This window comes from Phaethon lepturus, unplaced genomic scaffold (assembly GCF_000687285.1).
Source record: "Phaethon lepturus isolate BGI_N335 unplaced genomic scaffold, ASM68728v1 scaffold19569, whole genome shotgun sequence".
Classification (NCBI taxonomy): domain Eukaryota; kingdom Metazoa; phylum Chordata; class Aves; order Phaethontiformes; family Phaethontidae; genus Phaethon; species Phaethon lepturus.
In genome coordinates, this window is record NW_010562986.1 from 1 (window position 1) to 53,802 (window position 53,802).

At 35.7% G+C, this 53,802-nt stretch overlaps 1 protein-coding gene across 2 annotated transcripts; it reads left to right on the forward strand.

Moving 5' to 3' along the window:
- The first annotated feature begins 5,135 nt into the window (after positions 1-5,135).
- Positions 5,136-42,042, forward strand: USP33 (ubiquitin specific peptidase 33). 2 transcript variants are annotated; one of them, XM_010294467.1, is made up of 23 exons: positions 5,136-5,260; positions 6,336-6,389; positions 8,436-8,498; positions 10,948-11,100; positions 13,272-13,371; positions 15,888-15,957; positions 17,256-17,369; positions 18,124-18,202; positions 20,341-20,761; positions 21,176-21,316; positions 24,093-24,205; positions 25,588-25,760; positions 25,872-25,966; positions 26,541-26,574; positions 27,407-27,452; positions 28,169-28,349; positions 29,601-29,727; positions 31,747-31,916; positions 33,338-33,419; positions 35,519-35,627; positions 37,542-37,644; positions 38,400-38,468; positions 40,837-42,042. In XM_010294467.1, the coding sequence occupies exons 1-23, from the start codon at positions 5,180-5,182 to the stop codon at positions 40,992-40,994; spliced, it is 2,736 nt and encodes a 911-aa protein (XP_010292769.1). In that variant the 5' UTR covers positions 5,136-5,179; the 3' UTR covers positions 40,995-42,042. The 2 variants fall into 2 exon arrangements, with proteins under 2 accessions (XP_010292769.1, XP_010292770.1); XM_010294468.1 differs by lacking the exons at positions 37,542-37,644; positions 38,400-38,468; positions 40,837-42,042 and having other exon boundaries at positions 5,180-5,260; positions 25,896-25,966; positions 35,519-35,639.
- Positions 42,043-53,802: the final 11,760 nt, after the last annotated feature.

Genomic DNA, 53,802 nt, shown 5'->3' on the forward strand with positions numbered 1-53,802 from the left:
GGTGTTGTGGATACGATGCGATTCTTAAAGACAGGAATTTACCTATAAATTACTCAGTGTGTTCCCTGAGGTATCTACACCTGTGTAGGAGGGATGAAATAGACTGAAGAAAAAAATCTGGTGTAGCACCTAGTGGAAAATCACTGTAGACTTCCAGGAGCAGGCAAAGCCTGAGTTAAACCATCTTAGAAACATAAAGGTCAGCGAATGGGTTTCAGAGTTAGGATTTAAAGTGATGGAAGAAATAAATGAATGGGCGGTCTATGTACTCTAAAAGGCAATAAGAAATTAAAATGTCTAACCTTGTAAGAGCATATACCCTCAAATCCAGCATTTTTTTTTTTTTCATGTCCTTTCTCTTTGGAAACAATACTTCATGACAGAAAAAAAAATCTAATAAATGTGACTTAAAATTGTGTCTTGCTTGCATGGATATTTCTTAGTCCCTGGAGAGAAGGACCAGGTATCTGTCATCAGCTGACTGAGTATGCTTTTGTCATGTACTGGGGAAATACCAGGTTGTATTCTGAATACATAAAATAAGTTTCCTACTGGAGTTAGTACTGGTGGTGTCATTTTTTCAAGAAAAGGGGATACTCTTGTTTAGAGTTGATAGATTAAAAAAGGTAGAAGTAGGGAGGGATGAGAGATGAAAATCAAAACCACCTGCTGATTAACAGAATATAAAGGAACTTAGTGTGTGAAATTAAGGTTAATCTTACCAATTTCTTGGCCTAAGAAGGCTGTTCTCCAGTTTCTTAACAATATTATTCACGTACATTGTTATGCTGAAATAATTTATCGAAAAAATTGTCAAAGAATCCAGTAAAGTTTTTAAAGAGCAACACAGTTCTTTAGAAAACGAATAGAAAAATATACATCTTAAAAACCTGAATACATATGCCAAGGCTGTAGCTTCAATGGATATGTATAGTTTGGAGTGAATGCTTGTGAGTTTTTTTCTGAAGTGTGAAGAATATCTATATGACAAGTAATTACTGAAGTTCCAGAGCTCTTCAGTATTCTAAGTAATTAAATGTTCAGATACAAAATTGCACCCCTGTGTCACTCTTATTTTGTTGCCATAAAATGAAAATAAATGTTAAATGTGATTGCGCCAGTGCATCACTAGCAAAATAACTGTGACTGCAAATAAGAAGCCTGAACCTAGGCCTTACTGGTTTGATATGCTGTTATTCAGAGCTGTACAGGCAAAATAATAAAAGTCTATAATGAAGATACATTTACTGCTTCAAGGTAACGGTTGTCTTCAGAATAGTCCTTTTATACTTAATGTCTTCTACCAGTATTCCCTAACTGAACCCTGTAAAATGATCTGATAAAATGGCTCCATATTTAGAGACATCAGTGGAATAAAGATATATATTTGTTTATTATTGTTAACACTGTTGAAGTGCTAACTACTATAAGCAGATGAAAACATTAACTTTAATTCAAATATTTTTGAGAGAATTTTAAATCTATTATGTTTCTTTAGGAAATATTAGGCTCCCTGCATGAGCCCAAGATCATTTTCACTTGAATTCTCTTAGTGTTTGATGGGATTTTTCTCTGTGTGTGTGTGTGATAGGCCTTCCATGGTAGGCACCACACAAGTCTGTGATGCCATGGAATTCTGCTGAATAATAAATAGGTTGCTGGTTGTGATGTTTTAAATTATGGTTCATGTTTCTCTGATGGCTCACGTGAGCAAATGTTTTTTTCCTAGTGAATGCAAAGAATAAGTAGGAACAAAAAAAGGCATTCAAGCTTAAGTGTTAAAGGCTTTTTTTTTTTCTTTGAAGTATGACTTGCTATGCATGCAGCAAGCAAAAATGTGTTAATAAGTCCTTCTTTTGAACGCTAACTGGTTCAATTAGTTGAATGATGTAGTATGATACATTGAGACAGATGGGCTGAAACAAACCTTTCAGTGGGAACAATGATGAATACTTCTGAAAGGTCTGTGAAAGGTGACAGACATAGTCTTGTTACCACTGGACATACGATTGCTATCTAAGAATTCCTGTCTCAGTAATTATTTCTTAGAGTTCTGCAACCTGAGGAAGGCTGAAATTACTGATGTAGATCCTTTCCAGAGTCTTTCTAATATATAAACTTTTGGTTCAGGAAGCCCCAGAGCTGGAAAGGATTTGGGTTAGCAATATATTCTTAGTAATATTTTCATTCTTCTGTGGGTGTTGTTTTTTGGTCAGTGTTGGAAACGGACCTTTCATCTGACCCAGCAGAGCTGCTCATATGAGATATCTAGGTACTTTCCCAGTACAACATGTCATTGGGGGCATGAAGTGGCGATATACTCCAGCCTCAGACCAGGAGTATAAAATGGAATGTAAGAGAAATTACAAAAGTAGATTTTTATTTTTACTTTTTTTTAATCACTGAAAATGTGAAGAAGTGACTTTCGGAGGAGGTCAACGCAATGCAGAAGCTGATGAGAAAGTGGATGCGATAATGACATACATCAGTAGAGGAAGATAAGCAATCTTTTCAGATAGAGTAGGAAGTGGTGAAATGGAGGAGGGGCAGTGGGCGAGGGAGGGGCTACCCTGGGCTTGGTAGGACTTAGAGAGATGAAGGATGAATCATGGTTTTGAATTTAATTTTACAGTTTTAGACTTTAACATAAAATATTACGAAATGTGTTACTGCAGCTAGGTATATTAACCTACCAAGGTCATGGCTGTGCAGTGAGTTATCATGGTTGCTATAGGATGGAAGTGGGTGTGTAAGAATTTCGTTAGCAAAAGGTGAAAGAAAGGCCGTGCAGCTCTGCCCATGTAATACATCTATAACATTAACTAGAGTTCTACAAGAGATGTTCTCAGTATGGATGGGAATAGGGACCGCATCCATAGGGACACAAATGTCAACATGCTTTGGTCTTTCTGACGTTTATTATGAGAAGAGAGATGCAGACCGCACCAAGCAGCAGAATCTGGCATGAGCGTAACTCCTGGGTTTGAGTTTGTTCAGGGCTGCAGATCGGATTTGTGCAGCTCCAGATGTAAAAAGTAGCTATTAAATACAAATCCGGTAGCATGAGGTCAAGTCTGTACTTCATTCATTGTTTTGTATTACTTGGAATAATGCATTCGGAAAGCTTCTTCCATAAAAAAAATTAAGTCTGAAGCTTTACTAATCCATTATACCAGTCTTTCTAAACATTTGTGTTAAATCAGCATTAATTCACATTGAATTTTTTTAAGGTTGTCAGGGCTTTATTTGAAACTCATTTGTCCATTTTTAATGTTTTAACAGGCCTTGCAAAATGTGCAAGGTGAAACATACATTCATGTTTCCATTTCTGTTCTGAAAAGCAACTTTACAGTTCAAAGCAGAATTGCTAGTATGACTGAAAGTTGAAAAGGTTTGGCCTGAAAAAACTAGTGTTTTTGTATTTGAAGTGTCTTTCAGCAATACTACATGTAGACACTGAACTGAGGTAAATACTTCCCCAGCTGCAGCTTGTATTTGAGAGTAATGGTTTTTAAATGTCATGCCATTGGTCCAGGAAGAGAATTTAGACCTCATCTTGGAAAAAATCTTGAATTATTAATTTACTGTAGTATATCCAGTCTTGTGAGATAATTTCTTAAATATTTTATTGAACAGCTGTTAATGTGACATTCAAAAAGACTGAAAGATACACGCACATACTTAAGTATATGTATGCATGTTATATATAAAAAATAAATATATTGTGTTAGTTATATAAAATAATTCTTTATATATAAATATATTTATACATGCATTTATATAATAAAGTATCTAAAGTATTATATATTATTCATATACTATAGAAGACATGCATATATGTACACATATACATACACATACATATATAAAAATCCCCTTTGATAATCAAAGGGAACCGGAATGACTCTTGATTCGAAGGGATCTTATTGCAAGGCAATGAAAGTAAAAACCAAGTCAAAGATAACAAACTGGAAGTTTACTAGGAAGTGTGTCAGATGCCTGCTAGGCAAGGTTTGTTTCCCCCCACGCCGTCAAAGCCCTGGGTTAGTTAATGTTCAAAGGGGTGATTGGTCGTATAGCAGAAGGAACAGACTTAAAGCTGCCAAAGCAAACAGGCAAAGTGTAAAGAGACCTTGGTAACAGTGCTAAAGGCTGCAAACAGTTCAAGGAGTGTGCATCACTGAGTTAGGATGGGAGTTCAGTTGCAAGTCTTGATAAAGGAATGCTAGATTGGACAGGTAATCATTGGGCAAAGAAAGCTTAAGATTTCTTGGGCTTTAGAGAGATCGAGGCATCAATAGTAATTGTTTAAGTGACAAAACTAGAACAAGGTTCTTGGACAGTTCTTATCTGCATGAGTCAGAGTATTTATATAAAAAGAACCTTACCGAGTTCAATTTTTATCTTCCTTCTGTAAAACATCATAGCTTTCTGTGCAACCATCAAAATAGTAATGACAAAGAGATTGTATTTAGCATTCTTTATTTCTGATAAGTTTCTGTGTCTGCATCAGAGACCTTGTATGGACAGAGAGAACTGAAACAAGAGAAAGACTTGCTGGGTGTTTTCAGTACTACAAGCAATTTATAAGTTTCAGTTTACTTTTGATATATAATAAGCCTGAATCTAGACTACGTCTTTGTAAATAAATAAAACCAAGATAAAGTTTCCTTCTCCTTTGACAAGCAAGTCATGTGCTCCTGCATTTTAGCCTTCAAAGCTTCAGCACACTTCAGCAGTGTAGCATAAGATCCCTTTCCAGAATATACTGTCAAAGCCACCAATAATTCTAGGTAGGCTTGAAAACTGTAATTTTTGTATCATTGGGGTGCCATGGAAGAGACCAGGAAGTTAATTAATCCAAACCAGCTCTGCTCCATCCAGAGTTCTGTTAGTTTATGCCCTAAAAGTCAGAGGATTTTGTTTTAGAAGTCAGCTGTGTTGAATTTGAACTATTAGATTATCTTACTGTTAATAAAGTTTGCTTATTTATACTAACTTACTTTAAGTAGACACATTCTTTTAAAAGAAAGAAGTTATGTATATGTTGCATATTAAAAATCTAATATTGCTGCCTACTGTAAGGAATTGGGTTTTACTTACTCTTACTTCTGTTGTCAAGTGATTCCCTGGTCCTGAAAATCCCGGCTACAGGATCTCAGAAAATACAGCTTCTGAAATGTCATCGCCTGGCAGCAACTGCCCACACTTGGAATCGGTTGGTGAGATAACAAAAGAGGAATTGATACAGAAATCTCATGTGAGTTGTAGCAGCTTACTTTCTTCCTATCACGGTTAACTCTGGTCACTTGTTTTAGCTACATATCTTGTCATGTATTATTAGTTACAAGACGCATTTAGATGTTGCTTATGGGTAAGATCTCCTGTACTGGAATAGTAAGGTTTAAAAAACGTACAGGAAGAATTATGGGCTTGATAAAACTGAAAAACTATTTTTCAGTAGTTAACACTTAAAGAGTACCTTTCCCAGCAGTGTTTTCCAAGGCAAGTGACATTTTAATGTAAACATTAGTTAAAAGAGTTAGCATAACACCAAGCTGAAATTTATTTTCAGACACCGCCATTGTAGCAGTTAGTTATTTGGAATGTTAATGTAATATAGTATAAGTGACTTGACTTCAGGTAGAAACTGGAACAAAGAAATTTATGCTTAAGCTTTTCTTGGTTAACAGCTCACTTTTTGATGGCAGAGCCACAATTTGAGAAACTGCTCCTACCTGAACTCTTGGTTTCCATCTAGTATTAATAAATGAACAAAGAAAGATCTTGTAACCCATTTTAGTAGCTGGGAGGTGATGAAAAGCCAAATCTTTTCTCCTTGTGGTGCTAAATGTCTTTATCTGAAAAGTGTAACAGTTAGTTTGCTGCAGAGGGTTATCTTATTTCTCTAGTGTTGCATCTTTTTTTGTAAACCTTTGCAGGTAGTGTTGACAGTCTGCAAATAGGAATGTGCAGTTATTACCAGTTCTATCACTTTCATTTCTTTTTATGTTAAATTTATAGAAAATGCCAATTTTGAGGGTTTTTATAATAATGTGATATGATATGTGCTTATGCTTTATTTAGAAGAATAATTTTTGGTTTAAGATGAAAACTTAGAGAGAAATCCAAGGATTTACTAGAAAACTATGCTGCTCTTAAGATCATGTGAAGCAAGAAAAAAATTGGGTTGGTTATCAACACATCTTTTTTTTTGTCTTAAATTTATGCAGCTGATATGGAGCTTTACAGTGTTTTCTCTTGTTTTGTCTCGAAGTTGTTTACTGGTGAAAGTGAGTGAAATAATATTTTGCTTGTGTGTTTAACTTTAATAGGGCTCTTGTCAGGACTGTAAAGTCAGAGGACCCAACCTTTGGGCATGCCTAGAGGTAAGTTGTTCTGTTGTTCCATGGTAGGGTCCTTCTCTAGTAATCTGTAGCTAAAGTTGGTAGTATTTTTTTTAAGAAACAACTATAATGAAGTTCCTCAAATTAGTTTCTTTAAGTTATTATTTAAAAGCAAACCCTCTTGTGCAGTTTTCTATTTTTAAAGTTATTTACCGTCTATCAGGTACTGCGTTGTAAATGAGATTTTTTGGATAAGAAGCAGGCATATTAAGGTTTCTTCTTGAGTTATGATATTTTTTAGCTCTTAAGATTTTTTTTTTTAAATCTTTTCCCCAGGTCTGTAGATCTGAAAAATAATATATTATTCCTGAAATAATTTACTTTTTATAAGCGTCTCTTAGCATTTGTAGTAATAACATCTAGCAATGTTATTACTACAGTTATCAGCAATAACAATGCTGACTTTTTACAGCATAAAAATACATACTCTGGCTTCTTTATTATTAAGCCAAACAAAGAAAAAACTTACTTTGAAACTTGTAGAAGGTGGTATAAACATTCTTCAAACTTTGTACGAATTTTGTACAGTCTTTACCCTGTATATAATTCTTTCTTAAATATGCCTTGCTCTTCTTGCTGTCTACAAAAAATGTAATTTTCAGTGAATTTTAAAAAAAAGTCTCTGAAAAAGTTGCTTCTGATTGATCTATGATACCAACAGGAAAGTATATAGCTACTTTAGTTTTTAAAATGTCTCATGAATTCTTCAGACGTACAGCTGTTTCCAGAGATTGAAATTTCGCTCCGTAGGCTTGACTTCATTTCATGGCAACTTTTGTCCAAGTTCTGTCAGGAAGATATCTAGGCTGTGACACCAACTTCATTAGTTTATGTTTAAGTGGACTATTGTAACAGTTAAGAGATCAGATTATTTTGCTCCCTCTGTCAATAAGAGGTAGAAATGATGGGGAAAAGAAACAGTATTTAATGTCTTTTTGTTAGATGTCTTGAAGTTTAATTACATGTAAAAACCCTCTTGAGAGTAGGAAGAAGTGTTCAGGGATGCATCAGCCTGGCAAGTGGGGAAATGCTGTGAAGCTTAAAAGGTGTTTTTTATTTCTTACTTAGAGCTCTTAAACTTTTACTGAAAAACTCAATTTCATACCAACATTTCCATAGGAGAGTTTTGTAATTGCAGTAAGATGCTTAGTGTCATGCTGTGATGTATCTCCTCTTGGATGAATTGGCATCTTGCCTTCACCTTTTTCAGTAGAAAAACATGGTGAGATACCAGCATGTTAACTACCCGTAACTTAACAAATATCTGTGATTATTTAATATAGAAAATTGACTGTGTTCTGCTGCTATTTGACTGTATAAATTAACATGCTTAGGGAGTTATACAGATAATGTGCTGTACCCTCTTGTGAGATTGTCTTGACTCATGCAAATGAGGAATTAATGCAAATTGCTTGAAGAGTGGCAGCTGCAAGATTCCTCTCTCAACTCAGGAAAATATGTTTTGCAATTAGCACAATTAAAATCCACAATTATTTTGCATGTTATAACTAGAATGTAGTAAGTACTTAAGAGTTACCAGCACTATATGGATATCTAAAGGTGAAAAAACTAATTAATTGTGAAGTAATATTCTGATAAACAGGCACTGCAGATAGGGGCATTTTTGTATAAATGTGTCATGTTCCGAGGCTGTTGCAATTCAGTATTTTAGACACTGGGCTAACTTCATATTTTCTGTAACAATATCTATCAAATAATGAATTATAAAAAATACATATTGACCTTAATCTAAATAAATACATCCAAATTGCCAAAGAATTATTTTCCAAACACGTTAAATGTCTAATGCTGCCCACCAATGAGAGTTGAGTTAATCTTGCAGCATTCTTATTTGCTTTAGGTGATGTTTATTTTAACACCTACTGTGCATGTCTCTTCGTTTGTGTAGGAATCTGCAAGTTTGAAATTTGAGTGAATTTTAAAGGGACTGGCACTATATTACTATTCTGTAAACCTGTTTGACACCACTTTTTAATTCTGTATACTTCTTTATATCTTGCCCAACAGAACAGATGTACATATGTTGGCTGTGGTGAATCCCATGTTGATCACAGTACCACCCATTCCCAGGTATGTGTATTTGCTACGAGAACAGTTACTTGAAGCAGTGTTGAACTTACTTGAACTTTTTTTACTCATTTTAGTGAAGTCAGTAACCTGTGTTCGCATAAGTGTTTGGAAATTTGATTAGCTACGATTATTTTTCAACTATAGAAGCCGGTCTTCCTAGTTTAGCAGTATGTGCGTTCACAGTCTTCATGCAGCTGCATAATTATTTATGTAATTCTGACATTATTGTGTTCCTTAAAAGAACATGGTGAAAATTAAAAAAAAAAAGAACAACAATTACTGATGATTTGCAAGCTGCGTGGACAAAAGATTTCTTGAGTACTTCAGCTTTTATGTAGTACTTCGCTACTTCTGTCTAACTTTTTAGGATTGTGGCTGCCTGATGGATAAGAGGAGGGAGCTTGGATTAATGAAGATGAGAGCTGAGCAGGTGTAAGATAGGAAGTATAAATTACCAGAAAGAGGTGCTTTGTTTCTGCATTATGCTCCCTCCCAGTGGCCACAGATAAAGAACCTGTAGACTGAGCTGAGCATATCCTTTACTGCTATGTCCTGATTTTTGGATCCAGCTTGGTAGGAGCAGTGGAGTATGTGCACTATGTTCCTTAGCATGCCAATTTCTGGCAAGGTTGGACAGCTTGAGTGCATCTGTTTGCTGTCTGTTCTGTGCACACACATGCAAGTCTCTTAACAAATATGCCGGGGACAGAGGGATGGCAGTTTTACTAACGTCATTTCAGAATTTGTGACTTTCTGATTAAATGAAATTTAATCCAATTTACAGTTTGTCTGTCGGAAAAGACATCTAAGCACTGAGCAATTTTTGGTCCTTAAAAATACTAAAAAAAACCCCTGGTGACTATTAAAATGAGCAAATAGTATATACCAGGGTCTTAGAAGTATGCTTTATGACTATACTTTATTACCACTCCTGACTTTTTTTTTTCTTTTTTGGAAGCAGGGCCTTGAAAGGAGTGCGTATTTATACAAATCAATAGTGCGTTAATATAAATCTATACAAATACTTTTTCTTTTTTGCCAGCTATTTAAGCTGAATCACAGTTCTAAAGCCTTTACTATAGATACATAAACGAGCTGCTTTTGCAGTGCAGTTAGGGAACAGATGGTTCCTGAATTTCTTGCCTACTATTTTATACCTCTTGGCTTTCTACAGTAGTTTATTCCTGCTGTACATTCTGTTTTTTCAATGTTACGTACTTGACAGGTAAGAGAAAGGGAATGGATAGGTTGTTTGCTGTCAGTGACATCCTTGTCTTGATTTTCTTGTTACTTAATTTTAATTTCTGGATAGTAAGCCCTCTTCTGTATTTTTCTTGCCAGTAAAAATCTCAATAAACTCGCTAAAATGAGAGAAACAATGTTGATATAAATCAGTTTATTTCTGCTTACTCCAGTTTCCACCAGCAAGGCTCCCTGTACTGCAAATAATCATGTTCATTGTGTCCACTTCAAGAAATTTAATAAGCTGTTGCTCTGGAGACTTGTAATTATTTATGCAGCTGAAGCTGCAGAATTAAGTATATTCTCATGATTAAAATTGGCTGAGATATTTACATAATCTGATGTTTCTGATGTTTGGGGGGGGGCTACTTAAAGAAATTGTAGCCCACAGTTTATATTAAAAACATTGTTCTTGTACAAGGCCTTATTAAATGAGAAGAGGAGGAACTTGGACAGGATGCAGCAGTTGTAGTATTTTCACAATTTCTAGTAAATTCCTCATTGTCTAGAAACCTGTCTGGTGCCAACATATAGGGAAGAAATACAGGAAGGATTGGTGGAAATACTTAGATAGCAACTGTGTACACAATCTTACAGTAAGCAAAGAGGTTAAAAAAGAAAGATGAAGATCAGAACAGTAAAAATATTCTCCATCTGTCAAATTTTTATACTGCTTCACAGTATGAAGCTGTTAACAAAAGAACTAATTGAATCTAGAATGTTTGTTTTGATGCGAACACCTCTAACTGAACTTAAAATCTTACCTTACTCTTCTGATTGACTGTTAAATAGCTTGGAATTTCCTACAGCAAACCGGTAGAAATAAACACTGCCCTTACTGTAGAGGCAGCGGCTGCCTTTATGACCAATAGCAGACATTCCTGGAAAATTGGTTTGTTGTGAATTTTAACACTTCTGACAATAGGCTTTCTTCTTACTGTTGTAATTACACCAAGGCATGTCAGATGTGACAATGGCCTAGATTCTGATTGTACCTTGTTGCTACTTTGACTGATTTGTACTGAAAATGAGTGCTGGATAGTTTGTGCTAGAAATTCAGTAATTGAATTGCTGTTTTTAAATATTCTAACACATATATTTGTTTCTTTGTTGAAAGTTCTAGAGTTTAATACTTCTATTCTAGCCTGCATTTATCAGTATTATTCCAAATTTCTGAATCACAGTTTTGTTTTTTGTTCTGTTTTAGGAGACAAAACACTGTCTAACTGTCAACCTTACTACACTCCGTGTTTGGTGTTATGCCTGTAGTAAGGAAGTATTCCTGGATAGAAAATTAGGATCTCATTCTGCACTACCAAATGCAAGACTGTCTCACCAAGCACAAGAAAATAGTGTGCAGGTATTTTTTGACCTAATGAAACAAAAGCAGCGGTAGCTTTGCAGAAACATTGTGTCTTCTCTCAAGTGAGACTGACTTTTCCTCCTCTCTTGTGGCTGAACTTTCCATTAATTTCTCTCTAATTTTATAAAATTTCTTTAAAAAGACAGTGCCCAGCTTCTGTGTTCTGTCTCTGTGTACTGCATGCTTCCTAAGAATGCTTTTTTCATCTTACTGTCTAATTGTTTGTAATCTACAATAAACTATAAGGTACAGAAAAATCGCAGGGTTAAATTTAAGGTTACAAGATTGAAAGAGTTCACCTGTGCTTCCCCATTCTGTCAGCTCTTGAAAATGTTGTTTACAAAACTCATTACAGTAATTACTGGCTAATTTACAGGGAGCAGCAGAATGCCTTAGTATGTGTTTATGGATACTTGCCTAAGATACAAATTCATTCATACAAGCACCGTACTTTTAGAGAAATATATGATAATTGTTAACCTCATTCAGCTAGTAATATCAGACACTTAAAGAGATTCCTATACCTTAGTTTCTGAGGTTTAAACATGTCTAGTTTTCAGTTCGGATAAATGACTCAAAAGGTCTTGATTTTTGTGTATGTATGTGTGTGGGGAACATTTTTTCCAGTGGAATGGTATACACACAAACACTCCTGAATAGGTAAGAATTTAACTACAATGCAAGAATTTACGAAGAAGGCAGTAGTAACCTATGTATATTCTATATATGTGTGTAATATTGGTGTAGAATGACAAAAAAAGCTGACATTAGTCGAGTAAAACAGAGGCTTAAGATTGTAGTGTTTTTATATGATTATGACATTAAATACAAGACTTTATAGAAGCGCTTAGCTGTTCCTTATGCCATGTTTATTAAGAATTAACATAGGATCTAAAGAGTAAGGTAATGAATAAAGCACTAGCTAGTACTGGAGACAAGTCAGAGGAAAAAAACGAGCAAAGCAGATGTTACACAGAGAATTTTGAAATATGCTGTTTGCTTGTCTTGTTCTTCTGCAATTTCAACAAGGTTTGTTTAGGTTTGGTTTGGTTTGTTGTTATCTTCTGGTTACATGAGTCTTTACCAGCATCAGTACTGTTCACTCTGATAATTTTTTTTCTAGATAAGTGTTGTCTTGGAGAATGTTATGCTGTGATTTCTTAAGTGTAATTGATTGGCATAATGCATGTATCTGAAAAAAGGTGTTATGTCTTTACTGCACATTTAACATACTTGTATGAAAATGACAGGTAACTCAGTTAAAACTGACACAAGTATGGTATTTCTAAAACGGTTTTGTTTGAGGCATAGAACTATGGAAGAGATACCATGATGCACAGGTTGGACAGAAAGATGGCAGTTGTTCATTGTATGTAGAGAGGAAATATCATTTAATATTTTCACTTCAAAGTTTAGTATTTAATAATAATGTAATCTGATCATTTTCTCATAAAATGCCAGCAGCTCAACTGGAATAGTACCATTGGAATTTTTTTTTTTTAAACTTCTGTTGTCTAGAAATTCTGGTGACTTGATATAAAGCTGGGTTCAGGCTTCTGAATGTCTGTTCTATTGTACTTACCCATTTCATTGGAAGATTACAACAGCTTATAATACACAGAAAAATCAGTAGAACTTGCAAAGTCTGTCAAATGCTTTGTTTAGAATTTCTATTTATATGCTCACAAGAAGAGCTTGTCATGCAATAAATACCGGCCAGTCTAATACTTTTTTTCTCTATTTGTACATTTTGCTTCCAACAGTTTAGTTTGTCTTTGTTAAATGTAGTGAGCCATCTGGTGGCATATCAAAAACATCTACACTAATTTTTATTTGACTACCGTGTTAGCTTTTCAGTGCTGGCTTACTGTTTGTTATCTAAGGGAAAGGAATACTGTAACTTGCTGTTTTGATTCTTCAGCTGTCGTCATCAAATCATGCAATGTTGTCACTGCTAATCTGGAAACAAAAATACGGGATTTTTTTAGTAGGCTTTATCAGGGTAGCTGTGGAATCCTATTATTCTCACTTTATGTGCAGTGAGATTTCAAGATGCATTCATATAACTTTCGATTCCTAGATTTGTTGGTGAAATTATATGTAAGCTTAATTATTTGGAAAATTGATAAATACAGGTAAATATACTTTTTTCTTGTTTTCCTTATAAGGATTTTAAAATACCTAGTAATTCCACACTGAAGATTCCATTAGCAGCTGTATTTGATGACTTAGATATAGAAGTGGAAGAAGATGAATTAAAGACTAGAGGTAATAAAAGCAAAATCCATCACTTTATTGCCCTTTATTGCACATGTATGTCTCCAAGTCTGTTCTCTAGCTTAGTTTTATTCTAAGTAGGACTGTTTCCTATTCTGCTCCAACTAAGATCTTTATTTTTAGTTTCACCTTTATTGCAGGAGTCTTTACGTACCTTCAGAGCAGAGGCTGCAGTGATAAATGTACTGCACGCATGCAAGCAGCAACAAAAATAAGAAAGCACGTTGGAGTAATGTTTAGTGTAGCTGGTGTTCTAGCCACTCCGGTAAAAATAGTTTTTTATAAAATCTGTTCTAATGTTTTATCCTGTCCTAAAAGGTTTCTGATTGGAGTGCTTTCCTGCATTTTGGGTAACCCTTTTCTGAGCCTGTAGTATCCCAGTATGGGTTTTTGGTTTTTTGTTTTCTGCTTTTCAGTAATGGATTTCATGCACTGCCAAACTTTCTGGTGTAAAGGGTTACCTCATCCTAATATTAAACTATTATAAAGATGAAAATAAGAGTTGATGAAACCCCAAACAGTGGAGCCTTAATTTCTCATTTCATAAGAGAACATAATAATTATTATTTCTTACGAGTCTCAAATTGGTATTGATCATGTAAAAAAGGGTATTTTTTAGTAAAGAAAATATTTCTAACTACCATTTTCTTAGAAAAATCTGACCAGCAGATTGTTAAGCGGTTGTTTTTGAGATGCCAATGCATATGTCAAAGCAGTTTGCTTTCAATTAGTGATGATAAAAGAGTTATTCTAATTTATGGATCTCATTTCTCACCTACCCCCAACTTTCCCTCTCTGAAGTCTGCTGGCATTGGCCAAAAAAACCTACTTTGCCCCTTCTGTTGTCTGGCACAGTCTTTCTGGGTCTGTCACCATCCCACTAATATGCCATCTGCCCTTAAATCATAAAACCATGTGTTTTATTCCCAGTTAGTTTCTCCTACCAATGTATGTATTTGTGTATCTTCTTTTGGGAATGTAACTTGTATAGAAGTAAAATACAAGTAGAATTTCATTAAAGTGAAAATTTCATTGATGTGACTGTGTTAATACATTTCTCAAATTGAAAGAAAAAAACAATTCTTTAGCTCCATCTTACCTTTGTTGTCACAATTGTTCTTACAATTTCTTTTGAAATGCTTTTGATGAAGTAAACATCAGAATATATCTTCGCAAGAAAAGAAGTCTATTCAAAAACTTCACTTGCAACACTGCAGGCTGGGAAACTGATACCTTCCTGATATGTCATCTGCTGTTAAAAAAACTCATTAAAAAATAAACAAAAACTATGACTGTTCTTAGTTTCCAATTTCAGTAAGAATGACCATACTTTTTGTATCAGAAATTGGAAGGCCAGAATGCAGGTTCAGATGTGGGAAGCAGGACTATATTTCCATTCAGACAGATTGAAGAACCTTTTAAAACTTAAAAATGAAGTCCTGTGCATTAGAAAATTCAACTGAAGTAACCAAATTTTTTTTTTTAGATTTAAAAGGTTTTTATTAGTAAGCTTTATTTTTTGCAACAGATTAAAATGTTTGGGGTAGTTCCTATACTTCAAGGATTGCATAGAGCCGATGGTGTTGATTGCTGAATGTTTTAAGTTTTCCATTCTTACTGATTCTTTGCTTATAAATGTTATTCTTTTCTCACACAAAAGCAGTTTTATTTTGAAATTAATTACTTCATTAATTTAACACTGTAGTAGCTATGAATAGTAGGTGTTTCAGATTAATTTTTAAAAAGTGAGATCATATGATAATTATGACTTGCTTAAATTGCCTCTCCTCAAATATTAGAGAGCATTTTTCATGACTCCGTAATCACTGGAAAAATATACGTTAATCGCAACTTTTATGTGTGTGGAATGTGTGGGTATCAGTAAAGAAAGTAAAAAATCTGGGCTTGGAAATAAATTCTGTGGGGAAGTCTAAACTGAGCAGTCTATGTATAAAAATAAGGGCATATAATTGGCACAGAAAAAAGACTGATCGTAAGTAATCATAATTCTGATTCTGGTATAATCACATGCAGAGTAGGTTTTGAATGTTTAGCATAATCTGACTAATAGCATGAACTCAAGACAGAAAAATGAAATCTTCCTTGAGAAGCTTTTGGTAATATGACTGATGTTTACATGCACAGCATAACAACAACTTAACTGAACAGGTAAATCGTGAAGTTCAAGTAAAATGTAAATATTGACAAACATTTTAAATTACAATCTGCAGCTGTCATAAAACGTCAAAAAATTAGTAAACTGAAATACAATCTACTTGTCTAAAGTGTTTTAGTCAGCCGAGATCAAAGCACTTAATTACTATTTCTAGTTAGATTAGTATTCCTTTAGGAGCCCTATGTTTCTTTTAGTTACGTCTCCAAATTATAATTGGCATCAGAAGTGTTACATGAGTATTTTAATTAGTACATATTTTCTAGGAAGTATTTTCTTTAATATGTCTTCTGTTGGATTAACAGACTTGCTGAATATTCACTCTGTTTTTCAGGTCTAACAGGATTAAAAAATATTGGAAACACTTGTTACATGAATGCAGCTTTACAAGCTCTTTCCAACTGGTAAGGAAAATGGTTGTAAATGTAGTTTTGTATTTGCTTACACATGCATTTTCTCAAGAAGGACTTAAGGATTTTGAAGGGGTGCACTACCATGGAAGTTGTGTATTTGTTAAATCTCCATCTTATATACTATAAACAATTGTGTCACTGATAGGAGAAAAAAAAGTATTGTGGTATATACTCAGTTTTTTCCCTGTTTCATCTTAATTCCTCACTCTCTAAATAAAAATATATACAGTTCTAAAAACTAGAAGAAAATCTGATAAAAGCTATTAAATTTGTAGGTTGGGGTTTTTTTCTGCTACAGAAGAAATCAAAGGAAATGCATAAGAATAAGCCCTAATTAAAAAAGAGAGACATATTAAGATCAATAGGTCCAAATTCAGTGCTTACAAACAGTGCATCTGGGTTGTTGTATGCTAAATCATCCTAGGAACGGCTAGAATGCAAAATCTTCTTACCCCACAGGGATACCAGACAAGACCATGAAGGAGAAATCTACAAAAGCTGAAGAGATAATCTAGTTCTTGCACTAGAAATGGTTAGGTGGGGACAGTACTTTAGCATATATCATACGTGCTTACTGTATGCATCTGCTTTTGGCTGCAGTCCAAGATGGGATACAGGGCGAAGTAGACTTCGCTGAGATCCTCTGTTGAGAGAGAGGAGAACTGAGGCAAATCTGTCTAGAAGGTAAAGTGGACAACGCATCTAATCATGAGGAAATTACTATGTTGAGAAATGCCCAATTTTGCAAGTATGCTGGCATATCTCCTTTCATGGATAAAAACAGGTCCAATACGTATGAGGGATTGTGACTTCAAAAGGGGGCTGAATGGAGAGAAGAGATAGAATCTGTGAGGTAGTAAACATATAAATAATCATTTAAGTATAAATTGTTTACCTACAAATATCATGTGGCACTATTGGATTCTAGATAAAAGAAAATTTCAGATGCTATTTATGTATAGGTTTATGGTGATTGTTGCTGTAGTGGTACGTGTGTACTTGTGATGGCTAGCAGGAATTGCCTTGAATTTGAATCCCATTAGACAATTCTGGTCCTTTAACAAATGTCAGAATACATTCGAGGAGCAGTGTTGCTGTACTGCTGAAGTTGTCCTACTAGGAAAAGTTTGGTTGCAGCATTTAAGCATGTAGGAAATGAAGTTGTTAGATTACATAATAGTATTACTCTTATTTTTTTAATAATCTTGTATGAAATGTGGTTTTCCTCTTGCATTTTAACAACCTGAAACAACCTGAAAAAACCCCTCTATTTTCTCCTTTTTAATCAGCCCACCTTTGACACACTTTTTTCTTGACTGTGGAGGCTTAGCCCGAACAGATAAGAAACCGGCAATTTGTAAAAGTTATCTCAAGCTGATGACGGAACTTTGGCACAAAAGCAGGTATGGCATCATTTTGGTGACGAAATGATTATAAATGAATTCCAGAATCGTGAAGGATGCATTCATCTGTCCTAGGTTTCTAATTTTTATTTTTTGTGTATCACAGTATTACTCTTATAAATTAAAGAAGGAAAGACTAACTTGCAGGATTTAAACAATCCTTATACCGTGTTCTTTTCCATATCTACCAAAAATAGGACAAATAATTGATATAAATTGTAGTAAGGAAGACCTGACAAGAAAGAGATGATAAACACTATACAAAGTAGCATTATACTTTTAAAAATAAGTTTATATCTGCCATAAATACCTATAAAATCTTTAATTACTTTATCTTCTCTGTGTCCTTCATTCTGTGTCAATGTTTTATCAATTTCTCTTATTTCCTTGTATGGAATTTCTGTTAACTCTGTCTAAGAAAATACTTAAGAAAATGTAACTACAAAGCTACAGAAACAGTAATTGTTCATAGTGCCAAGAGTATGTCTGATTTGTCATCTGGTAATCTGGCAAGAATCTTGGCATAAAAGGCCCGATGCAGTCTCTATATCTGTTGGATGACAGATTTTTTTTAAATTGCATAATTAATAATTCAATACCAATATTATGTTTGGGTAAGATTAATATTATTGGTATTAGACGTGTTATAGTTCAGTTGCAGGTAAAATTATGAACCCAGTAAAGATAGAAAATTCTACTTCAATGCTTGTTTTTTTATGTACATTTACATATTTAAAACTTTTTTTTTCTTTAGGCCTGGTTCTGTTGTTCCTACTGGTTTATTTCAAGGAATTAAAGCTGTTAATCCAACGTTTAGAGGCTACTCTCAACAGGTGAAACTTTCTGATGTCTTTTAAACCTGACTAAGACATAAAGTTATCTCTTATTTTTAAATTTAATGCTTAAGATACTATGCGTCCTGTATTTATTTAAAGCAAATGCAACATAAACTTCAGTTTATATGCTTCAAATGTAGATCATCTGAAACTGAATCATCAACAGTTAAGGAGCATTTTGTGTTTGTTTATATCAAATTCTTGAAAGCCCTTCAGCTTCTGAGAATAACTCTGTTTCCCTTTTTTCAGGAAAATTAAAATAATACGTGTCTAAAACTTTTCCACTGAGTGAAATAATGCTGCTTATATTTAAGCAGTCCCAGAAAACAAAATAAAGGTCTGCAAAAGTATAAAAGAATATAGTAGATTTTTTTATATTCATCTACCAGTTATGTTTTTTTAAAAATTAAATATACAGTATCCCGTTTTCATTTAGTATCTTCGGGAAAAAACCACCATTGCTGTGTGTTTCGTAAGGAATATTGTGGGAACTGTAAGTTGGTAACTTGTTAAATAGGCATGGATTATTATATAGTAAAGGCACTCTTCAGTTGATCCTTCATAAAGTATCATGCTACATTAACACAGTTTGCAGTACTTTATTAAAAGCTCTTGGACTAGAGGAAAAATTAAACCCTGTCATTAGAAAAGCTTACTAATATCTTCCAGGAATCTGATGTTATTCAAAGGAATTTTGCTGTTTCAGTTCGTATGTTTCATATTTGTGGAGTGGAGAATTAGAACACATGTTTCAATCTTCAAATGCTGCATGTAGCTGTAAAGTAAATGTTTAAATAGTAATTTCAATGTTTTTTAATTTACTCATTAATTTCTTAAGCACCACATGAATTTCTGGAAAAGTAGAAAATCAATCTTGATAACCGAAAAGAAACTGTATGGAAAGTTTTGCAGCTTTGAACACTGATGAGAATGTCTTTTTCCATGCAGAGCAACAACTTAATGAGAACCGGTTTAGGTTCTGCCTGGATCACACTTCAGTTGTATGTTTAGCAGGTTTCATGGCAACAATTAAAACAAAGCAGGTCTTTTATGACCAACACTATCCTATTGCCCAGCCTTGCAAGTTGGGCAGCCACGGCCAATATTCAGGGAGAAAAAGGAATTCTTGCTTAAGGAAGAATGTTTATCAGTTAATGTGTGTCTCAAGGTTTGAGTTGTCTTTTTTTTTTGTAAAAAGATTACCAGCAAATAGACATATTAGATTTTTTTTCATTACCCAAATCCAAACCTCAAATCTGATAGTTGTATTTTTTAAGAAAAAGAATGTTTTGTAGTCAGCAGTTGTGAGCTTAATAAGTAATTGCTATGATGGATGGGAATGTTAAGCAGCAAAAATTATTAGGAACAACCAAAATACAAAAAGGAAAATAGAAGCAGTAGTAGTTGCCAAGAGCAGGCTATTGTTTTCTCCCATGCTTGCTTTATTAGATATTCTCTATTGCCAGGAAGCAAGTTGCTGCATGGGTTGTTGAAATTTGGTGGCTTTTAAGATATTTCCAAGCACGGATTAGACTTGTAGTAATACTTGAAAGCTCTTTGTGGAAACACTGATAGTTGAGGAATCTTGTCCAGGCTTGAGAAGAAGAATTAAAATCTTGTTGACAGTGTGATGCAATTGGAAAGACGGGCTAAGTACATCATAATATTTTATTAAAAAGTACTTCCGTGCCCAGTGAAAGCAAGGTTCTGGTTGCTTTGCTGAAGATGCTGCAGAAGGTTTTAAAAAATTGTCCCTAAAACATTCCGTTACTAGCAGAGCTGGAGTCCGACCACACTGTTGGTAGTTGCTTGAGTTACATTTATCATTCATGTAAGCTATGGCAGTATTTTTGTTAGTTTTTGAAATAAGATTTTTCGGAGTTGAAGTGTTTTGGAGGAAACTCGTATGATAAGATTACTGGTGACATGTAAGAAATGGATGCAGGAAACAAGTATGTGGCGTGGAAATGAAAGTTCTTTTGAACATTAGACCTGGGATAGAGGAATTTACTTTATTCTTTTTTAATAGCCAGCTGTAGCTATCGTTTTAGTTGTATGTACCTTTTCCTGATATGACTCTATTATCTTCCAAATATAATGGATTGTAAACTTGTAAAACTTTTTTAAAATCCTAGGATGCACAAGAATTTTTGCGTTGTCTAATGGATTTGCTTCATGAAGAACTTAAAGAACCAGTTGTAGAACTGGAAGATGCCCAGCCTATGAGTGTTGAAGAGAGTATGGAAGAAGACAAGAGCCAGTCAGATGTAGGCTTTCAGCCCTGTGAATCCTGTGGTACCTGTGATAAAACAGAAAATGATGCTATTTTCAAACCTGTCTTAGAGGATCCTGCAGAGACAACCATGTTAATTCAGGATGATGATAACTCAATTACATCCAAAGATTGGCAGAAAGAAAAAATACCAAGCAACAAGCTTAAACGAGCAAATTCTATGGAAGACTTTGAAAAAGTCTTCACAAACATTGCTTCAGAGACCACTGAATTTTTAAATAATCAAGGAACTGTCAAAGTACAGATACACAGCAGATTCTCAGGTAATACATTATTCATGTGCAATTGAAATAGTAAAATTCTTAGCCAGAATATCTGTGTGAGTGAAAATGAGTTGTAGAATACAGTAGAGAGTGTATAGGTCAAATAGGGTAGGTGGATTTACTTGTAAACAATGCACCTTCTTGATTTATTTTTTTCAGTTTAGGTGTTCTGAATTCATTTTGAATTCCCTTGAAAAGCTAGACATTTGTACTGGGTAAGGTTTGAGATAACCCAGGAGAGTGGGCTTTTTTGGTTTTGTTCTTAAAAGTTATGTGAATTGAAATGGTGCTTCATTCCTAAATGTCCAGTGACCTGACAGTGTAGTTAAATAAATTACATGACCATTGTGACTGTTCATTCTGCAGTAAATTTTTTTTGCAGAATTTATAAAATAATGCAAATATTAATTGCAGAGTACATCAGTGATGTCCACATGAATGATATATCTGCAGTCCAAACCCCATCATCAAATGAAGGGATGAACACACGCTTGTCAAACAGTCCTCCAAAATCATTCTCATCGAGCTCCTCACTGGCACCAGTCCACAAAAAAGGTATAGACCCTTCATTTTGTCCCTCCTGGTACAGAGTTGCTCTGTATTAGTTCTCATTTTGTTGTTTCTTGTGTCATGCATGGCAATGCAGTGTTGTTCTTTGGGGTTTTTTATGCCTTATCCCTAGTGGGGAGAGGGAGCGTTATATAAGCTGGACATTTGGTAAGACTCTCTTTACTTCTATAAAATTCTGATTCTTTTGAGGCATGAATACTATTTGCCTCTGCATTGAGAGGATCAAATAATATTTTTAGACAACTTTCTCAATTGCACTGGTTTGGAGAGAGGGGAAATGTGGGAGAAATTACTACCCCCAGAAAAGTAATGCTTTTCGGAGAACAAGCACGTTGGTTCTTCAGCGGAAGTTCAGTAAGTGAACATTTTAGTCTGTTAAGGTTTCAGTAGCCATGTGTATCTATACTGTAGATAGACTTGTGAATGCTAGCTGCTTTCTCTGCTGTGTATTTCATTTGGCACTGTCCACAGTATGATGTGTTTATGAGCATCCAGAATGCTTAGACTTTTACTGCCTTTAGATACAAGACAGTGCAGCTTTAGGGCACAAGGAACTTTTTTTTTTTACCCTTATTTGTTTGACAGTAGGTTATTTTAATAAAAGCTTGTCTTTCGGAACATGGTTTTAAGGCTAGCATTAAACCAAACCAAAAAAATCCCACAACTTTAACATTGTCATCCTCTTTCATTCAACAGGCTGTCCAGGATAAGTTCTGAAAATGTTCATGTTATCCTTTTAATGCTTTAGCATTGATGTTGAATGACAGTGATTTAATGGACTTAAATCATTGACCTCCGTGGTTCATTTGTTCAGCAGTTTTGACACTGCATCTGTACTACTGTCTCCAGTTTTGGCTTCACCATTACAGGAAGGTTTTAGACAAACTGAAGTGAGTCTGTCAGAAGAGGTACTAGGTGTCTGGAGCCTGTCATGTACACTGAGAGTCTGAGAGAGCTGCGTTTGTTCAGCCTGGAGAAGGAAAGGCTAAAGGGGAACTGCTGTCATAATTATGGGTGGTTATAGAGAAGGCAGAGCCAGACTTTTCTTGAAGCCATGCAGCAAATAGAAATGGAAGCAAGTTGCAGAAAGGAAAATTTCTATTAGGTGGAAGGGAAAAAAGATCTTTCCAATGAGTGGTTGTATGAATACTGGAAGAGAGGTGGGAGCCCAGAGGTGCCCCAAGGTTCTTGGAGTTGGATATTCCAAAGTTCAACTAGAGCTGCTTTGAACAGAGACTGTACCAAATGATATCCAAATGTCTCTTCCAGTCTAGACTACTGATTTTTGTCACTTCCTAATAATTTAATTCTTGGTCATCCTTATTGAGTATTGAGGGAACAGATATGTATGCAGTAGAACTGACTAGGCAGCCATTTGCAAGCTCGTAAGTTGGATTTTATTTTAATCCCCCATAATGCTAGGGGAATGCCCTAGTGTGCTAAGACTTGTGTCTGGGGGCTAATACCTAATTACAACACACCTATTCCCTTCTCTTCCATTTCCACCTTGCTGAAAGCATATGGTGTCTGTTGGGTGCCACAATTCTAAGATGCTTCTGCTTGTCAGCGTCTTCCACTTCTTCCTGCTGTTTGTTAGTGTGGTTAAATACAGCACATCCTCCACATCACTGATAAATAAAGACTTTAGAACCATCTTAAAGCAGTTTAGTGTCAAAATAACTGATTGAAAGGAGCCTTAGAGAATTCTGGGCAACAGACTCTATAAGGCAGTTTGTGTCGATGATAAATAAAATATATCTGATCTGAGGGTTTTTCAGATTACTTCTATCAGCTGTTCTTTCTGCTGGAGATACTATTGAATCTTTCTAGGTGTATGGTATGATGAAGAGACAATACGTAATACTGCAGGACAGTAAAGGGACAAGAGTACTTGCTTATGGGCAAACTCTTTATGTACAGAGGAGCCTTGGTGGGTTGTGTTCTATGTGAAAGATTATTAGAGTAATTCACTTTCCTTCTCACTGTAATTATTTCCATGTTTCACTACCTATCTTGTTACTGGCTGTCAGCATTTTGGCAGAGTTTGCCTTTGACTCCTACAAGATTTTTGAGTGGTCTCTTGGGTAATATACTGACTCCAGAAGAGGGTTTGTGGTCTTCATTTTAGCCTGCAATTCCAGTAATCAGTACAGCCCAAGAGACTGCTCTGGTGTGTTTACTTAATTAGTAGTGGATTTAGGTGGGGAGTGCATGTTATTGGCTTGGAGTTATTTTATTTTTTTTTTAATAAGCTGCTGTTAGGCTGGAGTCTAATAGTACATTTAGTCTAATTCAACCCACTGTCATCAGTGTTGTGATACAATATGCTTGTGTGTGAGCTCTTCAGCCCAACATGGTTAAAACTTCCTGGAAACATGTTTTCTTAAATGTAATGAAATTAAATGTCAGATGGAACGTGCCTTTTTAAGTTTATAGCTTGAGGGATTCCTGCCAAGATGAATCTTGTAGCAGTAGGCTGTAAATTTCAAGACTGGCAGTTTGAGTTTTACTTAAACAGAGGCAAAATTTTCTGGTGTTTGTCCTCCTTAAACTGCTTGAGGAACCTACATGAATTGCCGAGTACTAGCAGAAATCTAGTTGTGTAATTTCTAATAAATACTTAGTAAATAGAAAACAGGGCTTGGCTTATAATTTAATTGTAAATATGTGTGATCTCCAATTACATTATGCAAAGTTGATGGAAATCAGAATCCATTGTATGTTGATTTACTTTCAGCATTTTATTTTTGTCATTTTATAGTTTCAACTGTATCATCACCAAAAAGGAAGAAGCGCAAGAAGTACAGGAGTGTTATCTCTGATATATTTGATGGGACTATAATAAGCTCAGTACAGTGCTTGACTTGTGATCGGGTGAGTAAGGAGGGGAAGTTCTAGCTTTTAATATGGTTTGGGGTTTTTTTTTTGTCAATACAAATACTTACAGCTTCATGAATACAGTCATTCTCTGGTAACTTTATTCTTTTGTGGCAGGTTTCCCCAAAAGGCTAGGTTATTTCATACTTGCCTATTCAAATAGTAATAGCAGCTACTACTAGCACTTTGTGTTTAGATGAGCTTGCATTCATTGAGCTGGATATTTACTCAGAGCTGAAAAATAACATTTAGAGAATTAGTTTACAGCAAGGATGGAGAAAGAGGCTTGCCTTTCAACCTCACTTAGGTATGATTAATTTTTAGTAATGTTCTGAATATCCTAATGCATACCTGCTGCTGTCATAAGTTCTCGAGTGCGTGTTACAAAGAATAGTAAAAGATGGTAGTCTAATCATACTGCTATAACAGTCTTGCCAGATAGATTGAGGCTAAGAAAATTCATGTCTTTCAAAAAATCCAAGTAAAGACACTTACTTTTACAGGTGATATGAATCATTCGCTGTTTTCTGAAGTTGTTGTCTACTGCAAGATGTGGTGCGACATAGGAACAGTTGATTTTTTTTCTGTACTAGTTGCTTATAGAATTACTTAGAACAGCACATGTGATCATTTACAAAAAGTCAGTTGGACACTAGACAGACATACCTAGTGGACCACTTTAGTTTCAAAGCAGCAGTATGTCTAGTGAGCAACTTCAGTTTCAAAGCAATAGTATCAAATATTGGATATCCAAATCTTTGCATTGGGAACAAGTTTCTCGACATAAGGTTTAAGCCTAACCATAATGCAGTTGCATGCCCTTACTGCATCCTTGTTTTAGGTCTAAGAATACAGAGGCCTCAGGGTAATCTGGTGAGCAAGTTCAAAAAACAAGTAAGAATTTTTAAAGTTTGCTTGATGTTTACTCTGTAAGTGATCACTAAATCCAGCATGGGAGAAAGAAAACGCACAGCTGGGTCTCTTTTGCAGCGGGTCCAGTTACATCAGGTCAAGATAACGTCAAAATAAAATACTGTCCAAACAATGGTCTGAAGCTTTCTGAAACAAGCCAGTGTAACAGGAGCCCAAGGCAAAAATCGTAGTGCTTTGTATGACTAGTAGGAAGACAAATGATTAATAAGGGCTTTTTAAAAAGTTTCAGTGATAACAATGTGCAAGTTCGCTCTAAAATGTTATTTTTCCTACTCTTTTTTTAGAAAACTAATTCTTGCGTCTCCTTATTTATAATTAATTTGCTATTTAGTGGAATTTTCAACAATACAGTGACCTGGTATTTACTGGTGGACTTTACAGAATTCAATTTAATTCCTTTCTCTTCAAGCTTAACTGTATTTTGTTTCATTTGTTTTCTTCTTTAGCTGTCTGTAACCCTGGAGACCTTTCAGGATCTGTCCTTGCCTATTCCCGGTAAGGAAGATCTTGCTAAACTTCATTCTGCAAGTCATCAGACATCTCTAGTCAAGGCAGGGTCATGTGGAGAAGCGTATGCCCCCCAGGGATGGATAGCTTTTTTTATGGAATATTTCAAAAGGTAAATAATATTTACCTTGTTTTTTTTATTTATCTATTTTGAAATTCCAGTTTCTGCTCTTCTGGCAGAACATTTGTTGGTTTTCTTTCTTTTCTGTCAATGATGTTTCAGGTTTGTTGTCTCATGTGTTCCTAGCTGGTTTTGGGGTCCAGTTGTAACCTTACAAGATTGTCTTGCTGCCTTTTTCGCCAGAGATGAGCTCAAGGGTAAGAGGTTAATTACATGAACATGTTTCTTTTGATCCCTGCCCCCCCCGCCCCCATCTCAGTAAGATGATTAATATCTTCTTAGCTTCGTGCAATTAAGCAAAGGCCACGTGCTAGACTGTAATTCAGTTGTTCCTTGCTCTTATGGGATCATTCATTTCAAAAAGGTAAGCTTCTCACTCAGCTGCATATTTGAGGCAAAAAATGCCCATGAAAGCTGCATTAAAAATGTCAAGTAAATCTGAATCTGATTTAATGAAATGGTATCATAAAAACGTTAAAAACTACTACATTAATATTCATTCTCATAACCTTAATTTGGAGTCAGTAAATTATTTCCCTGTTAAATTATATAGCGTAGTCTCTTGAGATTATACTGTACTGCTTCATAGTTGAAAGCATAAAACCTAAGAACCCTTCTATTTAGTTGCCATGTCAACACTCTCACGACTGTTAAATATTGAATGCAACCTGAGATAAATGCACTTGCAACTTTTATATATCAAATGTATGTGCTTGAAACAATTCGGATTTAGAGAATAATGGCTGTTTTTCTTCTCCCTGATATTTGCAGGTGATAACATGTACAGCTGTGGAAGGTGTAAAAAGTAAGCTGACTTTTACCTTTATTTGTTTTAACTTGTCTTAATTTGATTGCTTTAATGCTTTTGTTAGTCAAGAGGTATTTATTTCTGTTGGATATGTCACAGTACTATTAATCTTTTTGATACTACCTTGTGTTCTGGCTGTCATAAATTTAGTATTACAAAGTGCAGGAATCAGGAATCACTGACTCACCGTACCATATTGCAAACCAAATGTGCTTAATTCTTTTTCATGTTCCTTACAAATTTAAACCTTTCTAAATTATTTTCAATTGATAACATAAAAGCTTTTAGCCCTCTATATTACTAGCAGGTTTTCACTGATATGCAGTAGGTCACTTCAGTGTGTTGAAACTAAGTAAATATACTATGGCTTTAAATACTAAAGAACCAAGAAACAGAAGTGGTCTGAAGACTGCTCGAAGCCCTTTATGGAAAAGGAGTGTTTTTCCTTGCTATATGACTGATGATCTGCTGTAGGTAATTTCTTAAAGATAAATTTAATTGGTTTCTTTTTTCTCTTTTTGCTGAATAATCAGCTTTCATGAAGCTTAAAGTTCCTTCCTTTATGCTAAGAGAAACAGTTAGCTAGATGGAACTTGATTATCTGTACTTGCTGCTTTGAATTTTTCAGCAGCACAAATTGTCTTTTCTTCTGAAGCATCATTGTTTGTATAATTTTGGCAACTCCATCTCTAGTCTACATTCCAGAAATATTTTGAGTTTACTAATGTAATGTTCGGCTTAGACTTCTGCTGATCTAGCACAATAAAATAAAGCCTTTTCAGAACTAAGTATTGATTGTTTTGTTTTTTGGTTTTTTTCCTTCGCTTAGGTTAAGAAATGGAGTGAAATTCTGCAAAGTGCAAAAATTTCCTGAGGTACTGTTACACACGCACTTTAAAGCACTTTTTCTGCATGATTAGGAATGTGGTAAGACTAATGAGTTGCATGGAGTAAATTGTGTTTATAATGTTATATGATGAAAACATATCTTCATATTGGTATTTGTTTTAAGAATGTGAGCAGCGTTTGATTATTCACCCTGTAAGGAAAGTGAACCTTGTACATAAAAAATAAAGTTAGAAGAATGGGGCTTTTCTATGGTGTTACTTCAGCCTGCGGAACTTATTTATACTGTAGATCATAGAATTAAATACCACAGCCACACTGGAAATCTTTTCTAACTTTAAGTTTTAAAAGTAATCCAGTCTTACACTTCAAAACATGAGTTGATGGCTGCAATAATCAGGAAGAATTAATAACACTCGTGCCAAGATTGTGCATTGGGTGCACTGAGGGAGAGAAAAGGTATGTTCTTCATTGCTGCATCAGTGTCAGTAACTGTTCAGGACTGTGTTTTTATACTGTCAGTAAGATAAGTCTTTGATAATTACAAATTAATTTCTAACTCCTTGAGCCACAATTGATTTAAAAGAAAATAATCTGTGGAACACAGAGCTTGTGATAGTTGCCTTCAGGCCATAGAGGAAAGTGATCCTTATGGGATGATAAAAGGAAAAGATGGCATGTACAGTGTAGTTATTGAATAGTAGCATGTATAGTTCTTAAGTAAATCTGTCAATCCTTCTTACAGATATTGTGTATTCATCTCAAAAGATTTAGACATGAACTTATGTTTTCCACAAAAATTGGGACCCATGTGTCCTTTCCCTTGGAAGGCCTTGATCTTCAGCCTTTCCTTGCAAAGGACAGTCCAGCTCAAATAGTGACTTACGATCTGCTATCTGTTATCTGCCATCATGGAACTGCCAGCAGTAAGTATGAGTTTGATTGTTTTGTCTTTGCAGTTGATGTTCACATCAGCACTTCTGTTTAAGGGATCATACCCATACACTGAAAAGTAAATAGATGAGCAATTATAATATGAAAGATAAATGCTGTGATCTTTACCTTGAACCATAAGATGGCTTGTTCTTAAAGAGTTGATGCATCTTTGAAATTGTATGACATACCTAAATAAAATTGTACATGGAAAAAAAGTAACAGATCCTGGAATATTAAGTAAAAAACCCAATATGCACTGTTGAAAGTGAACAGTAATGTACAAACAATGTTATATGCCAGCAGAAGACCAGTTGACCAGCTGTTCTATACAACTGCTGTTTGTCTAGAGTTTTGATGCTTTGTGTGTCCTACTTTTTTGGAAGGAGTTCACAAAGCAGTTCAAAGATGCCAGTAATTTTTTTAGAAGATGTTCTCTTGGATGATCACAGCCAATTAACCCCAAAACAGGCAGTAACTGCTATTTATGGATAGTCATGAGTAGCTGAATAAATGTCTCATTGCCATATGTCAAGCTCATTTCTGCCCAGGTGCTGTCAGTATTTGTAAGATTTGGAAAATAGGAGAAAGAAAAGTTTGAAGCCAGAAACTTCACAGATTTTTATAGATGCTACCCACCCCCTCATGCTTCCCAAACCTGATGTATCCATTGTTTAGATTAAGTTGTTTCCATTTTTTCTAGATGCTTTTTCATCTTCCGATTAGTGCTTGCTGAATGATGCTTCTCATAATCAGTTTAGTAGATATTTGATTATTTAATTATTGGCAGTTGAATATGTATTTTAAAATAGTAATATTATGAATATATATTACGAATAGTCTTCAAAACACAGTTAAGTATAGTCTTGATATCATGTAGCTGTTTCACATCTATGCTGATTTCTACTCTAAAGCATACAAAGATTTGAAAAGAATTCATTTTGGAAACTGATTAGGGTAAATTTTTCAGACAGTCTTACTCGGATTTGAATATCATGGTTCCGGAGTGCATTAGACAACAGGCTGCTTGAAGACTTCAAGGATATGCTGAAAAATGGTGTCCAACTTTCCACTAGTTGATCCTGAGTTTGAGAGAAGTTAATACCCAGATAGTGTCTGCTAATGACTTTATGTTTCTCCCATTTAAGACTTGCTTTTTGTTTACTTATTTCCTTTTCATGTATTGCAGAGTAAAATGGGCAGCTCTGGACACTTTTTAATGACTCTTGCTTCTAACACTCTAGGTGGACATTATATAGCTTATTGTCGCAACAACTTAAATAATTTGTGGTATGAATTTGATGACCAGAGTGTCACAGAAGTATCAGAATCCACAGTGCAAAATGCAGAAGCCTATGTTCTCTTCTACAGGTAGGAAATTAAAAGTGTGATCATATTCGTATTGTCAGGTATGTACATAACTTTTTAAGCAGTTGGGCAGCTTTCAGAAATCAGCTGCCCCACAAGAATTACAATGGAAGAATTTGACCAACCAGAAAAGCCTATGCTGGAGAGAGACTTAATCCTTCACTTATGTCCTTAACACTTGCTCTGTCACTGCTAAAACATGTATGGAACTTAAGATTAAAATTAAATCTGCATAAATAAAGCATAGTAACATGACTAAAAAGAGAACTTTTAAGCAACTGTTAGAACTAGCCACCGATTACCTAATTTTCAATTAAAGGAAAGGAATTCTGCACAAGGGGAGGTTTTGCACACAGACTCTTAACTGTTAGAGCACTAAAGGGAATTGTGGAAAGTCTTTAGCAGGTGGGATGTGGAACAACAGAGGTTGTACTGTGTTGTAATTTAATTTCAGGGAATTTATATGCTGGTCTTTTTTCCTGAAAGTTGAAATGCGAGAAGTCATGTTATTATCATCTTCAGTCTAAGGAATTTTTGTACTTGAAGTAATAAAAGCAACTTAACTCAATTTTCAAATTCTAAGTTTCTGGCACTAAGATCAAATTTCCACTAAAAGTTGACTGCGAAATAGATTGTGTCAGAGTTGCACAAGAAATGGGATGTGTTCTGAGAATGCTTAAACTTCCATTAGGAGCACTTGTACCTGCGATTGTCTGAGCTAAGCCTGTGAGTCTGATGCGGTAGGTCTTCTTTTAAAAGGAATGCTGTATTGCCAAGAAAGGCCACTGTACCTGGTTGTGGGCAAACATATTAAAATTAATCAGAAAATAATAGCATTCATAAAATTTGGTTTTAAAAAAGAATATACCCACAAAACACTACCACACACACAAAATAGATATTCTTTCAGTGCATTTTAGAAAGCTTAGTGGACATATGTATGCATTTTTAAATTACCGCTGGAAGGTGAACTTACTTGAATTTTATTTTCAGACTTCTAAGGTTTTTGTTAAATAATTTTGATCTGAATTTAAACAGGTAATGTATTTTAATTGGGTTAATAGCATTTGTTTTTTCCTACTCTTTTAGTCTAATTTTGCTATACCATAATTAGCCTTGTTGCTATAGCCATTAGGTCTACCTGAAGCTTTTCTATCGGCTGTTTGCACCAACTTTTACTCCATAAATTAACTGAGGTGGCACAGCTTTTGTGTGATGCTGAGTCAGGTTTCAGATCAGAGTTTTGGAGGATGGAATGAATGGTTCAAACCTGCTTTTGGAAAAAGAGAGATTCTATTCAATGTAAAAACAGGAGAGCAGAGATACTTCTAGCTGGACAGCAACAGCCTCAATGAGAAGGGTAGGGAGGATGCAGGAAAAGTAGGGGAATTACCTGATCTATTTACTGTTCAGCCTTACTTCTGAAGGTAAGTAAGGAGCATCTGCCCAAGGAGTACAGCTCACAAAGCTTTAGCTCAAAAGATGCATAGAGGAAATGGGCAGATGGGCAGAGCCTTATCTCCTTCTCCTCTGGTAGTAATCACCTCTGCAGTATAGTCTGCTGTCTCTGTTGCAGTCCAGCTGCTTTGTTTTTTCAGGCTGGTAGGTTGAATGGGAACTGTCAGGGGTTTTTGAATTGTTGAACTAAGCAGGCAAAAGTTTTCTTGTAAGTATGGTAACACCTGTGCCATGGTGTGTCAGAACTAAGGACAAGCATAGGTTTAACAGAGCAAGTAGTCTTTGCTGCCCTTCCTGCTCTGTACTGACTCTTGTTACACATGGTTCTGTAATGTGACAGTCTAGGTTCCTGCCAGATATTTGGATGGTGGCTCTGGCTGTGTGCATAAAAGGTGCAAGTTTTTTTTCACATGCTAAGTCAACTACTTCATTCTAGTAGAACTTTGAAGTATAGACATGACCCAGGTAATTTACTTGAAAGTACAGTTTTCTTTTCACAAAGTAAATTATCTGCACTGTACAAAAGGATATGTATTTGTTTAATGATTTCTGGTTTGGTAATAGAAAGAGCAGTGAAGAAGCACAAAGAGAGAGACGGAGGATATCAGGTCTACTGAGTATGATGGAACCGAGTCTTCTGCAGTTCTATGTTTCCAGACAGTGGTTAAATAAATTCAAGACTTTTGCAGAGCCGGGACCAATTTCAAATAATGACTTTCTCTGTATGCATGGAGGTGAGACTGTAATTGAGTGTCATTTAAAAAGAATTTGTCTGCCGACTTGTAGCTATACAGGGATGTACACTTGTTTTAATTAAAGAAATTTTAATATAGCATGTTCATATTATAACTTCTATAACTTCTTAGGTAAATTAGAAGTAAGTAGTTCTTACTTAGTAGTTCTAAGTCAATTATTTCTCTCATTTTAGTAGTTGACTAGTTGGAAATGATACTGTGTGAAGTTCTAAGTTTTTCTTCTTTTCTCTGCTTATTTGATTTTCTTTATAAGCTTTCTTGATTCTTAAAGAGGAACAGTTTGGCTTATCTGCTTGCTTGATAAACATGTATATTCTCATTTTTGAAATTCCTGTCACTTTATCATCATCCTTAATACTTTGGTCTGCCAATCTAAATCTTCTTCTCAGTTATGTGCTAGGAGCAACAAGAAGGTTTGAAAGCTGCAGAACAAGAAATTGTTCTGGTGCAGAGTGTCCAGTGCATAGCAGTGTGAAGTAGAGTAGTAATTCTGTGTATTTTGTATAGGAGCATAAAAATTTTACTTTGTACTAAATGTTAATAAAAATGAGAGAATTACATTAAACAAAACATACTTGGGGAAATATCCATATTTGAGTGCTAACATTGCAAGAAATCATCACTATGTGATGTTCTTATACCTATTTTCTAATAAAAAATACAGCTGTATTAGATTAGCAGTTAAAGATGTTGCCCCTTTTGCTGAACCAAACTTTTAACATAGGAATATTGTGCCCCTATAGCAATTTTCAGAGTGTGTACATGTGAGGGCTTGTGGCTGTGGCTTTCCTTTTACAGGGTTACAGCAGATGACTCTTCTTGTACCAGTGCCCGAACTACTAGATTTTCCTTCTTGAAAATAACTCCTGCTTAGCACATTGTTGCTTGCTATGTGCTTCAACTCAATGCTTCTAATTCTGCAAACCCCTCTGTTTCTGCCTGCCTCAAAATTTCACTACTTACAAGCATTCATGTTATCTGAAGTAATACAAAAAGGTCTACAGCAAATAAGAATATATAGTTTGCTAATTGTTTACATGGATAAACAAAGTATTTAATCACTCTTTAACATTTTAATTGTATATCTTAAGAAGCATTTTGCAATCAGTATCTAAAAAGGATTCTAGCCCTTAATTTTAATCTTTCATGTAGTTTGCTTTTGCTCTTTATAAACTTTTCAGCCTCATAAAAAACCCTAAAATTAGAGTGGTCTCTTTAAGTACAGTAATATGCTGTGGTAAAACTTGTTTCACATGATTTCTCTGAATGCAGTGCAGGGTTATACTTTTTTAATTGTATTTAATTTTTTTAATTTTATTTAGAGACCTCTAACATAGCCTCCTCTCCCCCTACCCCCCAATAAAATCCACAAGTCAGTCTCTCTCTTGTTGCTTTTGCAGGTGTTCCTCCACACAAAGCTAACTTTATAGAGGACCTAGTTGTAATGCTACCTCAAAATATATGGGATAATCTGTATAGCAGGTAAGTTTTGTACTGTACCTGGAAAAAATCCACTGATACACTTTGAGAGCAAATACAGGTCAAGCAGCAGCCACATCAGACTTCAGAATTACTGGCTGAGATAAAAATACATATACTCTAGGCACAAACTAAGTGAAGGGATTGCAAATGGCCGATTTATGTAATTTGCTTGTGCAAAGTAATGCTACAAGCCTGCGTATAGTAGTGTGTTACTGGCATAATACTGGAGTATTAAACCAATAAACATGTATGGTATGTACAAAATGACACAAAGTAGGTCAGCAAAAGTATGCTTTGCAAGAGGTATTTTGAAAGAGCTCTTTCTATTAGCTTCCTGTTCTCTTGTTGGCTGGAGACAGCTTTTCTTTTATGTTGGCTTTGAATCCATAGCCTCAGCTGGCAGTACTGCTTCAAAATAACTTAGATACAAGTGTTCCATATAACTACTCTATGCTTTTTACTGTAGGTCAGGTTTAAGTGCTTGCTTATAAAGGAGGGATTCTTAAAAGATGTGTCTCCTTTTAAAGTAACAAAAAGCTGCAGAAGAGCTTTACTGGTGACTTTAAGGACTCTGTACTGCACTTGCATTAAATATTTTTATCTGTTAATTTCCTGCCACTTAAGCAATATAGGGAAAGGGTTGGGGGTTTTTTTTGTTTTGTTTTAAAGTTTCAATGGCCACAAGTGGAAAAATACAAACAATACTTTTTCCAGCTTATTTCCACTTTCGTAGATGTGGAAGGTGTACTGAATTCAGTACTTTGGATGTGCTGAATTTTTCTCCCAACCAAATGACAAAGGCATTATTCATTTTCTATATGCAGAAATATTTATTAAATCTGAAGGAAAATGTTCTTATACTTCTCTTTAATTTCCCTTCTCTATAAGCCTTTTTAACAAGATACCAAACTTCAATCATTTGATAGAAAGATAGTCCCAGAGATGATAGGGTCCTCCAGATTTTGCGAGTAACCTACTAGGTAGAAAAAAGGCATGAATTGTTTTTGCCAAACAGTTTTCTGTCTGGTATCCTGACTGGCATGCACAGCCTTCAACACAGAGTAGCTCTGAAGCAACCATGTTCTGCTTTTTGTCTTCCTGTTATCTGGGAATTATGTGAGAGTTCCATGTCTGCAGTGGGTGAGAATTAGGGTGAGGAAGCCAAACTTCGTGGCAGCTGACTTTTGCTGAGATAGTATTAAGGAGATATTCATCTAGGATGCCAGTTGCCAGTCCATGTAAGTCCCAGACACACTTACTTTGCTGATCACCTGGTGCTGCATCTATTCAATTCCAAATACTTTGGGGTCAGAGTCAAGTGCTTCAAGTAGTACAGTATAGTATAATCCATACTTGACCTATTTGAGTTAAAAACCTGTGAACTGATCAATGCAATCTAAATACAAAGTGTCATCTTCAGAGGTACAATTTAAGTGGCAGATGACCATTTTATGAAACACGTCTTTGTTGAGTTGGGATGATTGAGTATGTATCAAAAAACTTGTATGTACGAGTGCTATTGTACTGAAATAATCCTTTAATTTTCAGCTAAAATACAACACGTCTGTATTTGGAGGGGAAAAAAAATGGAAAATATGGAGGGGGAGGGTCACGGAGAGTAACTTTTTAAGAACAAAACAATGAGCAAGTTTAGAGGCTGGTGTCAAGGAGGTAGCAAACTGATAAAGAGCCTGCAATGGAATGGGGGAACATGTTTAAAGATAGCACTAGCTGGAACATTTCTAGAAGCTGTTTCTTAGATGCCTTTATTAGAATCACACATGGTGTATACATAACGGAATAGTTGCTCACTGACCTGTTCTTCCCATAGTAGTGCCTTTTGAAGTAGTGATATAGCGGAGTTTGAGATGGTTTATACTGGCTTGAGGCAGTCAGAACTTGGAAGATGATTATGTCTTAGGATGGAGTGCAAAATATTACTAGGAGAATAAACGATGGCATTTGTAGATCAGTGTGACTGGCACGTATCAGACTTCCGTTACATATAATGAGAAGCTGACACTTGCAGTGTTCACAGGTGCGTGATCTTTTTACATGGTATTTCCCACAAGGTTAATGTTTTTTTACTTTTAATGCAGGTATGGAGGAGGACCAGCTGTTAACCATCTGTATGTTTGTCACACCTGCCAAATAGAGTCTGAAAGAACTGAAAAAAGAAGGAAAAATGAATTGGAAATGTTTATTCGGGTAAAAAAGTAAACACTTATTCATTCTGCTTTTTAACATCACCTGATATTCATGACGACTCAAGGGGTTACTACAAGTGCATAGGTGATTCCTGTAACAAATGGACTTTATTAAATATCTGTGTACCTATATAGAAACCCTTCTTTCCTGTTGCCAACAGTAATGTTCTTGTGATATCCCAGATAACTGTTTAGATGGAAATGTACTTAGAGAAAATATTTAATGTGTTTCTTAAATTTTTTTTTTTATAGTATGGAAACTGAGTGGAGCCACATGAGCAGTTGTTCTTTATACACTGCCAGCGATCTGTTCTGTGCAATCTGATAAGGTTTAAGTGCAATAATACTGTGCCAGCAAAAAGTTAATCATAATCTTTATCTCAGGTTCTAATTTTTAAAAATTCATTAGAGACATCAACAAATATAAATAATTCAGTGTGAAATAAATGCCTTAATCTTGTAAAGGATCTATCTGTAAAATTAATATCAAGCAGCTACTATGTTTTCCACAAGTTAGAGATTATGTGCATGAGTCTGGTAAAATAACTACTAGTAATAATTTTGTAATTCTTAAACCAAAAATGTATTTTTAAGTTTTCAGTGAAAACAAATGCAGAGATATTGAGGTCCCATTTCTGCTATCTTAATTTAATGAGAGGGAGAAAAATAGAATTGCAGGTTTTCTTTCAGTTCTATGTGTGCTTTAATCACACTTCAGAGATGGCGTCAGCTTTCCCATATTTTAACTGCTATTTGAACTTTTTAGTAATTTATTTTTCTTTAGTCTGCGTTACCACTGGATAGTAATTATTAACAACATTGAGTCAACCTCATTTGCTTTAGCGATCAGTATTTTTCCAGTATAAGCAATGATAACATATGCACTGTTGTGCAAGTATTGTTACTGGTTAGCAGACAGAAAATTCTGTTATCCTCTATAAAGATTGCTTTAGGGAATGATTGCAAAACTTATTCCATCTGAAACCTAAAGAAGTTGTGTTGATGCTTAAGGTTCATGGCTTCAAGGGGGAAGTATAGCTGTATTATTACAGAGGTAAAAGATAATGGTTTTAAAGATTTAAGTGACTTTTTGCATGTTTTTTAATCACGTGAAAAGATCTGTAGTCTCTGAAAAAGAATAAAATGTTAAACTTCCTAAAATCTTAATTATTTTAAAAAATACTTTTTTTTACAATAGAAACAGATTTAGTTAAATCCAACTGAGACTCTTAGCTGTTTTTTGTCATTTATACCGTCACTTGTATTGCCTTGCAACAGAAACTCAGAAAACCAGGATGTGATTTTTCTTTTTTTTTTTTTAAATTAATTTTGAAATAGTACGAACAAAAAATATTTTGTGGTTTTTAAACTGAAGCAAAGAAAAGTCATGAAAAGTCCCAGTGCATTAGTTCACCGTGCCTTGCTTGGAATCCTACTGGCATCTGTTCAAAGTATTAGGGCAAAAACAATCATAGATGAATATATAGTTCAGCACACAAAGAACCTTCCATAAAATTGTGGAGCAAATTTTTCAAAACACTGTTTTGTTTTATTTTATTTTTATAAAATAAGTTTTCTGCTTTCTTTTGCTGCATGAAAGTTCAGCCTTCACAGTAATTATCCAGTAGTGTTTGATGGGTAAGCACTTGTGCTTAAGAAGAACTTGTTGCTGTTTCCAGGAAAAAATAAATAAATTCTCAAGTAAAGAATAAATCATCTTTTAAGATGAATGCTACCACCACATCAAAATCTGACCTCAGGAATTCACCAGGTGTTTACTGTTCTGATGGTCAGTAGTTCTTCAAAATGTTTTGTAGCAGTGTAACATTAATGCTGTTAATAATTACACTGGTTAAAATAATTCAGTAGCTTAAAGAAAAAAAAGCAGAAAAACACAGATGCTTTTCCCTTTCAGCTTAATAGAGCATTCCAAGAAGAAGAATCTCCATCAACGTTTTACTGCATCAGTATGCAATGGTTCAGAGAATGGGAAGGATTTGTAAAGGGTAAAGACAGTGGTAAGTTGTGCTTCATTTCAAAATACGGGAAGTTTTTTCTTTTTTGTTGTCATGTAGTGGTACTGTTTAAGTAAATTGTTTCTGCTTTGGTAGAAGGCTGCCAGAAGAAGAGAGAGAGAAGGCAACAAACATCTAAGACACAGGTTTTATAGGTTACAAATATATCCAGGAACCAAGTTGCAGAATATAGTCAAATAATTCACAAGACTAGATAATGGGATAGTTGTGGAAAGAACGTTCCTTGTTTGCAGGGGGTTTGCTGTTAGCAGCAGCAGGAAGATTGGGTCTAAGTACAAGGGGGGATGGATTTTGCTGTACAAACTGATAGATAATGCTACAGCTTCTGGAGGAAAGGTGACCTCACTGTCATGACCTAAACTCATAGAAAACTGAGTAATAACTATATAATATCACTTTAGCCTGCTTTAGCCTCTAAGTTTTTGAAATGGAAACACTGATAAAATGTTTTACAGTCTTGTCTGAGTCTGCTCTAGGACAACTTTGATACGGGTAAGAATTAGGATTAATTTGTGTTTTATGTTGCTTGAAGACTTACTGCGATCATGAATGCTTTGAAAAATTTGCTCTTGATAAAAATTCTGAGTAGTTTTTACCAACTTAGAACATACTGTTAAGCAGTACAAGAACAAGCAGTAAAACAAACAAGCTATTTCTCCTTCCATTTGAAAACAGAACCTCCAATCTGCCATTTATTTTCAGCTCTCCCAATTTTAACCATCTTTCTATCACGCTAGATCCTCCTGGTCCTATTGATAATGCTAAGATTGCAGTGACAAAATGTGGAAATGCTGTGCTAAAACAAGGTAGGTTTCCAATAGTGCAGCTTTGGGCTCCTTATGATGTATTTTCTGAAGTTTGAAAAATTTATTATGATTTCTTTTTTTAACTGTTATCATAAAATGGCAATTCCTAGTGAATCTGTGTTGTGCCCATTTTTGGGGGACCAGCTTATTCTGAAAATAAAGAATTAGTATCTGTAATAGACTGATCCAAGTGCAGATGAGAGTGTGTAAGGAGGTGCAGAGTAACTTTATAATGGCGAAAGTGTGCTTTGGCTTTGTATCACTTGGTTTGATTTGGGTTTTCTTAACATAAATTGGGAGATGCTTGGCTTTTAGACTGTCATATATCTTTATGTAGTTATTTGAATCTTGAAACCTAATTTTAATTGAGAGCTACTTCTGACAGAGTAAATGCTATTGGTCATTTTTCTGCAAGTTATTTGCCACTGTACATTGCAAAAACTTCTCTAGCATGCAAAGATACAGATTTTTGTTATTCTTCAGGCAGATGCTTAATACCATTTATTTGAAACTTGGAGGTACAGAGAAAAAACCTAATATGGGCTACTTTAGAAAGACTTTAGGCTTCCTATGAATATTTAAATTTATTGTAGCTCAGCTTAAAAAATAAAATTGCAGCATTAAGATTAACTTTTATTTAACTGAATTTTTTTCTCAATTTAACTTAATGCTGCAGCATACAGTGGACCTACCAATGGCAGTTCACTGGAGGCCCCTAGGCCCTGTATAAACCTCACCAATTGTAAAATGTCAAGAGTGTATTTAAAAAAGAATAAGTTCTTGCACTCATGAGTTTTGCAGTACATTTTAATGATTTAAGTGCTAATGTAGACTTCAACTACAAGGTATAAAGCATCTGACTGATGTGTAGAAAAAAAATAAATTTTAGGATCAATGTTTGATAGCAAATTAGCCAGTTGTTGACTTAACTTCAGCTGTATTGACTCAAATTAGAACTTGGGTAGAAATGAAGATGAATAGGCTGTGGAAAATTTGTCTCTTAAGTAATGAGAGAAGAGGTGGGAGCATCACTAAATAGTCTACAGTATTACATATTTCCATGATCCAGTGGTCCTAAGCCCAGTGCATTAGTTCACTGTGCCTGTCCAGTTAGACCTGAGCATTAGAAGAATTGGAATCTGGATACAGGTGTGAAGCTCTATCCCTGTGCCTACAGAGGTGGAGTTGTTTTTTGAGTACCTGAACCTAAATGAGTAAACTGAGGCATAATGTCACTAGTACTAGCATAGGATCTGCATTATGACTTCCAGATGAAGCTTTGCGTGGTTGAGTTAGTGTAGGTAAACAAATATGCAGCTCTGTACCCTTTCTGTTTAAAAACGTTTTATACATAAAGTACAGTAATAGGCCCACTGGAGCAGGTGGTGAGAATAGAAGAGTATGAGAGGTAGGGGGAGAAGTCCCCTTGTTATGGGGCTTTTTGGTTTGTGTTTTGTTATGTTGGTTTTGTTATGTTTTAAGTAGAAGGGTGCTGAAATTAGACTTAACAAGGCAGATTAATAGTATGTAATAGGGATATTGCGGGGGGGAAGTTGCTGCAGGGCAAGTAGAGAGGCGTTTATTCTGATAGAATAGAAATTTGCCCTCTCTGCCTAGGTTAGTGTGAAGAAATCACTTCAACTGTAGCAGACAGAATCTTTGTGTTAAACCTAGAGGGGTGATGTGCAGATATTCCTTTGCTACTATAAAAGGTTACAGAAAATCATAAATTATTGTTGGATGCTCACCTGACGCAGGAGAGGACCTCTAGCCAGAGGAATGGAATCATAAGCAAAGACTTTAATCAGTGAACAAAAAGAAATAAGGCTGACTCATCAGTGCCACATACAAGGAGCATTAGTGGGGCTGTTAATGTGCTAACAGTGGTTTCTCTCGGGGGTTCCAAGAATTTCACTGTGGTTCTCGTGCTTTTATTCTTTACTGTCATTATTAATTTCTCTGATGAAACAAGAATCTTGAGTCTTTGAACTTCACTGTGTAATTGATGGGACTGCATGTCCTTATATTGATATGAATCATTGCCTCTTGTGTACCAAGAGCTACCAGTTGTCAGCTTGATTGATAAATACCCGATAAGATGCTTATCATAGAACCTTTATGTGTTGTATGCTTGAGGTGTCTTAAATACTGGATAGTTTAGAGCAGGTACTTGTAAGAGTTAAGATGTATAAAGTTAACACAAAATATGTCATTGGGTTTGATAGCTGGTGCAACATAAAGCACAAATTCAGATTAGGGTATTAAATTTGAATCTGTTTTTTTTTTCTTTTTGTATCTGTTATGGACTTCAATGAAATAATGGAAGAATTATTTTAAATAGTAATTAAAATTTTAAAAATGTTTTCAGGTGCAGATTCTGGACAAATATCTGAAGAAACATGGAATTTTCTTCAGTCAATCTATGGTGGAGGTCCAGAGATTATACTCAGACCACCTGTTCCTCCAGTAGAACCCGATATCTTGCAAACAGAGGAGAAGATTGAATTAGAAACTCATGGTCTGTAGCTATTGAGAAAAAGATGAACTTGTAAGGAATCTAGCTTCCTTACAAAATGCCCAAAATACATTCCTTAAAGGTTTATTCTCTTATGTTTGTTGGAGGCACAGCTCGCTGGGCATTACGTTAACTACAGAATAGTAAGTTGAAATATGTGTTACAATTTGTTTAAATAGAGGCTGTTTCTCTGTTTTGGAAGGCATGTGGTTTGTACATTTTGGAGTGCTTGGTCAATGGAAAAAAATGTAATTTCTGAACTTCTTGGTATAAGTCAAAATCCTGTTATATCCTTAGACTTGAAAAATGGGGTCAAATTTTAGAGATGTTCAGTAACCCTACCGATTCCTGATTGGGCTTGTGATATCTGCAGACTTTTGCCTGTCTTAACTGTACAGTCTTGACAAGCCTAGGTATATGGGGAGTATATTTTAAATGGATTGTGATCAATGATAAAGAAAAAGGATTTTAATTTCCTAAATGCTCAGGAAAAAAATTCTCACTTATTTTGCACTGTAAGTATATGAAATAGGTAGTATATAACATCCAAATACTTACTGTATTTGAATGGATCAAACATTAGCATAGATTGGATGTTGTTTTAGTCAGAAAATGTCATAACTTATTACCTACTAAATTTTACATCTTATTATAGACTTCTGTAACTCTATAAACCTGGCTACTGTCTTTAATAGTATGTGTGACAAAAAGGTTTAGTATTCTCTAGGGTAACATTTGAGAGCATGAAGTGTGAAATGTAAAATGATTATGGATATGAATGATATAAATTTCAGAAATTAAATTGTCTGGTCTCTTGAATTAAATTCATAAACAGTTCCGTTAAAAGGATTTTATTGTATTGTTAAATTTTTTCATTGGCATGTTGACCTATAATGTCAGAAGCTGGATAAAATGTATATATTGCAAAACTTTACTGAATGATTCATATTGGAATGCAGAATGGCACTTGCTCTTGGTTTTGCCTGCTATTGTTACCAAATAAGCAGCAGTATTCAAGGCTGAATCAATAAAAAAAAAAAAAAAAATTAAACTGTGGAAGGTGGGGGGGGAAGCTTTTTAAAATGTTTTTCATTTATTACATCAGTACAAAAACTTTTGAAGTAATCCTGTGGTACTATTCTCACATCCATATAACTACATTTCTTGACCACTTTATGTTTAGGCAATGATGTTGACAGTTCTAGCTCCCAAGTAAGAAAATGCTGAAATAACATTCTTCTGGATGATTTTATATCTAGTATAAAATCAAACTAGTTTTGAACTTTGTAAAGCACTTAAAGCCATTCTGGTTAAAAAAAACACTTATGAGAGTCCTAGAGAAAGTGTACTTTAACCTCAAGTACTTGCTTATGTGCCATGTAGGAGGAATTAGTTCTGTCTGAATGTAAATCCCAGTATTTTTCTCAGCCTACCTGAGAAGAATTAGAGTGAAAAACACAGTACTGCAAATAAGAGGGGTGAATGGACAGCAGTATGAAGCCAGTGATTATATGGCTGTTACCTAAGGAAAACATTTTTCAATTTTAAACTGTATTGCAGGTAACTATTGGCCAGCCTGTTAAGTTTTTGAACTTGTATGCAAGTGTTCTTTTTTAAATTCCAGAGGAGGTCATGGGATATTGGCAGCTGAGAAGCCTTGCATGTACATAGGTGTAAATGTGAAGAAACACTGACCAGAGACTTTTAATGTCTTATAACGCATTTGGACCTTTTTATATTAGTAGATAAGGCAACTTGAAGTTAATATCAAGTTACCCCTGTATGTACAAGGTAAACAAACGCATCAGTTACTACTACGGACTTGTCTTAAGGTAAAGTTAACTTGCTTATGAACAGTCGGTCAATAATAACTTGCAGACCTTGGCCTGTGGAAGGCTGTTCCAACTTGCCACCTCTGTTTTTTGTCTGTCTTTCATATTAGGCTGACTAAACTAAGCTTGGATTTATCCTGTCTTATTTTTAACTTTTTTATTTTATTTTACTTTTTTGCTAAAGTTTTGTCTCATTCAAGCTATTCTTAAGGTTCTCCAACATACTAAAGCTAAGTAACAGTGAAGGAAGAATTTTTCCTACATGATGTTCTTAATTGGAAACTTGGGAAGTATTTTCTTCAAATCACTGTATGGTAATCAAGTTTACTAATTTATTGAATGATTTCATTAATAATCTGGATGGTGGAACAGACTGCCCCTGTAAAACTTGCTAGAGAAAAATGGATTGAGTGTTAGGGACATCAGCTTGTCAGGGGAATGAAGCAGTTCTGTGCTAGGTATTGTAAGTATTATAGCAGATCAGACTAAGAGTTAAAATCTAGTGATACCAAGACAAAACCTGTTCTGGGTAGTAGTAACAAAAGCATCAGATGTGAGGCACAGAAGGTAATTATTCTGCTCTACTTGGTGCAGTACTTGTTGTAAGATCTCATCTGTACTGTTCCCAATTTTGGATGCTATATGATGATAAATACAAGTTGGGGAGAGGTTATTTCAGAGAAGAGCAACGAGAGTGTTGAAAAAGAAGTTGTTCTTTTGCTTAAAAGAATGCTGAAGATGCAAGACTTCCAGTGTGGAAATAATTGCTGGATAACAGTGAACAATTTTTCCTAGATGAGTAGGAATATTTGCTGCAGCTTTAGCAATGGTGACTTGTACTGGGTTTAGGTAGCCCATTAAAAATCTAGAAATCTTCTAGCAGTTCTGTCAGTCTTTTCCACTGAGAGTCTGGGAATCCATAGTGAAATATAATCTTGAACTGTGATGTGCATAGATCAGTAATGACACACTTTAAACTAGCAGAGTTATGAAATGCCTCTGTCATTGTGGTAAAAGGCATTTTTACACTACAACTGTTTGTCATGGTTTAAAAAAAACAGAAATCCCGAGTTTGCAGAGATTAAATAGATGTGTTTGTGTTTAAGGCTGACAGTTCCAAACGGATGACTGTCTTGCTTTTAGCCCTTTGAGGGCTCTACAAGGGATTTTATACCACAGAAATGGAAGTAGCCTTTTAAAGTAAGACAGTGTGGGAGAACTCCAGATGGATGACTTGTGTGTGCTGGAGGGAAGGCAACAACTTCAGAGTGTAGGTAAAGCAGAAGCCTTTAATGTGAAGAGCTGTCTGACTCGCAGCAAAGAAAGAATGCATCTCAGGAAGGGGCCGTGGAAATTTTTTTTTTTCCATAAGCCTTTCACCAGACTATTTGGATTCTTTGTTCATTTGTTTCCAGTTGAGGAAACACAGTAATGTGTTTGGGTGCCAGGGAAGCTGTCATTTCAAGAAGGGAAAAATCCAGTGGAGTCCTTGTTTTAGGCCTGGGAATCTAGATCTGAGCTGTTAAAAGCCTGCTGTTCAGTCTAGTAACTTTAATCCTCTCTTCTGGAGAAAACTGCATGGGTGGTGTGAGGGACTTACCAGCTCAAAGCTTGACTTCTTTAAATTTTTGAAGGTTTTTTTGCAAGTAGTATAGCTAATTGTTCATCTGAACCCCCAACATCGAGGAGAGTGCTTCAGATATGGTGTGACATAGTTAAACGGTATAATTGGAAGGAAAAAGATTAGCAGAAGAGCTACTGAATTACGTAGTAGTAAAATAAGGCACTTTTCTATTACACTTCAGAAGTGAGAGCTAAGTAGTCAATATAAGCAAATAAAGCAAATAAAAATGACCTGCTTGTTAGCTGTAAAATTACTCCACGTTATACTTTTACTGACTTAAAGGCCAGTCTCTTCCTTTCCTGTGATAGGAACATTAGGAAATGAAGGAAGTTCTGAAGACAATTTTGTGATGCAGATTCATTGCTTAACTTGGATAGTCCAGAGAGCTGTTTCTGCAAGTATAATCTAAATTAGTCCTGTGTCTAGGGACAGGTGGATACAGATACGTATAAATGCACATAATCTATTTGTCCAGTCTCTTAATTGAACTGTGGCTGGAGGCACTGCAGTAATTATTTTTTGTTCTGTGTTGGAACACAGATCTTGAGTAGATACATCCAAAAAAGTTTGGTTTTGTTTTCAGTTAGATAAATGACACTCAATTGACTGCTGAAATGGGTATCAGCCTTTCCATCAGTAATGGCCTGAAAGTTTGCCAGGTAAGTTAGAGACTTCATGCACTGTTCAAAAGCTGTATCAAGAGAAGATGAAAAAGAGCAAAAGCTATTTTAATTAATTCATATCAGACAAACTCAGAACCATTTTCATAACTCTGCATATTTTGTTTGAATGCTATTGCCATTGTCAGCTGTTGAGCTACCTGAATGCAGCAAAAACATTTTTAAGGTAACCTCTAATATCTATTTGACAAAAACTGCTGTAGGGTAAGCTCTCTGTGGTAAGACACTACAAACCTGGCAAATCTGAGTTCAAGAGAGAACAGCCACATGCATTATTGCCACATGTCCCTGAAAGTGGTAAAGAGATCTTGCATTTGAATTTTACTGCTCTGTCTAGATATCATAGTATGACTTGCAAACCTACTGTATGCAGGTGGGTCAATGGAAGCTGATGTATTTAGGGTTTTTTATTTAATTAATATATTTCTTGTCCCTGACAATATCGTATTTGATGTGGAAGTTCTAGTCTGTTTGGCTTTGCTTGGGAGTCACACAGTCGTGTGGGAATGCTTACCATTCTATCGACAGAGCTATGCTGATAGGAGTTAGCTTCTAACAAAGCTCTCCAAGTAGAGACGTCAGAAGATTGGAGACAACAGGTAGTAGTGCATTAGTCCCTACTCTGGAGGCTAGATGATAATTTACTCTTAGAAATCTGTCCTTCAAGCAGACTGCAACACTCAGTGACATCTGAAAGCATTTCTATTTAGAACCTTTTGTAGATTCATACGGTCACGTATTTTGGTAAAGAGAACCGCAGAGCAGGGTAATCTCATGTAAGTACCTGCTGAGATAGCAGTACATCCCCCTGACAGTGCGCTACCAGTATAAAGTGTTAGAAATATATTTGGCAATAAAATATATTGTGAAGCAGTTTTCATTTGTGGAGCAAAAGTTAAATATGCCCATCTAGGCCTGAATTTTTCTTATGAAATGTGGTGTAATTTGATGTGCTATGCCTACGGCATTATGTAAGAATCCTGCTTCTCAGATTCAAAACTGATACAGCGATTGGCTTTTTCTAACACTAAATATCCTACGTTTTCTTAAAAGGACTAAAGTCAAGAAGTTTCTTTCAAGTTAGTATTATAGGTATTTACTTATAATAATACTGGTAATACTGGATTTTTTTTTTTTTTTATTGATAGATTAGCCTGTTATTCATCATCTAAGTTCATTTGGAAAAACAAGCCTGAGATTTGGAAAATTTTCAGGAAAACTTACAGAATCTGCTCAAAGGGGCAAATGGTTTCTTCATATTTGCCATACCACTATTTTATACTGAACTAAGAAAATTCTGTTCCATTTATTCCTTTTGAATTCCCTATATACATCTGGCTTAGTGCAGTCTAAGCAGTTTTCTCAGTGAAAACCTTTCAGCTCTTCATTTTGCCCAGGAAATGAGTAAAACAACTAGGCTTTTTCATTCTTCCAAACAGATGGCTTTCCTGGCTTCCCTCTATACTTAAGCCATCCAGAGCTGGCAATTAGTAGCAGGAAGCAAAATAAGAGTTCTAGATTTCTGAAGTGTCACAAAGACAGACAAATCACTTTCAGCGTTATTTCCCAGAAATTATGTAGTTGCAAACAAACATGGTTTATATTAGCCTTCAAAATCTTAGCAGATTAGAAAGTAGCCTTGTTCAGTAAAAAATTTTAAAACTGATATTCTCACTAACAGTGAAAAGTATAACTTGTTTTCTTGAATATATTCTATAATACATATATGTGTTTATAACGTGACTGAAGAATAGCTTCAGCATCAACAAGGTGACAAGACTGTTTTGCTATAAAAACCAGTGTGAACGCTGCCAACACAATAAGACATAATGTCATCTGTTTATAATACATGTAATATTACAGATGTTCGCTTACAATAGCAGAGTTGTGTTTTTCATAGGAAGCTGGTATTATTTACTCTATCACAAAACTTTGCTCTCTTTTAAGTGTGTCAGCTGAGACATGCAGCTACAAAAAGAAGGTCCATTTGTGAGAAACATATCACTGATGTGTTGGTTTTATGGATTGTTAGTGATACTACATGCCAAGTCACTAGATGTCAAGTTTCCTTGCAAGGGTCGTAGATGGCTATATGTGTGGACTTAAGAAAATGCAGTAGGAGCTTGATAACTGGGATGTTTATAAGAGGAACAAGCAAGAAATTTCATTTTCTGACATGTTCAAGGTTGAGTTGATTAGCTAAAAGGGTAAAATACAAGTTCTGGTTGTTGAAATGAGTGGACATGGGGAAATACAGTTGACAACTTACTGATTATATACTATTATGAAATGAACTGTCAGTAAAAAGGAATACACTGGTTATTTATGCAGTTTTGATATGCCTTTATGGAAGGCTAGTGAATTTAAAATCACTTTTTCTTACTAGTCGTTTGTTCAGCAGCATGGGAGGTGCAAAAATAAAGCAGTCACCATCCACAAAATGTTTTCCTAATATAAATGAAGTTGAGAGGATTTCTTTTTCAGATATGTTACTCCTTTCTCACTAATAATTTGGGAGTTCTACATTAAGAACTTTAGTAAGATCCATTTTTGGAATAACTTACCACATGAGACAGTAAATCTTAAAGTACTTTAAGATGAATAAAGAGGGCAGAGGAGAGGAGACATCCGATTTTTACAAATAAGAAAAAACAGCTCAAAATATATTATCAGCTGTCAAAAATGAAAAATAGCAATCTTTGCCTCTTATCTCACGGAACAATGCAAAGACCTTTTAATTTTCATTGTTTGTGAATAGTTTTGCCAAGAAAATAACATTTTTCTAGGTGACTAATTTTGCTCTGTCCTGTGTGTTTTTAATGTACATGCTAAAACAAGATGTCCTGGTTACCATGGTGATTCATTACACAAAGTAAGATTACTTTGAAATCATCAGTTATAACAAAAGAAAGGCACTCATACATGGCAAAATGGTAATTGATTGGCAGCTATTAATTCAGTTAGACAATATTTTCAATTAAATTTCTGGTCTAGTACCAAGTTTTTTTATATTTAGACTGACTTTACAATTTAACTGTAGAAGCAAGAAATAAGAAATTTATTTAGCTCTCCTTTGCTGTCTCATCTTCTGAATAATTTTTAGTATGGAAAATTTACTCTTTCTTACCTTGTTTGTTTGCAGTATAATTAATTTGCTTACCAAGGCGGGTAGTGGAGGTAATTTGTCTCTTAAACTAGATCAGTAGCAACCTGAACTTCATGTGCGACCTTGACTTTGCATGCTCGGCTGCAGAGGCTGGTCTTCCTGGGCTCCTTCTGTAGATGCTGAAAAAAGATGCAGGTAATGGAGGCACTTTCTGGTCTTCTGCTCTGCAAGCCTCCTCCAGAACATGTGAAGTTTCCCCATTGTACTGTAAACCTAAATCTTAAAAATGCCTACCTGCCTGCCCCTCTGGGTTTTGAGCCCTGTGCCCTCAAATCTCTCCTTTTTAAGCTGTCAGTGATGCTGGTGTCCACTCCTGTGTAATAGCGTTTAGGTTTAAATAAAAATTCAATCTTTCACATCCTGTATGAGAGAGCCCTAATTGCAGGCTAGGCTTGTCTTTAAAAAACGTTTGTTTGGAAAAAAAAAATGTGCCTAAAGGCTAGGCAGAAATGTGCCATGTCTTTTGGGTTTTTATTTGGACAACTACATCTTACTTGAAAATTTATAATCTCTGTTTTTCTGGTTTACATTGAACATACTACATCCTAGTCAGTTTAAGTAACAATAGAGCCCTTTCTTGTGGTCTACAACCTGAAGGAATATGCAAGGTAGTCACAACAGTAACTGATACTCCATGACTTGACGCATCTTTATGTACGTTGTACATAATTCGGAGTATTAATGCAGACCCACTAAGACCTGAGAGTGCTTCACATGTAACAAAGGGAACTTTCTAAAGGAGAGGGGAAAGATAAAAGTGGTTGGATAGGAGTTTGTAGCATCTGTAAGGGGTAGGACTCCTAGAGTAAGCTAACTCACTCTTGGAAGTCAGTGCCTTAGGCAAAAACACATGTGCCCATACACGGCCAGCTCGCATTCTAATCCCATCTAGTCAAAACTTCTGTGTCTCACATGTGTGAAATCTTCCAGAACCTGGAAGTCTCTGGACTGTTGTTTTCTTGAAGCCTGAGTCAAAGTTTATATGCTAGAATAACAACATGCTCAAAGTTTTTAAAAAAAAAACAAAACCCTGAAACAGTTGCTTGAAACATTTTAGACAGCAATATTTCAGTTTTGAAATATAAAACCTCACTCTTGAGCACTAAAAACTGCTTTTGTGTTTAATGAGTTCCAGTCTGGAACATTTAGTAATGCACTACAGTCTAGCTATCATTTCATACCTACCTGACTTTGAAGCCTCTACTGAAAATAGAAAAAGCCATTAAAATAGGAATATCTCATGAGCAAGGAGTGGTTATACATTGTACTGAATATAGTCTAATTAATTTCATTATTAAAAATATGTATCAGATCTACTTAACTGCAACTTTTTAGACCAATTTGAATTAGATTGCCTCTACTTTGAATATACGGGCATAAAATGGAAATAAACTAATAATTTCCTAAATATGTTTAACTTGTAATTGGCAACTTGCTTTCTCAACATGGAATACAACATTTTTCAGTAAGCAAAGTCAACTCTGCAATAGCCTGTGTAGGTTGTAAGACTCCTTAAATTGTCTAATATACATATCCTTTATTAATCACTGGAGATTGTTCTGTTTAATAAAAAGCTAAAACTTTGATTTCCTCTGCCTTGTTCCCACAAAAAAAAAGTGTCATAAAAACAGGCATTCTAATTTTATGGTTGGAGTGGATTTATTTTGAGAAGATAGTAGACCAGATGACCACTTACAATCCCACGCAATTTACCACAATTGCCTATTTTTTCCATTTTAATTATTTTTGACATGCTGACTTCCGTAACTACTGCAAAGTCTTTGTCCAAGTAGAATTTAAAGTAGTGGAAATATTATTAAAAACATGATTTTGTTACTGTATTACTGAATTGATAATACCATAAATTTTAATAAAAGTTCTGGCAAAAAGCCTGTACAGTTTCTGATGTAAACTGGCTACTGAAGCCACACCTAAATGAGTCAGTAGGGCATGTCTTCCAGCAGAATTTTTTTTTTTCTAAGTTTAGACACAGTTTTGTTTAGATAAAGCATTTTGCTTCAGGTAAAAACACTGAAAATGCTTTGTTGATGCTCATATTTAGGGAAATCTAGCTTTTCTCATATTCTTACATATTGTAGCATGAATGACCAAAAAAAAAAAAATTCTGGGAATACAGCAGGCAGAACTGAGCAGCAAGACAGAGGACCTATAACAAAACACAAAGTGATTCTGTGTAAGGATGCATATTTAAGCAGAAAATGGTCTTAACACTGTTAAAAATCTGGATTTTTTTTCTTTTAGATCAACAAAACCTTCCCTTTTATACCTTGGAGTTATTTTCTGTAACTACCTCTTGTTGGAATTTTCTTCTCAAGAATGCAAATGCTTTTTTTTCTTTCAGAAATACATAAATACAAAATCCAAAAGGACACCTGTAAAGTATCTACAAACAAAATTATTGAGATGGTAAAGTAATTAGTGCAGAGACTTCCGACTGTTGTGCTGAGCCATCCAGTCCAGGACGGTTTATTAGGTTTGGGCTGTACTGTGGAAGTTGACCCTACTGAACATAAGCTAGCTTTAGGAAAAGTCTCTCTGCTCTTGCCCAGGGCTTACTGTGCAGCCACCCAAGTAATTCCACCCAAGCAGCCAGTCCAATGCAGCTCCCCTTGAGTCAGAACAAAAAAGCCTGAGCTGAACTCTGGAGATGCTTTCAGCTATAATCAGCCTTGTCCTGCACGCCCTTTTTAAGAGCCAGTGTGGATCTAGAGCAGCAGCCAAGAACATAAGCCCTGTTTAAACTGCAGTGTTGGATAGCAAGCAGTGGTAGCTTGCTAACTGCTCTTGGGGCATGGTGTAAAGGTACCAGAGAAGCTGTCACAGAACTAACCTACATATCCTTAGGATCAACGTCTCAGTTGTGCTAAATTGGGAAGACTGAACTCTGGTAATCTGTTGTCAGAAGAAAATCACATTTAATTTGCTGTAATAGGAGAAGCAATTAATTGCTTCTAGATAGAAATAAAGAAGTAAATAGAAATAAAAAAATAAAAGCAATTCATGGATTGAGATAGGTAGAAACAGTGATGCTGGCACTGAAAGCCTGAGCCATGTAACAGCTTCATCAAAGCTGGACGTTGTGGTCTGAGGCAGTTCTCCATGCACAAACATGTCAGTGATGCAGAGGGATATAAAACATCTCAGCTCCTGATTGTATAGGAAGTACTGACTGGGGAGAGGGGGGCTGATCTAGTATTTTTTAGCTTGTCCCATTGTAATGTGCTGACAAGCTGATATTAACACCATCTTCCCTTGATTGGAATAGTGGGTGGGGTTGGTTTTTGGGTTTTTTTACTACCAACATTGATGAGGCCAGAGAAATTGTTATTGCCCTATAAATGAGAAATACTCAAGGCTACCCATGATAAATGCACAAGACTGGAAGTGAAAATGTACTGGTGAAAGCGATGTGGTGCTGCTAGGAGCATGTTCCTTTATACTTAGGAATTATTAAAAACTGCTATAGGATACTGTGGGGAAGGGGCTGCAGGATCGCATGAGTGGATGAAAGCGAGATTTTGGACTGTGGGGAGAACAGAGTGGATGTAGAGCCCCAGCCAGCCAACTTCAAATGAAGCCGGTTTCTCCAGGTTTGAATGTGAAGTCTCTTGGGCAGAGATCACAGTAAACTTGCTTGATCTCACTCCTTACTACACATGAACTCTTTTTTTCTTCTTTGCATAGTGTTAATTTTTCTCTGGAAGGTTAGCTGAGCCATACCCTGTAGATACACAATGGCTGGATTCAATCCAGGGAAAAGCAGGGGGCATGTAGAGGTGGGGCAAGAGCCTGGGGAGTATCCCTTTCATTAGCAGGAACCATTACCTGAAACATCACACCATTAACAACAGTTGCTTGTTGTTATCATCCCATCACTAGACATTATTGCTTCTTAAGCAAGATGGCAGAACATAATTTAAGTCCTCAGTGAATTCAAGGCAAATCCTGGTGTAGGGTGTGGTTAGACAATACAGTTTGACTGGTTTAATCCTGTTGCCAAAAAGTTACTGCTGCCAAAAGAGGATTGTCTTGTTCCTCCCTTCTACTGGCAACACTCTCACCCCCATCTCCCATGCTGAGCCAATGCAGCTTATTTTCTAGCTGAAAACAGGAACAGTTTCTTGGTGGTTTAGGAAGTACGACTGGTTTACCATGTGTGGAGATGAGCACCAGAGCAGCAGCAGGAAAGACACTGGGGCAGGGAAGATCGGGGCAGGGGGAGAGCTGCCTCCTGTGTCAGCAGGGCATCAGATTAGGTCAGCTCTGTTGCCCAACTGCACCCTTAAATGGCCATGGGAATTTGAAAAAACAAAGTTTATCAAAAAACCCACTCGATTTTGCACTGGAGCAGCTGAGAACCCCCAGTTGTACTGTAAAAGCACTAACACTTGTCTGAAAGGCAACAGTATCTTCAGCCACTGCAGCTGTTTAGCTAAGTGAACATATTTCTAAATGGATTGCAATTCATAACGTTTTAGTGCTTACAGGTGCTCCTGCACTGACGTGAAAAGCACCATTCCTCTTTCAGATCCGGGCACACAGAGACAGAAGACTGCATGAGAACACTGGCATTGATTCAAGAAAAAAAATTTCCTTCCCTCCCTTGTGGGATTTCAGTTGTTTTGAATCTGATCACAGGAGAAGAGAATTACTTGGGAAGTGGAAAAGCTGCTGAGGTTTTTCTGCAGGCTGGCATTGCAGAATGAGTGCCTGTATGACTAGCCTTGCAATGTGGGCAATTAGTATTTTATTTAAATCTGCTTTTTTAAAGTATCAATCAGTTGAGTTATCATACAGTCAGTAACTACTTTTAAAAGCAATTGAATTTATTTTTCAGTACTTAGTCTTGTTACAGAAAACTGTTTTATCTTAGGATTTTCTAGCAGTTTGGAAAGTTGTTAGTTCTTAATGGAAATATTCTTGAATTTCATGAGCATTTAACAAAATACTTGAGTCTTTTGTGTTTCTTGGCTACACAAAGCTCTTCCAAATGTATTATAACCGTGGTATAGCAGGAAAAAAAAAACCCGAGAGGTTGCAAGGATAGTAAGAGGTATATAGTAGTTCCTCTCCCTCTGTAGGAGTACAGAGGTAAATACTCTCCTATTGGAGCAGGCCGCGTGCGTTAAGTACTAACTCCCGGTGATCACAGAAAACCAGGCGGCACCAAAAATAAGAAAAAAATTGGAAGCGCGATTGGTGAATTTTTAGTCATGGTCTAGAGGGCTGGGTACCTCACCCTGCCTGTTCCTGAGGCACTGCTTGAAGTGCGAAAGTCAGGAAAGAGCTCTGGAAATTGTTCAGGAGCTGCGAACAGAACAGCCCCGCTTCTGGGGCACAAAACCGGCAGCGGAGGCAGGTGCGGGGACTGGTAGGGGCACGAATTGCCTCGTACCGCCTGGGAAGCAGCACTTGCAGTCAGCAGAACACCTCCCCTGAGCCCTGCTCCCCATTCCCCTTGCAGCAAACCTGCAAGTCACTAGGCGCTGGCCGGCT

What these genes read in the sequence shown, in the direction of transcription:
- USP33 (XM_010294467.1), top strand. Translation starts at nt 5,180, where the DNA reads ATGTCATCGCCTGGCAGCAACTGCCCACACTTGGAATCGGTTGGTGAG. An exon ending in AGTGCTTGACTTGTGATCGG is followed by an intron (nt 24,206 to 25,587) that starts GTGAGTAAGGAG and finishes TTTCTTCTTTAG; the next exon opens with CTGTCTGTAACCCTGGAGAC. An exon ending in TGTAAAGGGTAAAGACAGTG is followed by an intron (nt 37,645 to 38,399) that starts GTAAGTTGTGCT and finishes CTATCACGCTAG; the next exon opens with ATCCTCCTGGTCCTATTGAT.